This window comes from Oryctolagus cuniculus, chromosome 8 (assembly GCF_964237555.1).
Source record: "Oryctolagus cuniculus chromosome 8, mOryCun1.1, whole genome shotgun sequence".
NCBI lineage: Eukaryota > Metazoa > Chordata > Mammalia > Lagomorpha > Leporidae > Oryctolagus > Oryctolagus cuniculus.
In genome coordinates, this window is record NC_091439.1 from 139,716,170 (window position 1) to 139,788,258 (window position 72,089).

The 72,089-nt window shown below is 42.4% G+C and overlaps 1 non-coding gene across 2 annotated transcripts; it reads left to right on the forward strand.

The window, feature by feature from the left end:
• Positions 1 to 11,114: 11,114 nt before the first annotated feature.
• LOC127489441 (uncharacterized) lies at positions 11,115 to 41,522 on the forward strand. 2 transcript variants are annotated; one of them, XR_011378119.1, is made up of 3 exons: positions 11,115 to 11,275; positions 30,927 to 31,874; positions 37,127 to 41,522. It is a non-coding gene; the product is annotated as an uncharacterized protein (transcript). The 2 variants fall into 2 exon arrangements; XR_011378120.1 differs by having other exon boundaries at positions 37,568 to 41,522.
• Positions 41,523 to 72,089: the final 30,567 nt, after the last annotated feature.

Genomic DNA, 72,089 nt, shown 5'->3' on the forward strand with positions numbered 1-72,089 from the left:
GGCCTGAGCTTCTGAGGGATTCCTCCTTCTTCAGGGAAGTCTCTTCCTAAGGAGGCTTGTCTGGGGCAGGGTGGGGAGGTAGGAAGCACAATAGAAAAGGGGTAGATGGAAGGTTTGCAAAAGGTGTTGAAAGTACACCAGCAGTTTGAGGAAGTTTCATAAGGATACACTTAATGGCCAAAGATGGCAGCTTCCCTTTGGAGAGCTCAGATACAGTGCATGGTACAGGACTAGGACACACATGGTGACCCTGGTCTTCTGGCATCCATGCTATTCCAGTCACTCCCTGACACTGAATACAGGGATCAACATCCCAGTATCGTGTCTCTAGAAGGAAGAATCTCAGTGTTTAGCAGCCTCCTCTCCAAAACCTACACATATCCTCTCCAGGATGAGTCTTTGTCACAATCTTCCTTGTGTTGTGGTCCTCCTCTTCTCCTGGGCCTTCCCCTTTTGCTCAAGAAAGGCCTCACCTTTGTAACCATTTGGGAAGTGAACCAAGAGATGGAAGACACTTCTACATCTCTCTGTCTCTCCCTCTCTCTTTCTCTAAATTTTTAAAATAAATAAAAAATAAGCCTTAAAAATTTGAAACCCCTTTATTATAAAAATCTTCCCAAAATTATTCTCAGAAGGAACATATATGAAAAGCTAGGTGTCCCAAATGGGGGCTTTACCTGCTGTGCCACATTTTCCTCCATATATTCTTTTAAAGTCAAAAATATATCTCCCTTTGGCTTCTGTTAGATTCCATTCTATTCACTTCTCAGCCTTTTGGCTAAGATCAAGTGTAAATTCCATTGTGGTGATGGGCTATGAATTGCTGACCTGATAAGGAAATTGATTAGAAAGTTAGGAATAAAATTGTTTGCTATGGAGATTTCATTGAAAGACATAAATAATATGTTCTGTGTTAAGTTTTACTATTTTGTTTATAATATAAAATAAGACATATGAGTATATTAAAGGTAATTGTTAATGTCAATCAGAATATTATATTTTTGTCTTGGAATCTGATTATGTCACTCTCCATGTTTCTGACAAGTTGCTGTTTATAAATGCAGTGATTCTCAGCTGAGAATGGTGCTAACGCTACCTCAGGGGCATTGAAAGTCTGGGAGGGCCTTTTTAGTTGTGGCAGAGTCTGGGGAGTGCTCCTGGTACCAGATGCTCTTTATCAGACAGCCTGTTTCCTTTTGCTGCCTATAGTTCTTCACAGATTTCATGGAGAATCTGTTCCCTTGCCCCCCGCCTTTTTTTTTTTTTTTGACAGGCAGAGTGGACAGTGAGAGAGAGAGACAAAGAGAAAGATCTTCCTTTGCCATTGGTTCACCCTCCAATGGCTGCTGTGGACTTGGGCCATCCTCCAATGCACTCCCGTGCCACAGCAGAGAGCTGGACTGGAAGAGGAGCAACCGGGACAGAATCCATCGCCCCAACCGGGACTAGAACCTGGGGTGCTGGCGCTGCAGGTGGAGGATTAGCCTGTTGAGCCATGGCGCCAGCTTGTTCCCTTGCTTTTGCCAGCTCCTAGAAGCTGCCTGCATTCCTTGACTAGACGCTCTTCCCATCTCTCATTTTCCTTCTGCAGTCCAGTGTTCCTCTGATCACAGCTGGCAAGGCTTCTTCACTTTTAAAGACTTCATTTAGTGAGAATGGTCTCACCTACTTTATCCAGGTTAAATTCCTTATCCTAAGAACTTAGACACAACCGCACTTGCAGTCTGTTTTGCCATGTAGGCTAACACATTCACAGGTTCAGGAAATAAGGGTAACTTTGGAGGAGAGCTGTCTGTTACAGGACAACCTAGATATATGAACAGAAAAGTGAGGGGGCACAATCTGAGGAAACTGTTCCTAATTACTTCCAGGGTGATAAATTTGTGTTAAGTCCAGGATAGTTATTCTGTACAAGAATTGTCTAAATTTCAACCACATCTGTATAGTTATGCTATGATGTTGAACATTCCATTTTAAATTGAATTGTTCTGAGGCTCGCTTTGAGGCCCAGTGGTTCAGCTACTGCTTGCAGTGCGGGCATCCCATACTTAAGTGCTGATTATGTCCCCTCTGTAATTCTGGTCCAAGTTTGGAAAATGGCCCACGTGGTGGACCTGTGCCACATATGTGAGCTACCTGGATGGAGCCCCTGGCTTTGGCTTGGCCTAGAAAATTCTGCTGTGGCCATCTGCTCCATTTTTAAATTTTTTTAAGATGTATAAGATGTATTTATTTATTTGAGAGGTAGAATTACCGACATAGATAGAGAGAAAGTTCTTCCATCTGCTAGTTCATTCCCCAAATGGCCACAATGGCTGGATTTGGACCACTCCAAAGCCAGGAGTCAGGAGCTTCTTCTAGGTCTTCCATACAGGTAATAGAATCATTGAAAAGAGTAATATAATCAATAAAATGAGATAAAAAGAGAGGATGATGATTATACAACACATTAACACTTATGGGACACAGCAAAAGCAGTGCTAAGAGGCAAGTTTAAAATAATTGCTGCCCATATCAAAAAATTGAAATAAACCAAATAAATAAGCATTCAGTATATCTAAGGGACCTAGAAAAACAACAAAACAAACCCGAAATTGGTAGCACGAAAGAAATAATTAAGATTAGAGAAGAAATAAAAAACACTGATAAACCATTGGAAAAACTAACCAAAAAAGAGGGAGAAGATTCTAATCAACAAAGTAAGAGATGAAAATGAAAGGTAACATGATACATCAGGAATAAAATAACCAGGAATTACACAAATAACTGTATGTCAACCAAGAAAAAATAGTTTCATAGACGTATATAATTTACAAAAATTGAGTCATGAAGACGCAGAAAATTAGAGCAGACAAATAAAGAACAGAGATTGAATACGTAATAAATATCTCCCAAGTTAAGTGCAGAACCAGATGGTTTCACTGGTGAATTCAATCACACATTGAAAAAAGAACTAATTCCAATTCTTCTCAAGTTATTAAAACCACTGACAGTGAGAGAATCATTTCAAACTCCTTCTATAAACCAAGCATCACCTTAATTCTTAAACCAGAAAAGGATACACTGAGAAAGAGAATTATAGACCAATATCCCTGGTGAACATAAATGTAAAAATCCTCAACAAAATACTAGATAATCAACTGCAAAAACACACCAGCAAGATCATCCACTCATACCAAGTGAGGTTTATCCCTGGTATGCAGGGATGTGTCAACATTCAAAAATCAGTAATTATTATACATTTCATCAAAGAACTTTAGGACAAACACAATATGATTATTCAATAGATGCAGAGAAAGTGTTTGATAAAATAGAACATGCTTTTATGAAAAACACTTTAAGCAACTTGAGTATAGAAGAAACATTTCTCAACATACGAATGGCAATTTATGACGAACCACAGCCAGCATCTTATTGAATGGAGTAATTTCAGAAGCATTCCCACTAAGATACCACTAAGGAGTTGCCTTGGTTTGTTCCCTTGTGTTCTCTATTTGAAGAGACATTAAATACCATGTTACTTGATCTAGAGCCAGTGTTGTGAATTGGACCACAACAAGTGCACTGTCCTGTAGTCCTGGAGACTGCAGGTCTGTGCTCAGGCTCAGCAGGGCTGGCTCCGACTGAGGGCTGAGGGGCGCTGTCAATTCCAGGCCTCATTCTGGTTTCTGGTGAGTTCCTGGCAGTCTGTGATGTCCTAGCTTATGCACTCAACACCTTGACCTCTGCCTTCATGTTCACATGGTGTTCTGCCTGTCTGTCTGTCTCCAAATATCCCCTTTTAATAAAGACATCACCCATATTGGATGTTGGCCCACCATGCTCTAGTATGACCTCATCCTAACTAAGAAGATAATAATACTCTTTAAATAAGGGCACAGTTTGAAATATTGTGGGTCATGATTTCAACACAGGAATGGCAGGGTGAGGGTACACAAGCCTTGGAAATTATGGTACCCTCTCTGTTCTTTCGTGCTGCACACAAGCTAGAAAAGGTGGAGATGGAGGAAGAATAGCATCTCCATATGGTACTATGAATGAAACAGAATAGACCATGTCTAGGACTGCCCTGAGTAAGCTGAATTGAAAACATGTAGATTCCACAAATAGGTATAAACTCTAATTTTCCAGAATGTTACTTTAAAAAAAAAAACATGGACAGCCATCTAGCCTAGTATTTAAGATGCCTGTTAAGAAACCTGTGCCCTGTATCAGAGTGCCTTGATTTGATTCCCAGCTCAAACTCCTGACTCCAGCTTTCTGCCAATGCATGGCCTGGGAAGGAGTGGCTGATGGGTCAAGTACTAAGGTCCCTGTCACTCACATTGGAGAACCAGAAGGAATTCCTGGCTCCTAGCTTTGTCCTGGTCCATTGCTGGCTGTTGCAGGCATTTTGAAAGTGAACCAATGGGTGGGAGCACTCTCTGTCTTTTCTCTCTTTTGTCTCCCATTCCCCTGCTGGCTTCCTTTCTTCTTTTCTCTCTCCTGCTCCAACAAATTAATAAAAACATTTTTAAAAATTGATAAAGGCAAACCATGTTAGGGCTAAATAGGCCAAGATATTATCAGGGTTGAAGATGTTGCCCCAACACCAGGTGAAGATTCAACAGCCTTTTCAATAAGGCCTTGGTCTGCCATGCAGAGCTCTATAGATGTGTATAGTATTCTCATACTTCCATGAAAGACAGACATATTTAACTTAGAAGCATGTACAGCAGGTTATACTTGTACTTCTAAAGGGAAAAAAAAATCACAAATTCTATTTAATTCTCTCCACAACCTAATGGGTTGTTGTGCATCACTTTGGGATACCTGCATGTACTTTTTGTCAAGATTTTATTTATTTGAGAGGCAGAGTCACAGACAAAGGGAGAGACAGGGAGAAAGGTCTTCCATCAGCTGGTTCACTCCTGAAATGGCAGCAACGACCTCAGCTGGGCTGATCCAAAGCCAGGGCCTAGGATCTTCTTTTGGATCTCCCACATGGGTGCAAGGGCCCAAGCACTTGAGCCATAACTACTGCTTTCCCAGGCCAAAGTAGAGACCTGGATAGGAAATGGAGCAAGACACAAACCGGTGCCCATATGGGATGGCAGCACCATAGGCAGAGGCTTGGTCTAACCCCACTGCTCCAGCTCCCCCATGCATGTACTTTGAGGCTAGTTCCTAAATAGCCTTCCTCTAATTACACAAACATGGTTTCCTGCTTCTGTTCCTTTATATTATCATTCGTCCTCAGCGTGAATGGCCTTCCCATCTATCCTGCCCTCACCCATGATGCAGCCACATCCCTTGTCACAGATGAAGTTGCCCAGCCCAGTTTATCAGCTATGGTCAACAGAGGAACTCATGTAAGCAACTCATTTGCCAGTTTATTGATAAAACTTAGAATGCTGGTTGTGCCCCAGTGTTTGTTAAGGTTGGTTCTTGTTTGCTTTTTTAGGCTTTGTGTTTCTTGAGACTTAATGCTGTTTCCATAAAAGTTCCAAAATATCTTTAATTTAATCCATTGAAGAAATTGTTCTTTTTAAATTATGTTTTAGCATTCAAAATATTGCAAATAGTTTAGAAAACAAAAAGAAATATTTTAAAACACGGTGCTCCCACAATTACCATTTTTATGGTGATATGTTTTCTATCTCTTCTTATTTAGCTCAGCCCCTTTATATTGCTGCAATCAGCTACACTTCCATCACCCCCTAGGCTACTCAGCAGAAACATGCCACCACTCTGTAACATCATCATCTTATTTAATATGATCATGGGCACTGATCCTATGGTTTAATTTTTGTACTACATAAAATGGGAAAGTAGAGGCTGAAATACTGCCTGTATCCTGCTCATCAAAGCATCCATACTGCCTGATGTGGGCCTTCTTCTTCTTCACAGAATGGACAAATTTTATTGCATCAATGTGCTGTGTACCTGCTGAGCCAGCTGCTGTGGGTTGTCTAGTTACAGGTGATGCTTTATTCAAATTCCCCTCTTAGGGGAGTGCTTCTCTGAGATGAATAATGTGCTTTCATCTAGTAAAGGACTCATGAAAGACCCTCCTCCAACTGGACAATTCATGCCTTGTTTCACTATTCTTAGGCAGAGAAATCAGTTTTACCAATGTAATGAGTTTAGGGGTAAGATCTGTTTCCATAAACCTTTGTTTGGGTTATTTTTTAAAAACTAAAGTAGCAAGGAACTATCAAACGGGAAAACACATTATGGAATGTGAATATGAAATCTCTGGATTCTGAATTATAACAAAAGGCATTGATGTTGTTCTCTAGGAAGATGACTGAGCAGTTATGGTTGACATGCTCACTTTTAGTGGCTACAATAGGGAAAGGGGTACAAGGTGCCTGCTTGCAATAGTTCCTCTAACTGTGTTCCTGGCATCCCCAAATGAGTAAGAGTTCAAGAAAGGCTTCAAGGTAATGGAATTAATTATGTATTTAAATAATTTATTTGCAATAATCTGGGAAATAAAATCTGCTGGTGAGTTATGTCACTTCTTCATTCTTTGTTAATAAAACTTGAGAAGGAGTGTTTATTCCTAGTACCTGGTATTAAACAAAATCTTTACTTCCAAGGGAAGTCACTAACCAGAATGTGAGTAGTTAGCCCCACTTTTGCTTCATTGATTGCAGGAAGCAACATATGATTGCTGATAAAATACAGAATTCCCAGTTGATTTTGAATTTCAAAGAAACAACAATCTTTTTTCGCACGTATTGCATGAGCCAAACTTATATTAAAAAGTATTCATTGCTTTGAAGAAACTAAACTTACCAGTATATCCTGTATTTTTTAATTTAATGAATCAGGCTAGAATGAAAGAAAGAATTTCATTGTGATTAAACAAGAGTGCATCAAGCAAGCAGACAAAAAGCCTGTCATTGTGGGCTGTATTGTGACATAGCACATAAAGTTGCTGCCTGCAATGCTGGCATCCCATATGGGTGCTGATTGTGTCATGGCTGCTCCACTTCAGATAGATCCCTGCTAATGGATTGAGGAAAGCACCATCCTCTGCAACAGAACAGATGAAATCAAAGGAAAAGTGAGCCCACTACCTGAGGAGCCTGTAAAGTGTTCCCTCTGCAGGTTGTTTGCTCCAGCAGATCCTATGGGAAGCAAGTGTGGCCTGCATGATCTGAGGGTCACATATTTTCTGCAGGCTGAAAGGGCTAACTTGTATTTGGTACCTTCTGTGTGCCAAAGAGTTCTGAAATCTCTTGCCTGCCACTCTACCTAATTAGCCTAAGCTGGAGTTCTGGGCTCTCCTTTTTTTTGGGGGGGGTACCTGGTTATCCAACACACCTTATGTCTACTTCCATCTTTGGGAACATATGAGTACATGGCAAGATGAACAGCTTGTATGTAGTAAGCAAATGGCCATGGATGCACATGGACATGTGTGAGCACCTTTGTGTATTAGTCACACATTTGTCTATGCACTTGTCTATGTGTGAACACAGTTGTGTACCAGGCACATCCATGCATTTACATGTGCTTGTATGAACACCTTTGTGTGTGAGGCATGCTTTTGTGTGTTTACATGCAGAGGTAAGCACATGTGTGTACTAGGCACATGTATGTGCATGTGCATGTCTGTGTACTAATACATTTGTATACAAAGCACATGTATGTACATGCACATGTGTGTATGAGCACCATCGTGTACTAGGCTCATATCCACAATTGCAAATGCACTTGTCTGAACACTTCTGTGCATACAGGTGGTGCTTATGTGAACCCCTATGTGTAGCAAGTGTCTTCACATGCAGCAGCCTCCCTCTGAGGGTCTTGCTAGTATTTGCCCATTTTCTAGATGAGGAAAATGAGAGAGTAAGCAGTCTTGACTAAGATCCCTCAGCTGCAGTGAGCAACCCAAGCCTTAGCTGTCTAAGCAGTTAAGCCCAAACACTTGATCCCCAGTGTAGACTACTCCACCCATACTCACATACTAAGTGACATATCAAGTGGTCCTTGCTCCATTCACCTGCATCTGCCAACACTGATCCACAGAATCCTGAGGAAAGAACTCCCTCTGCTGCCTATGTCACCACACATCACTGACAAATATTTGTCAAAATGGGAAACAAATTGACACATTTACTCATCAGTTACTTGTTTAGTTCACTGCAGTTTGATTACTGCCTCTCCTCACTCTGGAAACCTCTGGACCAACAATCTCCCAGGACCCACTGCCTATCCAATAGAGTACCACCTAAGTGCCAGTTCCCCTGCTGCCTGCAGCATCAAACCTCACCCTCCTGCCTATTCAGGCTCTTTCCACCCTGACTTTCACTGCTGCTGTTTCTTCTTCTCACCATATCAGGCCAAGGGGCTGTCTCCTAACACCAAGTTCCTAGACCTCAGATTCTAAACTTTTCTCCCATTGTCCATGGGCCACGTTTCCTGAAAACCTGAAAACATGTTTCATGATGTCCCTCTGCACATGGTAAACCAGATGAAGTCCAAATCTGTGGCCTTGAATCCTAGCCACCTTCACTCTGCCCCACCCACTTTCATTCCAAAACAGCCTTCCTCTGGCTTTGCTATCACTGCCCTAGCTCCAAACCTGGCTGTGTTCTTTGGTCCCCTGGACCATGCTACTGCTTCCCTGACCTCTACTAACACCTAATACAGGCTTCCACTCCCTTAAACCATTCCCTGCAAGGAGTTTCTCATAGTAGATTGCAGAGCCAGAAATTGAACATCAAAAGCAGTGTTAAGAGGGAAGTCAAGAGCAACCAGTGCCTACATCAAGAAACTTGAAAGATATCAAATAAATGATATAAGAATACATCTCAAGGACCTAGAAAAAGAGGGAAAGACCAAAACCAAACTTGGAAGAAAGAAAAATTGAAATTAGAGAAGAAATAAACAAAATAAAGGTCAAAAAAGATATATAAATTTCTTGAAATGAAGAGCTCTTTTTGGAAAAAATAAAAAAGATAGGCCATTGGCCCAACTAACCAAAAAAGGGAAAATGAGTAATGCTAAAATTCATGTGGAATTACAAGAAACCCTGAATATCTACAGCAGTTGTGAACAAGGAAATCAAAGCTAGTGGAAGCACAATACCAGATTTCAAGACATCCTACGGGGAAGTTAGGATCAAACCACCGGGTAAAGCTCAACAACTGCTGCCCATATGGCATGCCAGCACTGTAGGTGGGGCTTTACTCACTATTCCATAGCACTGGCCCCAGGATATACATTTTTTTTTGACAGGCATAGTTAGACAGTGAGTGAGAGAGAGACAGAGAGAAAGGTCTTCCTGTTTCCATTGGTTCACCCCCCAAGTGGCTGCTACGGCCTGCATGCTGCGCCGATCTGAAGGCAGGAGCTAGGTGCTTCCTTCTGGTCTCCCATGGGGTGCAGGGGCCCAAGCACTTGGGCCATCCTCCACGGCACTCCCAGACCACAGCATAGAGCTGGACTGGAAGAGAAGCAACCGGGACAGAATCCGGCGCCCCTACCGGGACTAGAACCTGGGGTGATGGCACAGCAGGCAGAGGATTAGCCTAGTGAGCCATAGCGCCAGCTGGATATACTTTTTAATGTTAACAAAATTAATAAACTATGAGTCAAAGTAATTGAGGAAACACAGGGAAAAGTAACACTAGTGTTCATTTTCATTTATTAAAACAATTGTTTATGGACAAAATAGCCTTGTCAAGATCTGAAAAAAAAATTCTTAGGGGTAAAAATTTGACTTGAGATAAAAATCCACTATACTTTGAAAATCAAATTCACAAGCACAAATATAAATTCCTAAAATCCAATATAACAAATGTAAAATAGGAAAACTCCACATTAAACCAAGCAAGTTGAATCCCAATTTGAAGACCACTAACCACTAAAACAGTTACAGAGTCAAAATTTCAATTATAAAAACTCAAAATATCCAAACATTTAAGAAATAAAAAACACACCTATGTTTCCCAGATGTACCAAATATAAATAAGCATAGAATATTTTCAGATTTCTTTTAGAAAGCCAGCATTACATTGATTATGATGCAAGTTGACCAGAACTTGAAATATGAATTAAGTAGGAACTTCTCTTTCACATACAGAGGTATAAATCTTTAGTATTTTATAAGAAATTAAACCACATATAAAATATGAATAATAAGTGACATACAATAAAAAATACAAGAAGTGGTTAACATTTCTAACCAAGCCATGTAAATTTTCCAGGTAGGTGAAAAATTCAGGGGAAAATCACATGACAATTTAATGCTGAAAAACATTTTAAAATCTGCACGTAATTAAAAACTTGCTAGCAGTATAGTAAAAAAGCAGTGGCTTTCTTATTCTGATCAAGATTGTTTAAAAGGCTCCTACAACGAACAGCACAACTAATACAGAATAATTGACAGCTTTTTCCTTGGAAGGAAACCTAGACCAGGAAGTCTCCACTACCTCCAACTTCTTCCTGGGGCAGTAGTGGGGGTGGGAGAGCAAAGAGAAAAATAATGTGTAATTTCTAAACAATAAACTGTCAGTATAGTGGAGATATTTATTTAGAGAGAATCCATAAGATCTGGAAACAAACACAACTGATAAATGAATGTAATGAGGTTGCGGGAAAGATCAGTGTTTTACAAATCCATTAGACTACCAAGTACCAGAAAGAAAGCAATAGACGCTATCAGAGGTCAGCAGGCAGAGTGGACAACGAATATTCACAGACACAAGAGACAGACTGATTAAAGTACGCTATTTCTTTAAGTACTATTTGAGTCAATATCACATAGTAATACAATGGCCCAACAGGAAAATGAGCAGAATACGAGGAAAGCAAAGGCTCCGGCAGCGGATGCACAGAACTGCGCTCACTGAGGCAGGCCGGCCAGCGCCAGGCAGGCTCCGCAGGGAGAAGGACTGGACCCAGGGCGAGGCCAGCGGGCGGCAGGAGCTGGGAGTGCGCGCCCTGGGGCGGCCACTGCAGACCTGCCCAGGCCTGCGCTCCTGTTCCCGTCCAGGACACCTGACGGCAGGGGGCCTGCTGTGGGGGTGCTGATTGGCTCCATCCTCTGTGACGTTGCGTGCACGCCCGGCCGGCAGACTGTCCAGTCAGGCACGGGGCCGTCCACGCTGCGTCAGCACGCGGCCTTGACGTCACAGTCGTCTTAGCGTTCCTGCGGAGTGAGGTCCGGGGAGGCAGCTTGGCCGCCGCGAGGCTCCCAGGTGAAGTCGGGCTCTGCCTCTGTCGACCTTCGCTCCCCGGGGACGTGGGCACCTGGGGAGCCGGGCACCGCGACATGGTGAGTGTGTGGCCCTGGGGGTCCGAGAGGGGAACCCGGAGCCGCAGGCCGGAGGACGCGGGCCCAGCGCCATGGACTCCGTGTTGGCGCTGGCTCAGGGCTTCCCTCGGCCCCCCAGACCCGTGGGGTGGGGGCTCTGCAGGCACCCAGGACCCCCGAGGTCCTGCCCCTTCTCTGCCAGCAGAGACTTCTCGACCCCGGAGCCATAGCGGGCAGCTGTGTGGCTGCAGCTCCGCTCTCCCCGGTTGTGCAGGGGTCACGGGGTGGTCACTAGGGAGAAGGCGGCTCTGTGTGCAGTGCGGTTATGCGGTTCATGCGGAGCAGGTGCTGTGGGTTCCTCCTCCCTTCCCCACACGGACCCGGTTCTCCCCGAGATTTCTAAATATGTGGCTGCAGGGTCTTTTCCAGGGCTCTGACCTCTTCACATAGCTGTTTCTGGGACGTCTCAGTCCGTTTTCTGTTTGCAGTAACACAGTAACATAGACTGAGTAAGGTGGAAACAGAAGTCTTATTTGGCTCAGAGTTTTTACCCAGGTTTTAGAGGGGCAGGAGACCCCTGTAATTCGGTACTTAGGTATCATCGTAGCCCTTACAGTTCCTCCTAACAGATGCCATCTGTATTTGCACTTTCAAAGTAGAAATTGTGGCTGCTCAAATTTGTGTGTGTTTTAAAAATGATTTCTGTTCCATGAAAGCCTTCTCAATCCCGAAGATATGTCGAGTTTACTAAGTTATTTTGAATTTATATTTTAATACAGGAGTTTTTTTGCTTGTTTTAATTTTCAAGATTGTCAGAGTATGATTGACACAATTTGTGTATATTCAAGGTATGTAACACGATGCTTTGCTATATGAGGGGCCTTTAAAAAGTGATGGACAATTCACATTATCTTTTGATTACATTTTTTCATAAACTTTCTGGAATCCTCTTGTATGTATATATTATGAAATTATTAGGACAATCTAACATATCCATCACCTTACACCCCTATGTTATTAAAGAATATGTAAGATATTAGCAAGTTGTGAGTATGTGATATCATACTCATCTACTTACTGTGTTGAATATTAAGGTCTTGAGGTGTTAATTTACCTCATAGCTGCAAATGTGTGTTCAGCTAACATTTTCCCATGTCCTCATTCTCAGCCCATGATAACCATCATTCTGTTCTGTGATTAAGTGTGATTTTTTTAGGTGACACATATGAGTGAGGTTGTGTGGCATTTTTTTGTGCATTATTTCAAATAGCCTAATGTCCACATTCATATTTTTGGATCCTCGTTCTGACAAAATGGAAGAATTTCCTTTTTAAGGTTGGCTGTGATTTCCGTGTGTGTGTGTGTGTGTGTGTATGTGTGTATCACATTTTCTTTATTCATCTGTTAACAATGGGGTTTCCGTATCTTTTTCTTGTAGATAATACTGCCATTAATGTGGAGATATGTGTCTATTTGAAATACTGATTTGATTTCCTTTGTATACATATGCAGTAGTGGGATTGCTTTGTCATATGTTCTATATTTAATTTTGTTTGAAGACCTACATAGTGTTTTCTATATTGGATATACCAATTTACTTTCTCACCAACAATTTTTATATTTTTTCCTACCTGGTCCAATGTTATCTTTTTGCTTTTGGATAAGAATCATTTTAACATATATGAGATGATAATCATTGTGGTCTTGATTAGCATTGTGGTCTTTGTTAGCAGTTTTGGAGTCCCCTTTCAGTTACCTGTTGGCTACTTGTATATATTCAATAGAAAACTGATCAATCCTTTGTGTGATTTTTATTACAATATTTTCTTTTGAGTTGTCTGTGTTCAAACTCAGGCTTTCCAATACTTCCTTCCCCTCCTTGCTTTATCTGTTCTGTTTTTCCTATCGTATGAAGAAGATTTCTTAGATTTTTTCAGTCTTTGCTTTTTCACTTGTGCTTTTAGTGTCATACGTAAACAATCATTGTTGAGACTAATATCAATGAATTTGCTTCCATTTGTAAAGGGGTTTATATTCTCAGACCTTTTATGTAAGCCTTCAATTCATTTTGAATTGTACTATAAAGTCTGGTTGGCTCACAAAGTGTGCTTTTTTGTGGGAAGTAAACTTAATTAGGACAATTACAAGTTAGCATGTTAGGGGCTAATTGTATAGTATGCTTCATTTGCGACATATTTGTTTGCTACCAGCATTTCATAAAGTGTGCAGTTTTGTCATGGTTGTCTGTATGCTCTGGAGTTAGATGCCTGGATTGGACTCATTGCTGTGTGTAAACCTGGACATGTAGCCATGCATTTAAGCATTTATTACAATTTCTTATCAAGTGTGGATGATAAAGGCACCTACCTCCTTGTTGTGAGGGATATGTAACTTGTGTAAAATAATTCAGTGTGTAGTAAGCATTGCCTCTCATCAGGTTAAGCTGAAGATTGGGATGCTCACATCCCATATTGGAGTGCTGCTTTGAGTGCCAGCAACCACCATCCAGCTAGCCACTGGTGTACTTGGGAAAGCACTAGAGTATGGCCCAAGGGCTTGAGTCCTGCCACACCTGTGGCAGGCTTGGATGGACTTCCGGCTCTTGAATTTGGCCTGATTCAGTCTTAAAGGTGGGCATTTGAGGATTGAGCCAGTGATTGGATGGTCTCTCCCTCTATTCCTCCTCCTCACACTCTCCCCCATTTCTCTTTACCTCCTCATCTCTTACTTTGCCTATTAAATAAATAAAAACAAATGATTCAGTGTCTGACAAACTGTGATTCTCATACAATGTAAGGTTCAGAAAGCCACTGATTTGTATCAGTTTTATTCATCTATCCTACACATCTCAAATGGTGCTTTAAAATAGGTAAACAGTAAATGTTGAATGAATGAATATATTTTAATATGTAAATATCTAGTTCCAGTCACATTAGAAAGATCGTCATTCTATTTTCACATGTAAAGCAAGATTGGGATGGACTGAATATGGGGCAACATAAACCCAGAGGCAGAGGGGAACCAGGAGGAACGGAGAAACTTTTGCAAAATGAATCATTGGAAAGTGTTCTGGCTAAATAGCTCATTTACATGTTTTCTCACTAGTTTTAGGATGAGTATACTCTGTATTTTTCTCTTGGTAACCACAATATAATGTGACATAGGTGTTGTGGCAATAGGACTCCATTTTAATGTTGATCCTACAAAGCTGTTTTGCTGTTTCTTAGACTTAACACTGAATTCCACCTCACTTGCAATTTTCATTAGAGTTGATATGAAAGATTTCTATACCTCTCAAGAAAGAGTCACACTGATATGTAAGGCCAGGTGCATCACTCAATTCATCCCAATCCTATTTTTCAATGCTTGATCTAATCAGAAAACTGTGTTTGCTTAGCTTCTTGGTAAAGTTCACTCATAAACTCAGAAAGAATTTATTGAAAATATGTGTGTCTGCCCATGGCTGTAGTGTAACAAGTTTAGTCTATGAATTCAGTCCTGTGCTTTAGGAGTTTATAGGCTTATTGAATGAAGTAAGGGGCATACTAAATTTCTACATAAAATGTATGATGGCTTTTGTACTGAAAATATGTTCTAGGTCTTTCATGTCAGTTAATTGACATTAGTTCTTACTTTGTACCCTTGGAACTGCATTATGGAATATTTTCCTTTCATGTTTCAAAGTAAATTTCACAATTCTCAAAGATGGTTTTGTGATTCTGGTCATTGGTTACAACATGTTGCTGTAAAAATAATAGAATGATTGCAATTTCATGGTTTTATTGATATGGGCTTGGGAGATTCCAAAAGGGAGGAAAGAATAAGCTGGAACTCTACTGATGTTTCTTTTCATAGGAGCATTGCACAGCATAAAACCACTGTCCCCCAAGCCTTCTTCAACCGCACACCTCATTCTACCAAAGTCTTTTTTTTTAAGTGTTCTATGATCCCATTTATCTTGAAAAGGCAAATATATATGGAGAGAAAGCAGATCATGACTTACATGTGTTTGGGGGTAAAACTGGAGAAAGACTCAGAAATGCTGTAGGAACCTTGGAGTGATGGGAATTTCCTAAAGCTGGACTGTGCTGGTTTCCCCCTGCATACATTTACTAAAAGTCACTGGACAGCACTGTTAGAGTGCATGGTTATTTATGTATAGGATATACAGAAACTGCTTTATCTTTCTAAAAATTAAAGTGTATGCACGGTCTTTTTACCTTTAACAGAAGAGAGAATGATCATGTTTCAATTTTACCTAGACAAGTAGAAAATGTCAAATCATATAATATTTGTAACAATAATATCTAACAATAATAACTAACATTACTAGATATGTACTGTCTATATGTTAATTTGTTTGATCCAATCTGCCTATTGAAGTAAGTACAATAATTGTCTTAATTTTACAGATGAAGGGTACTAATCATGGTTTTATATTTTGCTTAAGATAACAAAAATTGTGATTGGTCGAGGTAGAATTTGAATCCTAACAACCTCTGGAGTCTGGCTGGCAATATCTGGTAGGATGATACCATGGATATGTCATGCATTCTTCCAACTCAGAGCTTTTGCCCATGCTGTTTCCTTTAGAAGAACACACTTACATCCCTCTCTTCCTGTGATAACTCTTACTCATTTTGAAGTCGAGCATAACTGTCTGTTTTCTGGAGTATTTTTTTACCCTTGTTACAGGACAGATTCTCTCATTATTCAGTCCCCTTGCACATGAACTCTGCCTTTCCAACCAAGCATCACTTACGTTCACACCATCATGTGCTTATTGATTACCCATCTGAAAGGCATAACAATGGCAGTCTTACTCCTCACTCATGACCAGCACCATTCTTAGTATCAAATATTTACTGTTTACCCGGTGCTATCTGATCTGCACTGGTGTCAAGCAGTAGTTAGTGAACAAGTAAGTTTAATGCTGGTTTTTAAATGCCATCTGTGGATCCCTTATTTGTACCAAACCCTTAAATGTCATTTTCTACAATAATAATTAATTCAAAGAGAAAAATAACGTATAGCGCTTTTAGTTGAAATGTCAAGTATAACCATATAATTTTCTTAATTTGGAACAGGTCTATATATGCATGAATTATTAGAAAAGGGTATTGTCTTGCATACTTAGAAGACTGAAAAGCTGTAATCAGAAATGCTTCCCTTTCCCACTATTTTATTTTTTGAATTATGAAGTAAGTAAATTTTATTGCAATAAATATATGTGGATATGTAATAATCATATACACACAAACACATATGCACACTCTTACACTCACATGCATAGACACATACACAAACATATACAAAGACATAGACATACATGCAGACATTTATATTCACCACATACACAAATGAGACTATACAGATTCATTTCTGTGATTTTAAATGAAGAGCTAACACATGTATTTACTAAGTAATTTTATATTCAACACTCTTTACTGAGTACTTACATTTCCAGCAATTTAATAAATTAGATAATCTGAAAAAGTTTCAATTACAATTCATTTAGCACATTGGAGTTAAGTATATTAAAAATCCCTTTAAAGGCATTGCTGAGTTTAAATGGTTTCTCTGGAGTCAGAGTAGAGGAGTGAGGGCATTTGGAGCAGCAGCTAAGCTGCCACTTGGGGCACTTGCATCCCATATCCAAGTGCCTGACTTTGAGTCCTACCTTTGCTAATGTGCACCCTGGGAGGCAACAGGTGATAGCTCAAGTGCCTGGGTCCCTGTCTCTCATTTGGTGACTTGGGTTGAGTTCTGAGCTCCTGGCTTTAGCCTGGTCAAGTCCCAGCTGTTGCAGGCACCCGAGAAGTGAACCAGCATATGAAGAGTCTCCCTCCCTCGTCTCTCAGTCATGCTGCTTTTCAAGCACAATGAAAATAAATAAATAAAAATTTAAAAAAAAAAAACAAGAACAGGAAGAAACAGTCTTATTTTTCTTTATACTCTTCCATTGCTCAGAGGACTGGATTTTACCAGCTGTATGGAGGTAAAATACATGCCTTTGGCTCCTGGGCTTTAATGGGAAATGAGACAGCTGCATAAGCCAGGACCGTTAAATGGCTACATCCTCAGGGAAAGTGTGTATGAGTAAATCTATCCTGATACTGGAAGGAGATTATAAGGAAAATTGTCCATTTTGGATTCTCCTGTCAGTGTTGAAAACCTCTCTTAAGAAGTTGAAACCTCAGCTCTATAATCAAGTTGGTTTAGGCCGACTATTCTTCATACATATCTGTAAAAAGTTTATGGAAGTGCATATTATTAAAAAAAATTATGTATGGATTTGAAAATATCTGTCCCAAAATAAAGTTATCTTTGAATTCCATTTTCAACAAATTCTTGGGGGTACCTTCATATGATATTTTTATGAATCTATTTTATAATTACAAATTGGGAGCCACTTTGGTGTGTTTTTGCTTACTTTCTCCCAATTAATGTTAGAGAGAGGGAAATACCTTCCATCTACTGGTTCACTCCCCAAATGGCTGTAACAGCCAGGGCTGGGCCAGACCAAGGCCACAAGCCCCAGGCACTCCTTCTGACTCTCCCACATGGTTGCAGGTGCCCATCTTCTACTGCTTTCCTGGGTGCATTAGCAGGGAGCTGGATCAGAAGTGAAGCATACAGTACTTAAACTGGTGCTCATATGGGGTGCTGGCATTGCAGGTGGTGGCTTTACCCACTGCACTACAATGCTGGTCCCACATTATCAGTCTTAAAATTGTGTCCACAATGAATAATAAATGATCAGCAAAACCTCTTGCTTGTTTCTGTTCACAGGCAAGAAAAGCATGTGATTTGACTGTAATTCCATCCAAGGTTAAATGTTAACATGACTTTTATTTTGCATTGCTGTTCTAGAGACACAAACATTTCAGGTATCCTAATTTGATTATTTCAGCAATTTGCCCCCTGGCAGTCTCAACTAGAAAGAATAAACAAAGCTTTAGTGAGAGTCTATGAGTTATGATAATTAAATTCACTTGTCCAATTGTTTGTACTGGGGCCTGATTATTGAGGTTTATTTATTTATTCTCCTTTGTTACTTTTTAAAAAACTATTAAAAAGGCACATATATCATGTCTTTCATATATTCAGTTTCAAGACCATAGTGATAATTGCCATTCTACCTTTCCTCTCTCCCTCACACCCATCCTCCCTCAGTTCCCATTTTTTCTTTTAATTTTTACAATGATACACTTTTAATTTTTTTTATAAACACAAACTTAATTCTCTGTTAAATACAGAAATCAACAAGTAGTAAGTAGAAAAAAGCACTGTTCCTCAAGGCCAATCTATAAGCAATAATCAATTATTAAAATGTCAGTTTCCATCATACCCATTCCCACCAATCAAGAAAACATATTTATCATTTTGGGACTGGGTTATTTCACTGAGCCTAATAGTCTCTGCATACATTTTGTTGTGAAAAACAGGATTTCATCCTATTTTTTATGGTTAAGTAGTAGTCCATCATGTATATATACCCAAAATTTCTTTATCCAGTCTTCATGTGATGGATATGTAGTTGATTCTTTATCTTGGCTATTTTTAGTTGATCTGCTAGAGACATGGAGATACAGATAATACTTTCTTATGTGGATATCACTTCCTTTGGGTAAATTCTCAGGAGTGGAATGGCTGGGTCAGATGGTAAATCTGTTTTCAGATTTCTGAGGAATTGCCATACTGTATTTTTTTAAATTATTTTTTTCAACTTTTATTTACTAAATATAAATTTCCAAAGTACAACTTCTGAATTATAGCGGCTTTTCGCTCCATAACCTCCCTCCCACCCACAGCCATCTCATCTCCAACTCCCTCTCCCATCCCATTCTTCATCAAGATTCATTTTCAATTATCTTTATATACAGAAGATCAACTTAGTATATACTAAGTAAAGATGTCAACAGTTTGTACCCACACAGATACACAAAGTTAAATTACTGATTTATTTACTTGAAAGGCAGAGCCACAGAAAGGCAGAAACAGAGAGAAAAGTCTTCCATCCACTGGCCCACTCTGCAAATGGCCATAATGGCTGAAGCAAGGAGCCAGGGGCATCTTTCCAGGTCGCCCATGTGGGTGCAGGGGCCCAAGAATCTGGGCCATCCTCCACTGATTTCCCAGGTCATAGCAGAGTTCGATCAGAAGTGGAGCACCAGTGCCGTGGCTCACTAGGCTAATCCTCCACCTTACGGCACTGGCACACCGGGTTCTAGTCCCAGTTGGGGTGCCAGATTCTGTCCCGGTTGCCCCTCTTCCAGGCCAGCTCTCTGCTGTGGCCCGGGAGTGCAGTGGAGGATGGCCCAAGTCCTTGAGTCCTGCACCTCATGGGAGACCAGGATAAGCACCTGGCTCCTGCCTTTGGATCAGGGTGGTGCACAGGCCACAGCATGCCAGCCACGGCGGCCATTGGAGGGTGAACCAATGGCAAAAGGAAGACCTTTCTCTCTGTCTCTCTCTCTGTGTCCACTCTGCCTGTAAATAAAAAAAGAAGTGGAGCAACCTTGACTCAAACTGGCACCCATATGAGATGCTGACACTGCAGGTGGAAGCTTTACCTATGATGACACAGTGTCAGCCCCAAGCATCCTATGTTCTAATAATTTGCATTTCCAGTCACAGTGTATTAGGGTACCCTATTTACCACATTCTAGGTAACATTTGTTATTCCTTGATTTTGGATGAAAGCTATTCCTAGTGGTGTGAAGTGAAACCTCGCTGTGTGTGGTTTTTTTTTTTTTAAGATTTATTTATTTATTGGAAAGTCAGAGTTACACAGAAAGAGAAGGAAAGGCAGAGAGAGAGAGAGGTCTTCCATCTGCTGGTTCACTTCCCAGATGGCTGCAGTGGCTGGAGCAGCACCGATCTATAGCCAGGAGCCAGGAACTTCTTCTGGTTCTCAAATTCTATTTGGATGTAGGGCCCCAAGGACTTGGGCCATCTTCCACTGCTTTCCTAGGCCATAGCAGAGAGGTGGATCAGAAGTGGAGCAGCCGGGACTCAAACTGGTGCCCATACGTGATGCTGGCACTGCATGTGGTTGCTTTACTTTTCTGAGGAAAAATTAGCTGTCAGGCTAATTGGAGATTCTTTCAATGTAATGTAGTGTTTTTCTTCTGCACCTTTTAGAACCTTTTTCTTATGTTTTACTTTTGCAAATCTGACTACAATGTGCTGTGTTAAAATATTTTCTGATAATTGTTTTCAGGAATTCTGTGTGCTGCCTGTACTTGGATGCCCCTGTCTTTCTCCAAATGAGGGAATTGTTGTGCTGTTATTGTATTGAATAGGCCTTCTAATCAAGGGCATACCTTCAGGAACTCTTCAGCCAAATATGTATGTTTGATTGATAGTATCCCGTAAGTCTAAAACATTATCTTCAGTTTTTGTAATCTTTTCTGTTTGTTTTCTCTGAGCTATTTCTAAGGATTTGTGTTCTAGCTCAGCTTTTCAATCTTCTGGCTCAACAAGTCTGTTGTTAGTGCTTTCCACTGAATTTTTTGGTTAACATATTGAATTCTTTGTTTCTAATATTTCAGTTTGATTTCTCTTCAGTATCTCTCTATGCTACCCTAGTTTCTAACTGATGTCAGGTATGGATTTCTTCAACTAATATATTTGTTTCTCTGTGTTTTGAGTAATTTGTGACTATTGTTTTGAACTCCCTTTCTGGCATTTCATTAACCTCTTCCTCTTCACATTCTAATAGTGAAATATTATGTGAGTCATGTTTTCTTCCTTGTTCATCATTTTTATGTTTCTACATTCATTTTTAGGCATTTGTGGAAACACTTGGATTTCTCCTCTGAGGGCTTTTATCTTTGACATATGCCTCTATGATTTAGTGGAATGTCTGCTCCTTCACATATCCAGTGGTGTGAGCTGGGAATGGCCAGGGAACTCCAGGCAGTGCTTGAGGTTGGAGCAACTGCCCAGTGTGTCTCTCAAATTAGGAATGGTGGATCTCTTGTACTGTAAGGAGGGGTAGGGTTATGATCACGTTGCCTGGTGTGCACACAGTCTCAGCCCCTATTTGTCAATATTAACAAACTCTCCAGGATGAGTCCTCAGTGTCTTTGTACCCACCCAAGCAGGTGCTTGAACTACATAAGGATCTGTGGTCTCCCCAGTGTGAGTGCAGGACCTCTGTCATGACCCACTCCAGGCACTCAGGGAACTCTGGGCCTCTGAAGCCAGATACGGTGATTGTATTAAGATCTTTCCACACTCCACACCCTTTTGCACAGTCACAGAATTCTCACAGTCAAAAAGAGTGTGTTCCTGCAGTAACAGAGAGTAGGTGAACCACTCTCAGCTCGAGTCTATCCCATGCATGGAGAGAGCCACAGTTTTTCTAAATCCATCTGAATGCCTAATAGAAGGTGGTTGGTGCTATGCCTTGCCACGTTGAGTCTAGGCACCTTGACTGAGCGAGGAGAGGGGGGCAATTTACAGTCCTAAGTGGGTGCTCCACCCACAGCATCCATTCAGAACACAATGACATTCAGTGGGGGCCACAGATTTATCCTTCCTATAAAATCCTGCAAGTGCATGTGGGCTGCAACAGTCTACTCACCTTATGAAGATGGTACTACATCCTCGCTAGTTACTGAGCATCCTTGTGGGGCAATGTGAGGAAAGCAATGTGCTCTCCCTTCATGGGGTTTTGCAGGCACACTCCCTTCCCCCATTCATGCTCCAGTCCAAACTCAAAGTCAGTGGGGTCTCTGAATCTCTCCCAAAGGCAGTATCACCAGTGACATGGGTTGCCACAGTTCCTCTCACCTTGCTTCTGGAAAGTGGTTTTCCTGACCCCCACTGGCTGCAGGAGTCACTGGCAGTGTTCTGCTCCCTATTATGTGATTGTGCCATCTCTGCTGCTCTATGGTATGTCTCTTCTTTCTGTAGAATTTCCACAGCAAACTTCTCTCTAACTGTGCCCTGGGAATGCAGTTCCCTTTTTATTCTGTTACTTTCCTGTGGTCTGAATCAGCACAGCTTTTCTCTAGTCAGCCAGCTTGCATCTCCCCTGTTCTCTTCTTCTAACTACAATGGTCTGGGGAAGTTCCTGGATAGATGAAAGACTCAATCACCAGAGATTTAGGCATTTTTGAGCCTAAAGTTTTGTGTGTAGGTACTGTTTAATACTTTTTTTTATAGAAAACCAAAGGTGCAAGTTGTAGATTCCAAATCCACAGAGATCTAGTTTTCTTTTGATAAAAACTGTGGCTCAGAAATACCATACAGAGCTCTTCAAGCTCTGGTGAAAAATGGTAAATTTCCTTCAACTTCAATGAAAAATGAGGTTAAGGATCTCATGGAAGAATATTAAATTGTTGTTTTCTGGAGCTGGTTTTGTGGTATAGCGGGTTAAACCACCACTCATTATGCCAGTATCCCCTGTGGACACTGGTTTAATTTCTAACTGCTCCATTTACTACCCAGCTCCATGCTAATAGCCCGGGAAAAGCATCAGAAAATGGTGCAAGTATTTGGCTCCTGCCACTAATGTGGGAGATCTGGAAAAACTTTCTGGCTTCAGCCTGGCCCAGTGCTAGCTGTTGCAGTAATTTGGGAAGTAACCAATGGATGGAAATCAGTCTCTCTCTCCCTTACCTCCTCTCTCTCCTTTGACTTTGAAATAAATAAATAAATATTTTTTTTAAAAAAACTGTTCTTTTCCTACTGGCCAGGCACATGAAATACACTTTGGGGGTGTGGTAAAAATTGATATTCTTAATAATTTGCCTTGAAGTAAATGAGTAAAGAGAATATAAAAAAAAATTGTTTTATCAGCCTGGATTAATAAAGGCCTCCATACTTAAGTTATATAGTGCCCCTCCTTGTGTCTTTTAACAGTTTTTGTTTTTAAGTCTATTTTGTCTGATATTAAGATGGCTATGCCAGCTATTTTTTTTTTTTTTTTTGGTTTTTGTTGGCATGGAATATCTTCTTCTAACCTTTCACTTTCAGTCTGCGTGCACCTTTGTGGAAAGATGTGTTTCTTGCAAGTAGCAAATAGATGGGTTTTGTTTTTTATTCCATTCAGCCAGTCTGTGTCTTTTAACTGGAGAGTTGAGGCTATTTACATTCAGTGTGACTATTGATAAGTAGTCACTTTGCCCTGGCAAATTCCCAACAATATTTCTAATATATACTTTGACTTCCTGTGATGTTTTACTGAGAGATTTTCTTCCTTTACTTTGATGGCTGTCTTTCTGTATTTCTGTATGTAACACATCTGTAAGCATCTTTTGCAGGGCTGGACAAGTAGTGACAAATTCTTTCAATTTCTGTTTGCTGTGAAAGGTCTTTATTTCATCTTCATTCACAAATGAGAGCTTTGCAGGATATAATATTCTGGAATGTCAGTTTTTTTCTCTTAGTACTTGGACTATATCTTGCAGTCCCACCTAGCCTGTAGGGTTTCTGATAAGTCTGCTGTGAGTCTAATTGGAGATCCTCTGAGAGTAATCTTGCATTACTCTCTTGCGCTCTTTGTGTTTCACTGTGGTGAGTTTGATTACCATGTGTAGTGACAAGGATCTTTTCTGGTCATGCCTATTAGGAGTTCTGTATTCTTCTTGTACTTGGACATCTCTTTCTTTCTCCAAGCCCAGAAGTTTTCTGCTAGTATCTCACTAAAAAGGCCTTCTAATCCTATCTCTCACTCCATGACTTCAGGGAACTTCTAGAACTCGAATGTTGGGTTTTTTAATAGTATTCTGTAGATTCCTCACAATAGTTTTTAGATTTCTAATTTCCTCTTCTTTTCTTTGATTTGGCTGTATACTTTCCTGTACCCTGTCTTCTAAGTTCGATATTGTCTATTCTGCCTCTCTGATTCTGTTTTTAGGGCTCTCAACTGCTTTTTTTATTTGTTCTATTGAATTTTCATTTCACATTGATTTATCTTCAATATTTCAATCTCATGTGCTATTGAATTCTTCATTTCGATTCCTCTTTAAGATGTCATTTTCATGAGAGAGATTTTCTTTCCTGTCCTGCATGAATTTCAGTAGTTTGTGGATTTGTTTTTGATTACTTTTAAGTATTCTTATCATAAATTTTTGAGTTTCATTTCTTGCATTTCTTCTATCTCATCATCTTCATAATCTTGTATTGAATTGCTACATTCTTTTGGGAGTGTCATGTTGTCTTCCTTATTCTTGTTTGTTGGGTTGTTGTGTTCGTTGTTCGGCATTTGTGGAGATAATCATTGGTTTCTTCTCCTTTTTTTTCTGCTGTGGCTGCTTTTTTCATTGTACTGTGACTCTGTAGATAAGTGTACTGTCTGCTTTCAGTAATCTCTAAAGGCTTGTGGTGGGTCTGGCCATAGAGCTTGTTCAGTTCTTCAGGGTTAAGGGCATGCCTAATGTGACACATCCAGGTTTGTCACTGTAAATCCCTCCATCCCTCTCTCTCTCTCTCTCTCTCTCTCTCTCTCTCTTTTATTTTGAATTACAAGGGAAGTAATTCTTCTCAGCTGAGCTCTTCTTCTTGATGGTGACCAGTACGTGAGGGCTAGCCCCAGTGGATCTAATATCCATCTTCTCTGTCCCAAGGACCATACAAAGGGTCTGTGTAGTCCTCAGTGTAAGATCAGATTCCCCAGCACTGTCTCTCACCAGGTAGCCAGGACTACCCAAGCTTGTGGCATCTCCCACTGAGACTACTCAAAGTCTCAGCCACACTGTGAGTTCTCCCACACACTCTCAATTTTTTTTTTCACAGTCCCAGTTCAGAAGCTCCACACAATCCCCAGGTCATATTTGCCTGCTATTACTCCCCACCAGAGTCAGGTTTCTCTGCTTGGCTGATTGCTGGGCTCAGACAACAAGCTGGCACAGCTGCTGTATATGTCCAAAATGATGCCTGCTCTATTGGCCCATATGCATTTGTAAGGTGATTGGGCCTTTGTAAGGTGACAGGAGAGAGAGAATTGTGTTTGTACCTTCCCTTTTATAGTTAGGCTGGTGTACTTTCTCCCACGGGGCTTCAAGCTTCGTTCCCTCTAGGCACTTCCTGCCACTTTTCTGCCATTGTCTTGGACTACTGTGGTCTTGTCTCACCTCACTTTTCAGCACTGGTGCGGAGGCTCTCAGCTGCTGGAGTCCTGAGCTGTGGACGCTCACACTTTCCACATAGGTACACTCTGTCCCTCCAATTATGGAGGAGTTTCCTCTGCCATTTTTACCCTAACTCTTCCCTGAAACTACACTATCTCCACTTTTATTAAAGTATCTTCTCCTGGACTAGATCAGTAAGCTCCCTCCATAGTGTGCCATCTTGGAACCGCCCCTCAAAATTTATATTTATTAAATAAAAGTTTTCTTAAAAAATGTGCAAAGAACACCATGATATTATTTAGGCATGCACACTCACAGACACAAAATTTTGGAGATAATATGATACTATTTTTGTAAGATAAATACAGTCATCCAACCATGTCCATGAGGGGGTGTTTCCAGAACCTCAGCAATTATCAAAATCCATGTATGCTCAAGTCCTTATGGAAAATTGTACAGTATTTGCATAAAACCTATGCACATTCTCAAGTATACTTTAAATTATCTCTAGATTATTTATACTACCTGATACAAACTGCTGCACTCTCTCATGGCTGCCTTACATGTATGGTTTACATCTAACCACACTGTGCCCTCAGGTCATGTTTAAGATTCTTTCAGCAGCTTATGAGAGTGTTCAAAATTTTGTGGAAAATGGAATTAAAAGATAAATTCTTTTTGTACCAAAGTAAACTCTAGAGTCCATGCATTTGAGGAGACTTTGAAACGTTTAAAAAGAATAGGTAGTGGGAAGAAAGTGTGAGTGGATTTCATTTTCTTTTTTGCACCAAAAAACCTGGTCTTTTAATTCCATTTTGCACATTTGTAAAAAATGATTTAATTTATTTGAAAGTCAGAGAGGACTTACATCACTGGTTAAATCTCCAGATGGCTGCGAGGAGCTTCTTCCAGGTCTTCCACTTGGGTAGCAGGGGCCCAAACACCTGGGCTATCTTCTGGTGTCACTGGATGTCAGTGTCACCGGCAGAGACTTGACGCTACACCACAGCTCAGTCTCCTCCTTGTTTTAAGGACTTCATTTAACATTCCTTATAGAGCAGATCAGCTAGTGATGAATTTGTTCAGCTTTTGTATGTCAGAAAAAGTCTGTCTTTGCCTCATCCTCAAGAGCGATTTTCCCTGGATGGCCTCTTAAGTGCTGGACCGACTTTTTCTGTTAGTACGTTAGAGATGCTATTTTGCTGTCTTCTGTCTTGCGTCATTTCAGTCCAGAAACATCATCCCTGCTGTCTCTCTGCTGTCTCCCCTGTCCCTGCTGGTGGCTTGGAAGCTTTTAAAACACTCACTCATTTAAAGCCATACAAGCTCAGCATGGTTGGGCATAATTCTCTTCATCTTTCTTGTGCTTGAGTTTTCATCACATCTGAGCAAGTTCAGCCTTTCTTCAAAAGTTCAGCCTTTCTGTCTCCCACCCACCTCTATCAGAGAGGAAAACAATCACACAAGGATCAGGCTGCTTGAAGCTGGATCCCTGCCTCCATTTCATTTTTTTCCTCAGTCAGTTTGGTTTCTGCTGCTGTTTTCAAGTATATTAATTTTTAAAAAATATTTAGTTATTTATTTGAAAGGCAGAATTACAGAGAGAGAGCTTCCATCCAATGTTTCACTCTCCAAATCGCTGAAACAACCAGGGCTGGACCAGGTTCAAGCCAGGAGCCAGGAGCTTCTTCCAGGTCTCCCATGCAGGTACAGAGGCCCAAGCACCTGGGCCATCTTCTGCTGCTTTCCCAGGTGCATTAGCAGGGAGCTGGATCAGAAGTGGAGCAGTTGGGACTGGAACTGGCATCCATATGGGATGCTGGCCCTGCAGGTGGAGGCTTAACCTGCTATGCTGCAGTGCTGCCCCCACCCTACCACCAAGCTTGAACTCTTTAGGAAGAACAGGGATGTATTGGCTCATGAAGTAAAAGGCTAAGCAGAGCCACTGATGGTTCTGAGAGTAGTTGTGTTAGGTGTTCACCCATTGTCACAACAGTGCCATCCTGCCTTGGCTGTCTCTGGGCTGGCTTTACTATACATAGCTACCCATGGGCATCGTCCAGGGGCTGAAAAGCATTGCCTGTGGTTGTCAGTGGACCTCACAGTCTTTGACTTCTTCAGGGGGAATAATCCTGGAAACATGTTGTTGGCCCTTGTTGGGTCAGGTTCCCATTCCTGAGCCAGCTTATTGTGGCTGGCAGGGTGAGACCATGGACAGAGACAAAGGCTCCTGGGGAGAACTCAGGGTCCTATTTAGAAATAGCTTTCACCTCTGTAATTTGTTTTTTTAAAGACATCTCCACTTAGCACGTTCCATTTTTCCTCTAGTTATTTGAATACAGAATGCAGGCAGGGTGCTTGTGTTAGGTTTCCTGTCTGCTGATTCACCTGTAGCATTTCTGGGTTGGTTTCTGTTGACTGGCTTGCCTCCTCTTCCTTAGGCTTGTTTTTTCTGTTGCTTTTTTTATCTGATCATTTTTGAGAGGGTGCTAGTCATTGTGAAGTTTACCTTATTGGGTGTTACATATGTTGGTATTCTTAGAAATAGTGAGTTTTGGTTTTTCTTCCTGGAATACAGTGAAGATGCTTGGAACAGTTCAATCCTTGCTGCTGAACATTGCCAGGCAGGAGCAGAGCAGCAGGCAGTGTCCCCTGCCTCTGAGGTCTTCCACATCTCAGGAGGGAAGAGGGACTGCCTCCAATCCCAGGGGCTCACAGCAGCACATCCTTTCCTTGCCTTGGGCAGCCTCCTCACCTACCAGTGCTAACCACAGCTCAGCTGAAGACTCGAGGAGGTGGGCGCTGCAGATCTCTGGAGCTCTCCTTGTCTACGCAGCTCTCTCCTCCTTGGCACTCTGGCTGTGCCACGCAGCTGCCTTGGTTTCCCTGGAATCTGACATCTCAGCTCAACTCGGGGAGACCCCTGGGCTCTGCCTTGGTTCTCCCTTCCTGAGCAGGCAGGGGCTGGAGGCTTGGATAACCAAGGTCTTGCCACACCATTGTTCCACCCCCTGGGAGGATAAACCTGATCCCTGCAACTCTGTTATGGCCAGAAGTGGAAGTCTCAGCTTGCCCTTGAGCAGAAGAGAGTTAACCCACCCCCTCTGTCCTTCCCTCCCTCCATGCCATCTGCCTGGGCACCAGGGGCAGGGTAAGAAGTCCCTGGGCCACTGAGTCCCCTTTGTGCCAGACCCCATGAACCACTTATGCCCTCCTGGAACCGTGCTAAGTCCTGGCAAGTCCACTAGGCCAGGCTTCCAGTTTACAACCCCCCCCCCCAAAAAAAAACCCCAAAGCAGCTGCCCTGCTCAGGGAAGAATGAAGAAGAGGAGGGAGCAGAAGTGTCATCCAGGCGTCAGCTGGCTGCCGCAAGAGCACATACAAGTGCCTGGCTACTGCATGATTCCTAGCTTTACAGGTTCAGGGGGACTCACTCCAGCTACAGGAACTCACAAGGGCACTGTTTGGAAACTGGATGTCTGGGTCCGCCACTGTGGCATAGCAAGTTAAGCCACCATCTGTGATGCCAGCATCCCATATAGGCATGGGTTCCAGACCTGGCTGCTCCACTTTTGGTCCAGCTCCATGATAATGGCCTGGGAAGGCAGTGGAAGATGGCAGAAGTGCTTGGGCCCCTGCACCCACGTGGGAGGCCCGGAAGAAGCTCCTGGCTCCTGGCTCCTGGCTTTGGTCTGGCCCAGCCCTGGCCATTGCAGCCATTTGGGGAGTAAACCAGTGGATAGAAGATCTGTGTGTGTGCGTGTGTGTGTGTGTGTGTCTCCTTATCCCTCTATTTGTAATTCTGCCTTCCAGATAAATAATAAATCTTTTCAAAAAAAAATGGAGCACATATATTTGTATGCTCCTTGGAGGCACACAGTGACCCAGGAGGACCTGGGTTTTTCCAGCGGGACCTGGGGCCTGTTCCTGATGTGTGGGTCATAGCTGTTCCTGGAACCACCAGCTCTGTGGGGATGCATGGTAACTGTCAGCTTGACTTCATGTGTTCTAAGACTCATCTGTTAAACGTGACTCCTGTAATGGAAACAAAGCAGTGTGTGGAAGATGGGCCCTGGGTCTGAGGGGCAGGGGCTGCCTCTGCCTGTTGGTGGCTGCAGGCTCTCCTGATGCTAGGGGGAGCCCTGGGAGCTTCACCTGCCTCCTTGGGGAGCCTTCCGGAAGCCATTGAGAGCTGCACAGGCCCTTCCTTCCTCCATCCATTTGCTCACTGCACGTTCTGAGTATGCCGCTTCGGGGCACCAGGGGCTGGGAAGCACAAAGGGACACCACATCCATGTGTCTGATTCCCCAGCTGCACAGTGTGGTGATCCAGACCTTTGTTCTGCAGCACTAGGCAGCTGTGCTGATGGCCGGGAGCGGCCTGCCGCAGAGGAGGAACCATGTGTCAGTGGAGAAGCTGGAGATCACACAGCACCTGCTGCGTGCTTCTGCACAATTCCCCTGTGGACACGGGCTCATGGTGCTGATGCACGTGCCCTGTGCGCTGCTGGCCACCATGGCCTAGGAGTCCCTGGCCCATGTGTGTGCGTGCCTGGCACTGCAGGAGTACTTCCGGATCATCCAGGGCACCCCCAGCAAGGGCATCATGGTGAGCAAGCACTTTGTAAAGCAGCTAGTGGTGGGCGCCACGGATGCCTGCTGGTCTCCTGGGACCCCACCACCTCTCCGGCCCAGGGCCACTTCTCCACTGTGCAGCTCTTCATGCTGCTTCCCTGGACTCGGGGCCACCTTTCTCACACCCCTAGGGTTGTCCCAGCTTTTCCTGCATCCTGGGGTGCATTTCTCCTTCTGCTGCGGGACCCAGCTCAATGTCATTTCCCCTTTCACAAGGACACCCTCCCCCACTGCTGGGGCTGGGCCCAGGTCCCTGCAGTCCCCACCCCTCCTCCAGGCACTGGGGACAAAGACTAGCCCTCATGGCTTGCCTGGAAGCCTAGCACAATTCCTTACCCATCAGAGTTGTCACTAGGCCTGGAGAGAATGTAGAGGTTAGGGAGCAGGTGTTGAATGAACAAGTGAGTAGCACATGACAGAACAGTGAGCCATAGGACAGAACCCACAGGTCCTCCCTCCCAGAGAACTGTGAATGGACACTCTCAGACTGCCCAGTTAGCATGTTCAAGAATAGGGCATGACTGGGCGTCTAACCTAGTGGTTGGTGCTTGTATCCCACATTGGAGTACCTGGCCGTGGTGAGAGCTCAACTGACTGGGTTTCTGCCACCCACGTGGGAGACCTCAATTGAGCTTCTGCCTGGCCCAGCCCAGCCCCCACCATTGTAGGTGTTTGGTGAGGGAACTGGTGGGTGGGGGAGCACACTCTTTATCTTCCCCCATCCTAACCCCCTCTTCTGCCTCCCTGCCTCTAAAATTAATGAATAAAGTACAGAAAGGGATAGGACGCTCACACCTAATGGGAAACAAAGTGGACGGCGTGCTTGTCTGCAGTGCAGAGTGCTGCATGGTGAGGGCTTTAAATCATTCAGAGAACATGCGGGTCCTGGGTAGCTGGGTCTGGGGGGAGGAAGGAGCCTCTGGACCTCATCTCTTTCTAACTATCTGCAGATGTGGCAGAACATCGAGGATGCAGCATGGAGAGCCCAGACCTACCTGGAATTGGAGGGCCTGCCTTGCATCCTCTTCCTCAGTGGGGTGGACCAGCTCAGGGAGTCCTTGTGTTACCACGGCCTGGCTCCAGGTGGCGCCCTTCACTGTCAGCTATGGTCATGGTAGGTGGTGTAATTCTTAGGAGCTTCCAGCAGATGGCAGTGATATTCATCAGAAGCACAAGCAGCTTTTTCCCACTTCTCAGAAAGGCACCTGTGGGTTAGGGGTGGGGCTGCTGCTGAACTCCCTGCACCCACGTTGGAGACCTGGATGGAGTTCCAGGCTCTTGGCTTTGGACTGGCCCAACTCTGGCCACTGTGGCCATTCTGGGGAATGAGCCAGAAGATGGAAGATATCTCTCTCCCTCTCTCTCTGAAACTCTGCCTTTCAAGTAAATAAGCAGATCTTTTAAAATCAAAGCCTCAAAGAACTTGCATAGTTATAGAAGGTTCTGTCATGTGGATGTGGCCGAGCTGGATTCCAGCCCTGTGTTGCCTGACCCTAAAATCATTGCTCTTTCAATCACATGCAGCCAAGTTGGAAATGCAGCAGGCACCCCAGAGCCTTGCCGGCAAGCTGGCATTGCTGTGAAGGCTCACAGAAGCATGGTTGTCTTCCCATGGGCACTGGTCCTGCCATCACAAGGAGGAGGTCAGCGGTCCCCAGCCACTGGGTGCCTGCTCTGCACAGGGCACTCCCTAAGGCTGTGCCTGCCTCCTTGGTCTCTGCACCAGATCAACTCCTCATGCTTGGCAAGAATGGCTTTGGAGCAGGAGCTGGGCCTGGCCGCCCAGTTTGTGAGCAGCGAGCTGCCCTTGGACAAGGGGCCCAGGAGTGAGGACTTGGAGAGTGACACGGAGAAGCTGAGCAGCACAGACAACAAGGAGGAGGAGCCAGGGACTGAAGGTGAGGCCCACCTGTCCCCCTGGGGTCCCTGCCACGTGGTCGTGGGGCTGGGAGCCTCCAGAGCAGCGCTCGCTCAATTCACATTTTGCTCCCATGTTTTGGTGGGGTGAGTAGGAAGTCCCCGTGGGTTCTTTCTCGCCCTAGAACTCTTGGAGGCTGAGAAGGACGTTGAGGTTTCCTAGGGCTAGGCTGAGACTATTGTTAGCTGCATTCCTTCCCGTGTGGGGCTCCCTTTTCTCTGCCCCTACACCAACAGAGCCACCATTGTGCTGTCCATGACCGCAGTTTGTGCGGGCTGGCTGGTCTCCTTTGCAGCCCCTTGCAGCCCAACACTGGGTCTCCCATAGACCACACAAATGAGAGTGGCAGAAGGTGTTTGGCTGTGGCCAAGGGGGATGAGAAGAAGGCCAAGCACATGAAAAATGCAAGGCCTTTGTGGAGTGGGATGAGATGGCTGCAGCGCCACCTGCTGACCACGTGGTCCTCCTCTGAGCTGCACCGCCTGGGTGGGAGCCTATGGTCTGGAAGCACCCATGGCCACCTCCACATCTCTCATTCTGCCACCTCCATGCTCCAGCAGTGGGTAGGGGGAGAGGAGATGATGTGTGAAGGGCTGGGCGTGCAGCAGGGTCACAGCTGCCCACGCCTTTCCAGTGCCTGTATGCTTTGAAGCAGGCTCTACCTGGGAGTGAGTAAGCACGGTGACAATGGAAAGGCCCTGCTCCCAGGACTCAGCGTCCTCACCCTGTCCTCCACAGCATCCTGTGAGTTCCCGTGCAGGGGTCCGAGCTGGGTGAGGGCTGAGGTTTCCAAGAATGAAGACACAGGGAGGTGCTTTTCGCTGGCACTGGTGTAGCTCCATGGGGTCCTGAAAAAGGAGGGAGACTCTGAAGACATGGGTCCTCCAGGGAGCAGACCGGGAGTGAACTTGGGAGCCAAGGGCTTGGATGCTTTGGGGAGGGGGTGGGCCCAGAGAGGACCATGGGGTCTGCCCCTGGCCAGGGCCATCTTGGGAGTGGTGGCCATGTCCTCAGTGAAGCTACTGATTTGGGAAGCACCTATGCTGGGAGTAGGGGTGAGGATGAGGTGTCCCCTGTCCAGGTGAATAGACATGGGAGGCTTCGCTGCTAGGACTTGTGGCCTCAGGCCGAAAACCGCATTTGGCAGAGAGGAGAAGGGCTGTGAACAAAAACTCCTCCCCTGGCCCTTGTGCTAAGTGTCCCCTGGCCCGGCCCTGGAGGAAGTGGCCCAAGTAGGAGAGCTTCCTGGGCAGAGGAGCTGCTGAAGGGCAGGGGTGCAGGGCCTGGGCTCTGGGAGTTCCAGCAGCTCCAGCCTGGGGTGCAAGGGGCTGGCTGGGGGCTGCTGGGAAACCCTGTTGCATGACCTGAGGCAGGGCCCAGGGGGGGCCTTTGGCTGCCTTTCTTCTTCTTGGCTAACTTGACCCATGGGTAGCCGTGAGCTGGGTGGCCGTCCCGGTGCCATGACCAGCAGGCTCCAAGCCCCCGACCAGTGGGCCACTTCCTGCCACCAGAAACAGCTCAGGGAGTTGGGTAGACATGGGAGCAGCTGGCAGGCTTTGCATAGGCTCTGCACAGGTTCCCATGGGACGCGCCTGACCGGTGTTCTCTCCTCAGCTTCCACGCTCATTGGCAAGCCTGGGGCTCTGCCTGTGGGGCCCCTGCAGAGAGAGCAGGCCAGCTCACCCCTGCCCAGCTGCCCTTCTGAGGAGGGCAGGGTCCCCAGGGAGAAGCAGGGGAGCCAGGTAAGCCAGGATCCCCCACCCGCAGCCAGCACACACAGCCCTGGGTGGAGCAGCCTGCACGTGGTGGTCACCTCATCTGGCCAGCCGTCCTCCTCAGGCTCGTACTCCTTGTACATGGCCACCACCAGCAGCGCCCTCATCCTGCAGGCCCCACAGTGCTCCCTGGCCAAGGCTTGCCGGCCGCCGCCCATCGTCTTCCTGCCCAAGCTCCTGCAGACATGGTCCTGGCCACTGACAGCAGCAGCCTGCCCAAGGCTGCCTCGCTGCTGCCCACCCCCTTGGTCATGTGGGCCAGCTTCTTCTGCCCGCTACTGAGCAAGACCATGATGTCCACAGAGCAGTCCCTGTACTACCAGCAGTGGATGGTGCCACAGCCCAGCCACATGGATTACAGCAACCGGGCGAGGGTTGCATGGACAACCTGCCCCCCAGGCTGCTGCTCAGTGGGGCGCCCCAGGTGGGCCCCACGCCTGCTGTCCCCAGGGTGTCCCCAAGGACTCAGGTGGTCACTGGGGGCATGGTCTCGGGCCAACAGTGCCAATCCCCTCCCCTCTCGCCATTTCTGGTGTTTCTTCTCGAATGGAGGGCAGGGCTTGTCTGCATGGCCCGCTCGTCTCCTCTCTTGTGTGATGCTGGGGGCAGGTCCAGGCCTGCACATTACACATCAGATTTCCTGCACGTGGCCTCTCCTGTGAGGGCTGCACCCCGCACCCCCGTGACCATGGAAGCTCAGTTGCCTGGTTCTACACAGGGACTTTTATGACATCGTGAATGGGGAGGGGGTGGCTTCATGTCCTTGTCTCAGCCTTCCCCCCACTCGCTGCTTTTCCCTGATGACCACTTCGGCAGAAGTCACTAAGGCAAGAGTGTCCACCCACTGGCGAGCATGGGGGAAGAGCTGAGGATTGGGCTCAGCCATCACCTGACCCCAGGGCAAGCGCTAACCTCCAAGTCCTCACCTGAGAAGGGCTAGAACAGCAGAACTTGGAAATGTGAGGATGTGGGAACCTGCTGGGCTGTGCTGCCTTGGCCTCAGCAAGTCCCTTCCCAGGGACCCATCCCACAGAGCCACGTGTCAGAATGCTCAGCTGTGTATTAACACTGGGGAAAGCAGTCTGGAAGCAAATTCCTCTGGCCAAGTCTTGGTGGAATACATTTGAGCACACCTGTGTGGAGGAATTCAGCTGGAGGAAGCTTGAGATTGATCTCTCTGCTGCCATTGAAATTTCTCCAAGGTATTTAAATAGTTCACTTGCAGAATCACAAACACATTTATGTGGTATGGTATCAGGAAAACAAATCAGTGCATGTGTCTCTTTGAAATACGTTAACAGTTTGCATTTTTTGACTAGTGAAAATGAGCATATATTACTTTGTCTAATTTGAAAAAATAGGAAAAAAAGAAAATAATTTCTTCTATCCTGACACTGCTGGATGTTATTGATTTTTAGAATTTTTGCCTCTCTGGTGTGTGTAAATGTTATAGTGTTGTTACTGAGGTGACCGTAGAAACACAACTGCATTTTTTTAAAAAAAGTATTTTATTTATTTCTTTGAGAGGTGGAGTTACAGAGAGGGAGAGACAGAGAAAGGTCTTCCATCTGCTCTTTCACTCCACAAATGGCTGTAGCAGCTGGGGCTGTGCCAATCTGAAGCCAGGATCCAGGAGCTTCTTCCAGGGTCTCCCACATAGGTGCCATCTTCTACTGCTTTCCCAGACCATAACAGGGAGCTGGATCAGAAGAGGAGCAGCTGGGACTAGAACTGGCACCGATATTGGATGCTGGTGCTGCAGGCAGAAGCTTAGCCCACTACACCACAGCGCTGGCCCCAGAATGCATTTTTATGCATTCATTGATACTTCCGAACCCAGTAATTTTATTTCTCTTTCTGATTTGCTTGTTGATTGGTAGGGACTTTTCACATGTCAAGGGTCTTCACCCTGGGTCTGTTGCTTGGGTTGCAGACACTTTCGAGTTTTCCCGGCTTAATGTTAGTCCACTTTTGGATGTTATTTCCAGTGTTCGCTGAGTTCTTGTTGTGGACCATGTCTTGAATTCAGTGCTTGGAAGCCAGCTCTGGAGCAATTGTGTTGTGGGGGTGGGAGCAGGGAGGGCCCTGGGCTTGCCTGTGGTGCCTCTTGAATCAGCTGTTACCAAGAGGCAGTGGAGTAGCTGTGAGTAGAGTTGCCTGCTGGGCCAGGGGTGCAGGATCTGTGGCAGAAGAAGGAAGAAGAGAAGAAGCTGCTTTCTCTTCCTGGGTGTGGGAGGAGAGAAATGAGACATGGACATTTTATGTCTTGGGCAGTGAATTTGTTACCTCACTGTAGACACAGCGATAGAAGCAGGCAGTTTCTGGCCATTGCTGTGGTGCAGCAGGTTAAGCTGACACCTGTGACTCCAGCATCTCCTATGAGAGTGCCCAGTCGAGTCTCCACTGCCTTGATTCTGGTCCAGCTCCCTGTTAATGCACCTGTGAAAGCAGCGGCCTGTAGTTCCCTGCCACCGTGTGGGAGATGTGGGTGGAGTCCAGGTTCCTGGCTTGGGCCTTCTCATGTGATGAGGAAAGCCTCTGTCTATCAGAGCTCCAGTTTGAGTCCCAGCTGCTGCTGTTCCTGCCCCCTGCTCCTGTTCCTGAGAAAGCAGTGGAGAATGGTCCCAGTGCTGGGACCCTGCCACTCACATGTGAGACCCAGATTGTGCTGAGGGCTCCTGGTTTTACTTGGCCTAACCCTGGCCATTGTAACCATTTGGAGAGTGAACCAGCAGGTAGAAGATTTTCTCTCTCCCTCTTCCCCTCTCTCCCTATCTCTGCCTTTCAAATAAAAAAAAATCTTAAACTGACTATTTCATAGTGATTTGGTTGCTTTGGGAAAGAAATCAAGACTCCATTTCTTATTTATTTCCCAGCCCTCTTCTTGGTCTTCTTTCATCCATCAATGAGGGTGGTCCCAAAGTTCAGATGGTCCAGAACAGTTCAGAGCCTGCATGAGTTGACCTTCCTGAATTATTTGTGGGTGCAGGGCTGGGTTTTTTCTTGCTCTGTCACTGAGTGCAGCACAGAACTTTTCATGTTGTTCACTGTTCACCAACCACCCCACAAAGCCTAGTTCTATGTCCACTGCATGCAAGTGTCCCTTCCTAACTCATCCACAACGCAAATTTACTGACATTTACCCTGTGTTCTCCAAGAACTTCCCAAAGACAGGGTGGAGGAGAAAGCCATATGCTTTGCGAAGGTATTGGTACCTTTATTTTGGAGACAGAAATGTTTTTTGTTTACAATTAGTTTTTTCTCAAATATGAAAATCTGACTACATACATTGGAGATGACTACCTCAGTTTTCTTGAGATAAATGAAGTGCATGCCTGTTGTTAATTGTGACCCGATTCAAGATGGTCTTCAAAAATGACAGCATCATTTACAAGTTATATGGTACAGGGCATTTGTTCAGTAGCAGTTTTTCATTCTTTGGCTGCTCCTCTTCCAGTCCAGCTCTCTGCTGTGGGCTGGGAAAGCAGTAGAAGATGGACCAAGTGCTTGGGACCCTACATGCACATGGGAGACCAGGAAGAAGCATCTGGCTCCTGGCTTCAGATCAGCACGGCTCTGTCCATTGTGGCCACTTGGAGAGTGAACCAACAGAAGGAAGACCTTTCTCTCTGTCTCTCTCTCACACCATCTGTAGCTCTCTCAAATAAATAAAAAAAATAAAAAATCTTTTTAAAAAACTGCATCTTGTATTTGCCAAGCCAAATGGACATGCAATGTCACCTGTGAAAGGTCATGTCTTGCACACAAGTGTCATCTATGCTTTATCTGAGGGCAGCTGCCTCATGCATCAGGTTTCCCACAGTAAGCAAGGGAAAAAGAGACCTGTGCAAACAGAATGTGGTCCTATAGCGACTTGACTTTCTTTCTCTGATTACAGATGGACTCAAGATCCAGTGAAAACTGTACGTGTTCTGGAATCCCTCAGTTGTTGAGGAAAAGCTGAAGGGATGAGAGAGTGGGACCTTCCTGCCTGTTCTCTTCTGGTGATTCAATCTGATTCCAGCTTCCTGGTGGATAACAAGATCTCGGGTGTGGTGAAAGGAAGAGATAGGCCAGCACAGAGCTATGGGCATCTAAGGCAGGCCCTGGAAGTAGCTGTGTCATTTAGAGATCGTGTGGGTCTATGTGCATCAATGTTGTGAAGTTTTCATGAGTGATCATGTATGCTTTTAAAAGTGTGCATGAGTGTGTGTGTGTGTTTTCCCCAGGCAATGCATTCCTATGCACAGCTCAGGATTAACTTCTCAAAATAGAGAAGAATCTGATCATTTTATGTAATTAACTTTATATAATGGACTCATTCAACCCTATCCCCGCCTAATGTCTGACAGATAAGTTACATTTCCACAGCTCAGACAGATATGATACATACACAAATTGCCCAAGACCTTGATGGCCCAAGTGAGAGAGGCAAATAAGTGCCCCTGTTGATCCTTCTGACTGCAGTGAACTTCGAACCATGACATAACTAGCACCACCATGCAAGGGAGTCCCAGCACTTACGTGCCAAGAATTATTAGATCCACAGAGATCCTAAATGCTGTACATAATTATAAGCTGATCTCTGTTATCACACAATCCAAGTAGCAATAGGTACACCAAATTGCAGGCTTTGGCAGCATCATGAGCATTGTAACACACAAACAGTAATCCTCATCAACTCACAAATTCTGAGAGGTGTGTGGCACCATGTCAGAAAGCAAAGATCAACCTCTGTTAAGTCCAGTCTTTTTCAGTACCTGGCCCAAATAGGTAAGACAAAGGGAGACACTATTAGGTTTTTTTTTTTTTTTGACAGGCAAAGTGGACAGTGAGAGAGAGAGACGAGAGAAAGGTCTTCCTTTTCTGTTGGCTCACCCCTCAATGGCTGCTGTGGCTGGTGCACTGCACTGATCCAAAGCCAGGAGCCAGGTGCCTCTCCTGGTCTCCCATGTGGGTGCAGGGCCCAAGCACTTGGGCCATCCTCCACTGCACTCCCAGGCCACAGCAGAGAGCTGGACAGGAAGAGGAGTGACCAGGACAGAATCCGGCACTCCAACCGGGACTAGAATCCAGGTGCTGGTGCTGCAGGTGGTGCCTGTTGAGCCACAGCACCAGACCTTTATTAGATTTAATCGATCATCAACATGAGCCTTAAAAATGTATGTTTAAATGCAGCAGCACACACCCTGTACACAAAAGTACTTGTCACCCTGTCACAAATCCGTTATGCATCATAGTAAGACATCATTGCCTACCACACGCTGACTCTCTTGATCAATGATCCTACCATTGGCATTGGGTAGCATGAACCTGGGGAGCCAGTGACTCAAGGGATATGCATACATCACATGGAAAAGAAAGACCAGGAGTTTACAATAACCCATTATATCCAGGAGGAATAAACAGAATAAATAGAAGGGAGTAGCTCAAAGGCTCCAAACTTATCATAATAAGGAAGGGGGAATGTTAATGGTCCTCATTTGGACCATATGTACACTATACATATTTGACACATCGCACTATACTCCAAACCTGTGAAAGTATTTAATATCAATCAAAAGAATATAAAATATATTTAGGGAACTGGAAATGTAAACCAGCCTGATTTGATCATCACAAATTGTCTACATATAATGAATTCTTATGCTCTACTCCGTAAAGATGTCCCATTATAGTAAGTGAAGTAAGCTAGATGCAGAAAAACAAGTATGTATCACATCAGACATGACAAATATCAAGCATGTAGAAACTAGAGTAGAATGGTGCTTCCAGAGGCTTGGGTTTAAGGATATTGGGAGATGTTGGCCAAAGTATGCAAAGTTTCATTTAAATAGAATGAATGAGTTCCTGAGATTTAACCTAGATTTTGATTACAGTTACTAATATCATAGTGTTAGAATTTGCTAAATGAAGGAGTAGATCTTTCAGTATGGAAGATGTTAGGTTAATTAGCTTCATTGCAGTCCTCATTTCACAATATTTATGTGTATTTGTATATGTATATTTTATATATACATGTATATTTAGTGCATTGTACTCATTAAATATAGAGATGGAAGGTATCTAGTCTAGAAGTTAAGACACCAGTTATTTGACCAATGTCTCACATAGGTGTGACTGGGTTTGAGTCTCAGCTCTGGCTCCCAGTTCCACCTTCCTTTCAATGTAGACTCTGGGACACAGCAGGTGATGACTCAAGTAATTAGGTTTCTATCACCCTGGATTGAGTCTCCAGCTCATGGCTTCAACCGTCATCTACCCCAGCCTCGGCAGACATTGAGGCATTTATAAGGGGAGTAGAGCACTCTGTCTCTCTCTCTCAGCATGGCAAGTACATACTTTTAAAAAAATGTTTAAGATAGATACACTAAAGAAGATTTTAAGTGACTGAATAGGGAAAAGACATACTGCTTTAGAAGAGAGGAAAACAGCAGCAGCAACAATAAAAAGCAGAGGAAGTGCATTTGCAGAGGATAGTCAGAAATTTGCTCTGGAAATCCTGCAGAAGGAAGAGGGAGACCATGTATCAGCATGGAAGATGCCAACACACAATGACCAGTGCACACTCCACACACAACTCCTGCAGTTGAGAGCTGGGGGATTTGTCTGCATTGGAGAGTGGGGTGACAGGAGACTGAGGCAGCCTGTGCCACTGGTGATACTGCCAGAGGGAGAACCTTGAGGATCACATTGTCTTTCATTCTGGCCTGGAGCACTAACAGGGGGCAGGGTACCTGTCTAACCCAGCAAAAGAAAAGAGCAATTCTTTCTCCCCGTGCCCCCACAAGGGCACCTGGCAACTGGTGGGGAGAAGGTGCCATTTGACCCCAGTAGCAGCTGCACGGGTATGATCAAGGGATTTTATGAAAGAGAAAACTGTGTATTCCTCATTGACTTTGATTCTGGCTGGGAGGTTTGGCAGGGCCTAGGCACCCATGTAGAACTGTGAGGTGACCCATCATCTCAACATATAGGCTGCAGGGCTCAAACTCTAAGTGGAGCACCCACAGGCAGCTGGCTCTGGAAACGTCTTTGCTCTCTCTGTCAACAGAACAGCGTAGTGGGGTGGAATTGATCCTCTGCACTCCCACTCTCCATGTGGGAGCATGGCATGCTGTGGCTCAGAATTCTCTGACTCTAAGATAGGGCACAATGTATAGCTGGGTCTCTGGGCAATAACTATGTCTGGGACCAGAAGCTCAGAGCTCTGCAATTACCTGCAGTGGGCCCCAGCAGTGGGATCCATGCTCACATTAAGGACTTTACAGATCTGCTGTGTGGTTCATGTGGTAGTACAAGTGAGTGTTGTACCCACGGTGGTCTAAGCCTTGGGTTTGATCACTTTGGAAGAGAGATGGTAACAATGTGAAGATACCAACAGAGGTGACCACACACTTCCCCCTGCTGACAATAGATGAGATCTACCACGCCAAAGTCGGGTGTTACTCTGGATATTTGCCCTACTCTAGAGCACTGTCCAGAGCTTCCTGGACACTCCTAGAACATGTCTCTGTATCAACTGAAAGAACAGTCATTCCACTAAGCCAAAGGGGATATGATTTAGAAATAAAATCCATCAAAATATAAAAGTAACAAATATATCCACAAATACTTAAAAATAAATGCAGAAATTCAAGAAACAAGAAGACAACATGACTCCCCTAAACTGATCCTCTGTAAAAAAAAAAAAAATTATCAACTCCCAACTTGACTCTCACTGGCATTAAACATGACAATAGGTCTGATCTGATTTCATCATCATTTAAAAAAAATCATCTATTATTTTTCACTTTATGTTTCTGTGTGGGAGCAAACTGTTGAAATCCTTACTTAAGGTATACTAAGCTGATCTTCTGTATATTAAGATAATCGAAAATGAATCTTGATGTGAATGGAAGGGGAGAGGGAGTGGGAAAGGGGAGGGTAGTGGGTGGGAGGGACGGTATGTGGGGGAAGCCATTCTAATCCATAAATCGTACTTTGGAAATTTATATTCATTAAATAAAAGTAAAAAAAAAAAGAATGTGAAAATGATTGATGAAAATGCCTGAAAGGGAATTCAAAAGAATGATCGTAGGATTACTCAGAAGCAATGAGAAGCAAATTCATGAGTTATAGGATTCTATATATGATATGGAGGAAAGAATTTCCCATGAGATTGAGATTTCAATTGAGAAGCAGATATTAGAAATGAAGAATTTGATATGTCAAATGAAAAATATAGTGGAAAGCCTTATCAACAGATTTGTTGATGCAGAAGAAAGAATATCTGAGCTAGAAGGCAAATCTTTGGAAATATCTTAGATCAAAAAAAGATGAAATTAGAAAAATTAAAAGCTATATTAGATATTTATGGGATACTATCAAATTATGGGTCATAAGAGTTTCTGAAGGTGTGGAAAGAGAATGGTTAAAAGGCCTATTCAGTAAAGCAATTACAGAAATTTTTACTAATTTGGAGAAAGTAAGAGATATCCAAGTACACAAGGCACATAGAGCTCCTAATAGACATGACCAGAAAAACGCCTTATCACAATACATTGTAGTCAAACTTTTAACAGTAAAATATAAAGAGAAGTTTCTAAAATGCATACAAGAGACATGCCAGATTACTTTCAGAGGACCTTCAATTACATTCACAGCTGATTTCTCACCAGAAACACTAGGGGCTGGAGAAAATGGAGAAACAACTCAAGAACATTTAGAAAATACACAAACACATGCAGACTAAGCAACATGCTTCTGAATGAACAGTGGATTGCAGAAGAAATCAAATTGGAAATAAAAATATTCCTAAACAAATGAAGATGACAATACAAAATATTAAAACTTACAGGATACAGTGAAAGTGTTAAAATTGCAGTTTATAGAAATTGGTGCCTGCATCAAGAAATTTCATCTCAGGCCGGCGCCGTGGCTCACTAGCCCAATCCTCTGCCTGCGGCACTGGCACTTCAGGTTCTAGTCCCAGTTGGGGCACCAGTTTCTGTCCTGGTTGCTCCTCTTCCAGTCCAGTTCTCTGCTGTGGCCCAGGAAGGCAGTGGAGAGTGGCCCAAGTGCTTGGGTCCTGCACCCACATGGGAGACCAGGAGGAAGCACCTGGCTCCTGGCTTCTGATCAGTGCAGTTTCAGCCATTGTGGCCATCTGGGGGGTGAACCAGCAGATGGAAGAGCTCTCTCTCTGTCTCTACCTCACTCTGTAACTCTGACTTTCAAATAAATGAAAAAATCTTAAAAAAAAAAACATTCCTCAACACAATAAAGGCAATTTATGACAAACAACACAACAAGCATCTTATTGAATGGGGAAAAGTTGGAAGCGTTTCTACTAAGATCCAGAATCAGAAAAAGATACCCACTTTCACCAGTGCTATTCAGTACAGTCCTGGAAGATTTAGTCAGAGACATTAGGCAAGAAAAATAAATTAAAGGGATACAAATTGGCAAGGAGGAAGTCAAAGTATCCTTGTTTACAGATGACATGATTCTATATATAGTGAAATTGAAAGAATACACTAAGAGGCTATTGGAACTCAGAAAAGAGTCTGGTCATTTGTAGGATATAAAATTAATGCAGCAAAATCAATAGCCTTTGTACAACAGATAATGCCATGGCTAGAAAGAACTAAGATCAAACCCATTCACAAGAACTACAAAAAATTAAGTTGCTTGGAATAAATTTAACAAAAGAGGTGAAACATCTCTGGGATTAAAACTACAAAACATTAAAAAAGAAATAGAAGCCAAAAAAATGGAAAAATCTATGACATTCATGGATTGAAAGAATTAATATCATTATGTCCATACTATCAAAAGTAATTTACCAATTAAATGAATTATCAATCAAAATACCAATGACATTCTTCTGAGATCTAGCAGAACAACAGTGCTAAAATTCATATGAAAACAAGAGAACCTGAATAGCTAAAGTAATCTTAAACAACAAAAACAAAGCTGGAGGTGTCACAATACCAGGTCATAAAATATACTACAAGGGGCTGGCACCATGGCTCACTTGGTTCACCCTCCACCTGTGGTGCCAGCATTGCATATGGGCACCTAGTTCTAGTCCCGGTTGCTCCTCTTCCAGTCCAGCTCTCTCCTGTGGCTTGGGAAGGCAGTGGAGGATGGCCCAAGTGCTTGGGCCCTGCACCTGCATGGGGGACCAGGAGGAAGCACCTGGCTCCTGGCTTCGGATCGGCACAGCACTGGCCGTGGCGTCCATTTGGCAGGTGAACCAATGGAAGGAAGACCATTCTCCCTGTCTCTCTCTCACTCTCTCTCTCTCTCTCTCTCTCTCTCTCTCTCACTGTCTAACTGCCTGATGCCACCACAACAGTAGACATGTACACCAATGGAACAAAATAGAAATTCCAGAAATCAATACACACATCTACAACCAACTGTTCTTTCACAAAGGAGATAAAATCCATCCCAGGAGAAAGAGTAGTCTCTTCAACAAATGGTGCTGTACAATTGAATCTTCTCATGTAGAAATGTGAAACTAGACCTTACATCTCAGAAAAAAATCTGCTCAAAATGGATCAAGGACCCACAACAACAATGTAATATCATAAAATTACCAGAGAACATTGGGAGAAACTTGGCAAAACACTGGCATAAGCAAAGAATTTTTGGAAAAGACCCCAGAAGCACAGGCAACCAAAGCTAAAATTGACAAATGGGATTACTTCAAACTGAGTAGCTTCTGTGCTACAAAGGGAATACTCAGCAAACTGAAAAGGCAACTGACAGAATGGGAGAAAATAACTGCAAACTATGCAACTGATAAAGGATTAAGATCCAGAATATATAAAGAGCTCAAGAAACTCAACAGAAATAAAGCAAGCGCCGGTGCTGTGGCTCAATAGGCTAATCCTCTGCCTTGCGGTGCTGGCACATGGGGTTCTAGTCCTGGTTGGGGCGCAGATTCTGTCCTGGTTGCCCCTCTTCCAGGCCAGCTCTCTGCTGTGGCTGGGAGTGCAGTGGAGGATGGCTCAAGTGCTTGGGCCCTGTACCCCATGGGGGACCAGGAGAATCACCTGGCTCCTGGCTTCAGATCAGTGCGATGCACCGGCTGCAGTGCACCGGCCACAGCAGCCATTGGAGGGTGAACCAACGGCAAAAGGAAAACCTTTCTCTCTGTCTCTCTCTCTCTCACTGTCCACTCTGCCTGTCAAAAATAAAAAGAAGAAATAAAACAAGCAATACAGTTAACAAATTGGCAAAGGACTTGAAAGGCAATTTTCAAGAGAGGCAATTTAAATGGCCAACAGACACATGAGATGCTCAGGATCACTAGCTATCAGGGAAATGCAAATAACCACAATGGTGTTTCACCTCACTCCAGTTAGAATATCTCTCATACAGGAATCAACAATAAATGTTGTCGAGGATGTGAGGGAAATGTAACCTAATCCACTGTTGGTGGGAATATAAACCGCTACAGCCATTTTTGAAGACTGTATGGAGATACCTCAAAAATCTAGATCTACCAAAGGCCCAGCAATCCCACTCCTGGGAATTTACCTTAACGAAATGAAATCAGCATATGAAACAGTTATCTGCACTTCCATGTTTATAGCAGCTCAATTCACAACATCTAAGATATGAAATCAGCCCAGATATTCATTAACTGATGACTGGATAAAGAAATTGTGTGGAATACTACTCAGCCTCAAATAAAAGTGACATCCTGTGTTTTGCAACAAAATGGATGCAACTTGATACCATTCTACTTGGTGAAATAAGCCAGTCTCAAAGACAAATACCATATGCTTTCATTGGTCTGTGGTAACTAACAGAATACCAAAATGTACGGTATATGCGTGAAATGAACATTTTGAGAACTTGTGATTGTTTATAGCCCTTGTCTCTACTGTTGAGTAACAGTTTATTTTTCTTCTTAGTATTTGTTGAAGTCTTTACTTAGTGTAGAGTCAACCTTATGAGTATAAAGTAAACTGAAAGTAGATCATTATAAAAATTAACAGAATAAAGGCCAGCACCACGGCTCAATAGGCTAATCCTCCACCTTGTGGTGCCGGTACACCACGTTTTCGTCCTGGTCGGGGCACCGGATTCTGTCCCGGTTGCCCCTCTTCCAGGCCAGCTCTCTGCTATGGCCCGAGAGTGCAGGGGAGGATGGCCCAAGTGCTTGGGCCCTGCACCCTATGGGAGACCAGGAGAAGCACCTGGCTCCTGGCTTCGGATCAGTGTGGTGTACCATCTGCAGCAGCCATTGGAGGGTGAACCAATGGCAGAAAGGAAGACCTTTCTCTCTGTCTCTCTCTCACTGTCCTCTCTGCCTGTCAAAAAACAGAATAAGAGATCAAGGAGTAAGAAGTATTGGAACATGGTCAAGAGGGATGGTAGGGTGGGAAGTATCACTATTTTCCTAAATCTATATATGAGAAATACATTAAATTTTTTACCTTAAAATTTTAAAATAAATAAAGTCTAAAAAGTAGATACATTATTTCTTTGTCAATATTACCTCAATAAAGTTTGGCATAAAATTAAAAAAAAAAAACTATAAAGATTACCTGGTGTAGGTATAATACAATGCACAATTTGAAAAAAAATTCATCAGAATTACATCAAATTTTGTGTATAAAATCAATCCACAGCTTTCAAATGCACTCAAAACACCTCCACTAATATTTGTATCAACAGAGTGATTCACCTCAAATTCGAAAATTAATACCAATTATTTGGTAAGAGCCTGGGTTTGGGCCAGCAAGCCTCATAGATGCTGACATAGGTTGTCTAAATAAGGGCCACTGCTCTTGCATAAAGATGGTTAGCACAACTGCTGGCAGTGAGTGGGGATGTGGATTCCCATGTACAGCTCCCCTCTAAACTCAGCTCAGCAAAGTCTCCAGGGTGATGTCACCAATGAGTGGTTGACATCTACATAGTATCTTTTGCAAAAATTCCCGTCTTGGAAAAAATCAGGCTACATACACTTATGGAAATGTATATAAATCTTTACTGAACGTCCACAGATTTAAGCAGAAATGGAGAAACACTAAAAGTACAATAAATGGTTCCTTACCTGTGTGACTTTTAACTTTGCATCTTGGATGCTTCAGCATCCTAAGAACAAAATCATTACTACTATTATTTCTGGAAAGGTATACATTCACAAATACATACAAATGTACATATCTGAGAAGTAAGAAATACAGATAGAAATAAAGCTGTGACTCATAGAATCTGCTAATCCAGATAGATGAATAAGGAGTGCGTCTTATGTAGGGATCCTCAATGTTGGATAGAGACAGTTATTTGCTAGAAGAGCCAGGTATGTATTACCCATGTACAAGGCCAGGCTCAATATCTAGTTCCCCTAGTTTAATAATGTTCCCTGGTGGCCTGTGCCACAGCTCAATAGGCTAATCCTCTACCTGCAGGGCTAGCAACCCGGGTTCTAGTCCCACTTGGGGTGTTGGTTCTGTCCTGGTTGCTCCTCTTCAAGTCCAGCTCTCTACTATGGTCTGGGAGTTCAGTGGAGGATGATCCAAGTCCTTGGGCCCTGCACCTGTGTGGGAGACCAGGAGAGGCACCTGGCTCCTGGCTTCAGATCAATATCTGAAGAAGAGTATTTTCTTTTCTGGGAGGGTATTTATTACTTATTTAATTTCTAACTTGTTTATTAGTCTATTTAGGTTTTCCATATTTTCCTAATTTGTATCCATTGATATAAATTAGAAACCTTTGGTCCACAATGTAGATTAGTACTGTTGCTTCTTTGTTGATTTTCTTTTTCTAGTTGACCTGTCCATTGATCATAGTGCAGTATTGAAGTTACCCATATTCTTACTGTATTGGAGTCTATGTCTCACTTTAGATCCACTAATATTTGTTTTAAATTTCCAAGCACCCTGGTATTGGTCACTATATATTTACTACCTCTTCCTCTTGAATTGATCCCTTAATAATTACATAAAGCCCTTCTTTGTTTCTTTTAATTGTTTTTATGTTAAAGTCTATTTTGTCTGATATCAGGATTGCTGCTCCTGCTTATTTTTGCTTTCTGATATCACAAAGCTCTTTTTCTAATCGTTTACTTTCAGTCTGTCTATCTTTGTTGATGATGTGTTTCTTGTAGGCAGCAAATAGATGGGTCTTATTTTTATCCATTCCAGTAGTTTATATCTTTTCATTGGGGAATTTAGGCTAGTTACATTGTTATTGATAAATAGTGACTTGGTCTTGCCATTTTTCCATAAAAATTCCTATTATTTGCTTTGGATTTCCTTTGTACTTTTACTAGCAGATTTTTCTTCCCTCACATTCTTTCATAATAATGACTATCTTCCTCTGTTTCTGTTTGTAGCACATTCTTAAGTGTCATTTGTAAGGCTGGATGTGTGGTGACAAATTCTTACAATTTCTGCTTATTTTGGAATATCTTTATTTTACTTTCATTTATAAATGACAGCTTTGCTGAGTATAATGTTCTTTGTTAAGGTTTGTTGTTGTTGATTTTCTTTTGGGACTTGGACTATATCTTTCCATTCTCTCCTACCCAGTAGGGTTCCTCATGAGAAACCATCTGCCAGTATAATTGGATATTTTTGAAGCATCTTTTCTTTATGTTTTACTTTTGAAAGTTTGTCTAATAATGTGTCTTGGTAACCTCTTTTCTGATCATGTTTATTAGGAGTTTTATGTGCTTCTTTTACTTGCCTGTCAATATCTCTCTCCCAGTTAAAGAAGTTTTCTGCCATTATTTCACTGAATAAGTCTTTTAGTCCATTCTCTGTTCTCACACCTTCAGGAACTACTAAGAATCTATGTTAGGTCATGTGATAGTATCCTATAATTCTCATACACTATTTTCAGTTTTTTTATTTGTCTTAAATAGTTCCAAAGATTTGTCTTCTAGCTCTTTGTTCTCTCCTACACATTATATTGTTAACACTTTCTATTTTATTTTTATCTGACATACTGAATTCTCATTTGTAGTATTTCAGTTTCATCTCCCTTCAACCTCTTTACCTCCTGGCAACATTTTTCAGCTATGTCATGCATGGATGTCTTTAACTTATGAATTTCCTTCTCTGTATTTTTGAGTAATTTTATGACCATTATTTTGAATTCCTTTTCAGGAAATTTGTCAGTCCCTTTGATTTTGGATTCTATCATTGATGTGCTGTGGTATTCCTTTGGGAGACTCTTATTGTCTTCCTTGATCATGTTTCTTATATTTCTACATTTATTTGTAGAAACACTTGCTGATTTTCTCCTCTGCTGGCTCTTATCTTTAAAATATGCTGTGATTTAGTGTCTTTTGCTTGAGTGGATACTCAGAGTCATGAGTGGGTGGGACCATAGAGTTCTAGTCAGTGTTCAAGTGTGGAGCAAGAATTCAGGATGACACCCAATCTGAGTGTGAATGATCTCCTCTAATGTCAGTAGGGTGTAGGGTATGAGCACATCATCTGGTGTGATCATAACCTCACCTCATCTTTGCCAAGATGATCAATGCCCAGGATAAGCCAACAGTGGCTACACACCCAACCTATATAGGTGTGTGGTCCACACCAAGGATCTATGAGATCCTAAGTGTAAGCATGAAATCTGTGCAATGACCCACCCCAGGCACTCTGGAAACTATGAGCCTCTGAATCCAGACCCAGTGATTGCCCAGAGACTCAGATATATCACATTCCCTACCTTTTGTGTAGTCACAGAATTTCCCCAGCCATAGAGCACAAGGCTCCCACAGTCGTGGGGAGCAGTGGATTCATTCAGCCCTGTGATCCTGCCCTATTTATATGGAGAGCCAAGGCATTCCCAGAGCCAGCTTCTTATCAGTGCTCCACCTTGAAAGTTTGTGTCTGGGTGCTCATGATAAGAGTGAGGGGTGGTGAGTGCCTCCCAGGGTGCCTATCCCTGCCAACCCTCAGGGCCAGTCTCAAAGTCAATGGGAACCATGTATTTATCTCTGTGATAAAATTTCCTAATCAAATGCATGTGAACCATAGCAGCCTCTATTCACCTTATTAAGGTGGCACTTCCCCACTGCTAGTTCCCAGACACCCTTGTAGGGAATGGGAAGAAAGCCATGTGCTCTCTTTTCATGGAGGTAAAATGGGCACTATGCGCCCCACAAAAGTTCCAGACCAGAATCAAGTCAGTGTGTCCACAAAGTTCCCAATCAGGCAATATCACCAGTGACATGTGTTGTCACAGACTCTTCTCACCTTGTCCCAAGAATATGGCTTCTCCAGCCCTCAGCTGCAGGAGTTGGCAGTGCTGTCACTGCCCACTGCTCCATGTTTGTAGTGTCCACACTTCTTCAAGGAGATTCTCTTCTTTCCGTAGAATTTCCCCTGAAAACCTCTCTCCAACTCTCCTCTGGAATGCAGCTACTTTACTTTTCTTCTGTTATCTTCCTGTGGTCAAAATCAGCACCTCTTTTCCCTATTCATACATCTTGGATCTTCCATTCTGCTGAATTAACCTCAGAAGTAAACTCAAATGGATTGCACACAAAAATATTCAATGAATGAGTCCTTAATTTTTGTCAGACACTGTTACTGGTAAGTGTTACTTACTTCATTGAATTTTCACTAACACTCTCTGAGATAGGTTGCCATTATCCTATGATTGCTGACACAGAAGATAGAGACTAGAAAGGGACATTATATTGCCCAGAAGATCCCAGGATGTCAGTGACGGAACTTAAACTTGAATATAGGTATATCTGATGTTGAAGTCTAGATTCTTACCAATAATATGTAGTTCATGTGTTTAATGGGCTTTTATTCTAGATTCCCAAAGTGATTGTCTACCCACTACCTCTATATTATCTATTGAATCCTCAAAACACTGCAATAGATCTATATGGTTCAATTATTAAAAGTGAAGTATTAGCATGAGAAAAAAATAGATATTCACAAAATAGTAAAAACATTTAAAGTGAATTAATTGATGAAAGATCTATGGAGATGAAGTTATACCCAATTTTTAATACCCAATTTTTAAAATGGTATATTTTATTTTATTTGAAAGGCAGAGTTACAGAGAGTGAGGAAGACGCACACACACACACACACACACACACACGGATCTTCCATCTTTTGGTTCATTCCCCAAATGGCCACAATGGTTGGGGCTGTGCAAGGCTGAAGTCAGGAGCCAGGAGTCTTCCAGGTCTCCCACATGGGTACAAGAGCCCGAGTACTTGGGACATCTTCTGCTGTTTTCTTAAATGTATTAAATGGGAGCTGGATCAGTAGTGGAGCAGTAGGTACTCAAACCTGTGCCTATATGGGATTTCTCACTGCAGGTGGTAGCTTGACCCATTAAGCCACAATGCTAGCTCTCATACGCAATATAAAAAGGATTTTTGCCACATGCCTATCTATAAAGCAACTAACATTAGAATATTATTTTTTAATATTTTGTTTTCATATAAGAGTAATATAAAAATATTTGTGGAGAATTGGAAAGTAGAAAAGGCAACAGGAACCACATATAATTTCTCTTCTTGAGATCATGTAAGGTATCATTTGATTTATTTTGGAGACAGAAGGAAAAGTAAATTTACACAATTTAGCCATATATTATATTGTCTAACTTTCCTTTAAAAATATGAATTTGACTTTATTGATTTAATATACATGAAAATAAAGGTGCATAGAAATTAATAACCTGTTCAAAGTTGCACTTGTAGAAGTCGTAGAGCTACCATCAGGATACAAATATTCCATGTCTTCAGAGAATATCTGATTTTCACTGTACTTTCACATTGGTAATACATGTCATCTGTTGCTGCTCCTCCGCACGCGGAGGAGCCGCACCAGACCGGACGCTTATTGTTCCCCTTTTTTACAAGTCTTTTCTATAGTAAAGTAAGAATAAGTGAACAGCGAACTCCCAAAGCAAGAATGAGTAGAGAGAAATGAGAAAGAATGAAGCAACGAACTTCCCCGCGAACTCTCCAACACACTCTCCAACCAACCCACACCACCATGCCGTCTCTCTCCTCCTATATAGTTCTCTCCACCAATCCATGCTCTGCTACCCACACGCTGAGCACGCTGCTCTCCTCCAATCAGGAGCAGCTCCTGCAGCTTGTCAAGTTGGTGAGAGGCAGCTGGGTAGAAGCTGTTTGCTCCTCTCCCAGCGCCATATTGTGGGAGAGCAGATGTATAGAATAAGTCTTAATTCCAGTAACAGTATAGTCCGAGTTGCTCCCCACAATCTGTGAAATTTTTATAAGAACTCTAAGTTTTTCAAACATACAAATATCTAGTATTTCAAAGAGTAACTTGGATACTCAATAAGCAATGCTTTTAAACAGAGAGAGAATGACATGGGCAATGGTTATGATTAAAATTCACATCTAAAACTACTTAAAAACTTTTTTAGTTACAAAATGTGCATCCTCAAATTAAAATTCATGTCAATCAGCTTACCTTGCAACAAAGTTCACTATCATTCTGAGACTATACAGCAAGTATCTTTTATAATCTCTGCTAGGAGAGTTAATATTTGCTACTCCTTTGATAAAAACTCATTTAGAAATCATTTTAGCTAAATTCCTGATACTTATGGTTTTATGTGTTGCAGATCATATAAAATACAATATGCTTAGACTCTCTGTAATGCAGAACAGACTTAAAAAATCTTCAAGGGTCGCTGGCATTGTGGCATACTGGGTAAAGCCACTGCCTAGAGTGCCAGCACCCCATATGCATGCTGATTTGAGACCCAGCTGCTCCACTTCTGATCCAGCTCTTGGCTAGGGCCTGGGAAAGCAATAGATCTCCCAAGTGCATGGGCCCCTACATCCATGTGGAAGAGCTGGAGGAGGCTCCTGGGCCCTGGATTCAGATCAGCTTACCTCCAGCCATTGCAGCCATTTGGGGAGTAAACCAGTAGATGGAAGATCTCTCTCTCTCTTTCTCTCTCTCTCTCTCTCTGCCTGTGCCTCTCTGTAACACTGCCTTTCAAATGAATAAATAAATAAAACTCCCTGAGGATATTTAATACATCTTTTAAAAAGTAACTTGCTTGCATTTAGCTAACTTTTCCAAAACTTTTTAATCCCTTTTCTAGTTTGATGCCACACTGGAATCAGGCGGAGTTACACAGTGAGAGAGAGAGAGAGAGAGAGAGAGAGAGAGAGAGAGAGAGAGAAAGGTCTTCCTTTTCCATTGGTTCACCCTCCAAATGGCCACTACAGCTGGCATGCTGTGCCAATCCGAAGCCAGGAGCCAGGTGCTTCCTCCTGGTCTCCCATGCAGGTGCAGGGCCCAAGCACTTGGGCCATCCTCCACTGCCTTCCTGGGCCACAGCAGAGAGCTGGACTGAAAGAGGAGCAACCAGGACAGAACCGGTGCCCCAACCGGGACCAGAACCCAGGGTGCCAGTGTAGAGGATTAGCCTAGTGAGCCATGGCACAGGCCCACACTGACTTTTATTGTTGAAATGTTCTGACATCTTACTAGTTTTATTTTCTGAAACTGCAGAAATTTTATTTGTAAGTGAATTATGTGTTTTATACTGGACTATGAAATAAATAGAGTAGAATTTGTATAACTATCATTTAATTTGGTACCACTATTATGAAGGAAAACAACAGAAAATCTTGCTAATGAGTACATGTCTTTCACATATGAAAAAGAGACTTTATATATGGTTTTCATAGTGCATACTGATATAAAACCTACTTTTTAAAATCTGAGTAGAAGAAAAATTATAAAATGACAAGTAAGATAAATTTTACCCAAACTTTGATACAAAAGTAAATATGGAATTATTGCCAAGGGTGTAAATTTTAATGAGACTATTTTGGTTTCCCAAATTTTATAATTTCAATTTAGAAAAATAGTGTATTCGAAACCTGAAATACATTATAGAACTGGAGCTGGAATGATTTAAGAAAACCCTTTCTTTTGGCCGGCACCGTGGCTCACTAGGCTAATCCTCCACCTTGTGGCACCAGCACACCGGGTTCTAGTCCCGGTCGGGGCGCCGGATTCTGTCCCGGTTGCCCTTCTTCCAGGCCAGCTCTCTGCTGTGGCCAGGGAGTGCAGTGAGGGTGGTCCAAGTCCTTGGGCCCTGAACCCTGCGGGAGACAATAAGTACCTGGCTCCTGCCATCGGATCAGCACGGTGTGCCGGCTGCAGCGTGCCAGCTGCAGGGCGGCCATTGGAGGGTGAACCAATGGCAAAAGGAAGACCTTTCTCTCTGTCTCTCTCTCTCACTGTCCACTCTGCCTGTCAAAAAAAAAAAAAAAACTAAAAAAAAAAAAAACAAAGAAAACTCTTTCTCTCAATTCTCTCAGAAATCAGAAAAACATAAACAAAGTTTAAAAAAGAAAAATATTTAATTTAGAAAAAAATTTTTAGCAGGAGACATCAGGTAAGAGAAATCAGTTAAGGAAACTGCTCAGGAAAGTGTCAGTTAAGAAATATGGGAGGTTAAAAGGAAACCTGTAGAAGTGAAAGAGACTCTATGAGAAGCAATGACTTGAACAGTCCTTGTCTTGACTGTCAAGGACCAGTTTATTATTTTACTTTTTATTATTTTTATGCTACTTAATACCATTGATTGACTCTTTACTTAACATAGAATTAACCATAGGTGTATAAATTCAATTGAAAATAGATCCCACTAAACAAAAATAAGAGTGGGAATAAGAGAAGGAGTTGTATGTTTTGGCACACATACTCATGCACATACCCGTAAGGATAAAGCTAAAAACTAGTCATGGGAATCCAAATCCCATTAAAATGGGTGGTACTAATGCCATCTTACATGTTAAACAGATCATATTAAGTATGTGATTGATCATATAGATGGGATTAAGTGTCAAAGGGATCACATAAATAAGACCAGTGTCTGGTAATAACAATAGATAGAATGAAAAGGAAATTTTCAACATGGGAAGCAGTCCACACTGCAGACTCATAGAATGACAAACGCCCTAAACAGCACTCAGGCCTCAGAATCAGCCCTCAAGGCACTCTGTACTGGTTGATAAGTCCATGAGAGCATTTCAGGGATGGGAAGACAAGACACTGTGGCAAAAAATATTCTACAGGAAGGATCTCTGTGAGTGAGATCCTGGTGGAAAGAAGGGGGCATCAAAGAAGGATGTACATTTTCATGAAGGGAGGAAAGAATGTCCACTTTGCTTATGGCCATGTCTAAATACTGATGAAGTTTGTGGACTCAAAACATTTCCATAACCTTTACAGCTCATGTCAAGAGCCTCGGGTGATCACTGACATCATAAATACAGTGTTAATTGTTAAATCAACACCAGGAATCACTGTGCACTATTCCCTATGTAGGATCTCTGTCCTTAATGAGTCATACTATAAGAATTAACTGTAAAATTTGTTTTCAAACAGTTCTTCATACTTAGTGTGTTTGTGTGGGTGTGAATTGTTGAAATCTTTACTTAGTATAGAGTTTGTCTTCTGTATATAAAGTTAATTAAAAATGAATTGTAATGAAGAATGGGATGGGAGAGGGAGTAGGAGGTGGGATGAGAGTGAGGGTGGGGTAAGAACCACTATATTAATAAAGTTGTATCTATGAAATTTGCATTCATTAAATAAAAGTTTTCTAAAAAATGGTAGGATATAGAAAAGTGATATTACACGGGGGCTGGTGCCATGGTGCACTAGGTTAATCCTCCACCTATGGCACTGGCATCCCATATGGGTGCTGGTTCTAGTCCTGGTAGCTCCTCTTCCAGTCCAGCTTTCTGCTATGGCCATGGATAGCAGTGGAGGATGGCCCAAGTGCCTGGGCCCCTGCACCCGCATGGGAGACCAGGAAGAATCACCTGACTCCTGGCTTTGGATTGGCGCAGCTCCGGCCATTGCGGCCATTTGGAGAGTGAACCAACTGAAGGAAGACCTTTCTCTTTGTCTCTCTCTCTTTCACTATCTGTAACTCTACCTGTCAAATAAAAAAAGGAAAAGTGATATTACATTTAAAAATTTAATATTTAAGACATAAAAAGATGATAAGTGCAATTTTATAATCCTTTATATCATCATTAAGAAAGCAGTCAACAGATTAAAATAAACACAAATGACATAAAATTTAGTTGAAAAGCAGTAAATTTAAGTGAAGCATGTGAATGCAGATGTCTTTACAACATTCAAGTTCAAGAAAACACTCAGCTTTATAGATGTTCATGAAGAAGTGGTGGAGTTAAAATATTTTCAAGACACCTTTGAACAGAGGCATTATAGATAAAAAGATACTCCAAGATTTTATGCCAAAAATGCATTTTCTAAGATTTATTTATTTGAATGTAAGAGATACAGAGAAAGAGGGAGAGACAGAAATCTTCCATTTGCTAGTTCACTCCACAAATGGCTGTAATGGCTTTAGCTGGGCCAGTCTGATGTCAGGAGCTTCTTCTGGGTCTCTTTTGTGGATGCAGGAGCCTATGCACCTGGGCTCTCTTGCACTGCTTTTCCAGGAGCATGGCCATGGAGTTGGATTGGAAGAAAAACAGCTGGGACTTTAACTGGTACCCATATGGGATACCTGGTCCATAGGCAGCAGCTTTACCCATTACATCAGAGTGCCAGCACCCAAAGTGCATCTTTTTTAAAGAAAAATATAGCTTGAAATCTCATTAGCATCATCTGAAGAACAGAAAAGTTGTCAGGTTTTAAAATGTAAAACAGTTTGTCATAATAGTACAACTGATTTCATAACTAACCACTGTTCAGATAAATGATTACTACAGCATGTAGCTCAGAGAAGTATCTATTCTTATACTAAAATATGGAGACATATAAGAAGGCATTCCTAAAATTTACTTAATCCAATTATGCCCTGAAGAAATTAGTAATTTTATAAAAAGTTTATAATATTGATATGTAGGTTTGGATTTATGCTAGTTTGAAGATTTATGACTATGAAGGCCATAGGGTCTTTAGGATTGTCTTTAATATTTAACATTGTTTAATATTTAATATTTACTGAAACATTATATAAGATGCTGACTTAATATTCTGTGATATATTTGGAGTGAACATCATCTGAACAGGAGTCTGTAACACGGAATACCTGTTTGAAGATTGAGGAATTAACTATGAAGATTCAGGTTTTATGACTTTGAAGGGAATGCAGAATTTAAACTTGTTTTTATTTAAAAATATAAGATGCTGATTAAATACTGTGTAGTGTATTAAAGTGAATCAACTTGAGCAAATATCTTTAAAAAATTCATAAAAAGGTTAACCTCCTGTAATCCCATTACACTTGTTTGATAATAAACATGATCAGAACTGGATAAACATTAATAACTTAACGATTGCAAAATAAAATGAGCATAAATGGTTTTAATTTATTTCCCACTGTAGTTCCTGGTATCCCCTCCTCTTTTTCATTTTCTTCTTCAGTTCCATTCTGATCAGTCAGCTGCAGGAAATTTGACACTGTCTTCCTGAAGCTGAGCTGGCTCATTCTTTCTTCCAGCACAGCTCCATCAATCAGCTATGTCACCCCACTACAAGGGGACAAGCTGTTTCCTTGGGCTCTAAGTGGACCATGATTTAGCAGTAAGCCTTCAAACCTAGTGTTCTTTATGATGGTACTTTAAGCCTCAAGCAGCAAGAAGATACCCAGCACACACTGACAGCAAGAGTGTCAGAGCATTGTAAGCCACTGCATCAGCCGTGCCATGCTGTGCCACCCAGCACTTATGAAAGATAGAATAGAGCTTGAGCCCCACCACGAAGATGTACAGGAACCAGAAGACCATGGCATAGCTGCTGCTGGCCCTATACACCTTGACTCTGGTCCATGATGCCAAATAGCACAACACCAGCAGGAAGCATTGGTCTCCCACCAGCATGCATTTGTGCACAGCAATCTTGCTCCCCTCTGGTTCTGCTTCACCAGGTCCTTATCCATGATGCCCATGCTTACCTCATTATGACCAACAGCATGGTCAGGCAAATGTGCTGCTGTTAGGGGTTGGCAGCACCGTAGTCAGCAGCCAGGACCATGGTCTAGGCATGTAGGGTCCACACAAGGTGGGAGGGTGCCCTGGGTGTCTGGTGCATGGCAGGGCTCAGGCTGTAGGCATGGAGCTGTGTGACCATGTGCTAGACCTGTCCAGCTGCTCCTAGGGCAACAAAGCTCCCACCAGGCAAGCACAGAACCTGGGGAAGAGTAGAAAAGACCAGTTCTGGCCAGGCATCCAACCCTCAGCCCCCATGAGGTATCTCCTTCAGTAGGCACTGTATCCATGTCAGGGCCCTGAAGTACCCATCACAAACCACATGTGCGGTTGGGAACTGGAGCCCAGCACAGAGCTTCCAGCAGGCACTGCAGGCCCACCCAAGGGACAGACATCCCCTTCTGGTCACCTCCAGGAAAGAAAGGGAACAGAAGTAGCTTCTCACCTCCACCCACATCTCTCAAGCCTTGGAGTTTGTTCCTCCTATGTCCGTATCACTGACCCTCCCTGGGCTGCTGGTAGAAGCTGAATTGCTGTTGTTGGGGGCCCCATCTGTCCTGGAGGACACAGGTCTGCTCTCTCTGTTAAATGGAAAGCCCCAAAAGGCCCAGTGCAGCATTCTGGAAGGGGATCTGGCTCCAGGTAGCTTTCCCACCTAGGATCAAGAGTCGTCCCACACTTCCCCAGCCCTGCCTTACAACCCCAACCCTCTTCCCTCCCAACACTTCTTTACTCTCCCATAAGCCCAGTGTACACACACATAAAGACATAAAAATTAACACCAGCAGCGAAAATGGAGCACTCAGTCTTTCCCTGGTGACACTGCAGTGAGACTCTGCACCATTATTGAGCACTAGTTCCTAGAGGTCCCCACAGCCACAGGTAGGGATCCCACCATCTGGAGCCCCCCAATTGGATAGGAGTGCCTTGTGGGTCACTAGGCCCAGGCCCCTGACTCAAAGTTCCCTGAGTTCCTGCTCCCAGGGGCTTGCCCCATTTTTACACAATCTGGATTCAGATCCTGACTGGAGAGACCTCTTGTGTCCCTTCCTGCCCACCTGGGAATCCTCTAGTTGCAACCAGAGGTTGAAGTTTCTTCCTCCTTTCCACTGCTCTGCCACTGTGTCCTCTTTCTCCTGCTGGTACGTCACTCATTATAATAGGTGTGTTGGTGATGGAAAAGTCCTGCTCACAATAAGCCTGCTTGCCCTGCCCTACCCACCCCTACTCCCACCCCACAACCCTGGCAGAGGAGAGTGGTCAGATAAAAGGAGTCCAGGTTGATACCACTTTCTTAGTGATAAAAGACAACAGAACTTAGAACCCTGGTGACCAGGCATGTACATATCAAGAAATAATCACCACTCAGCTAACTTGATCAGAGACAATGTGGACATGGTGCTTTGATGTTGAAATCCTACTTACTCCCAGAGGTTGTGGCCAGAAAGCCATAGGGTCAAAGGCTTTTCCAACACTTACTTCAGATGCTGCTTTAGATCACCATCCCACAATCTCTAAAAATAATTCAGGATAAAGACTGATGCAAGGCAGGCCTCTTAGGAGCAGGCCACCACTGTGAGCCCACTTGGGCAGTGCCATTCTCTCCTATTGTATGTGAGATGAATGGATGTATAAGGATAGAATCATGGGAAGAAACAAATTGTAAGCTGGTGGCCCTGTTATGATCATACCCCATGTCATGGCTGACAGAGTGGGAAAGTACATCTGAGGCACCTTGCTTCTGGTTGTATGTTAATCCAGCGCTATTAGGTGACCCTGAAATTTGCTCCAGAGTTGCTATCCAATACTAGGTTCTCAACTGCTCCCCTTTCTGGAGGAAGGTGCAATCTATGCTTTGTATAGCAGAAATGTGACTCTCCACTCTTTCAGTTAATTTTTTTGTGATCATTTTGCATTGGCTATTTTACCATGTTTCCACTGCTGTGCACTGCTGTCCACAGGGTGCTTGGCAGTCCTCCCACATCAAATTTCATGCATCATCCTGAGTACTGGGGCTATGTTTCCCAAAAATGGACTTGGGCATCTTCACATTATATCTCTTTCCCTGAATCTTGCTGTCTTTAGGAACACATTCCAGGGTCATCTCTAGGAATAGAGCTAGGACCATACCTGGGTGTGCAATTACAGAAAATAAGCAGTTATCACAGTGACTCAGAATTTATGTAATTTGAGAGCTTCATGTGATTGAACAGTGTTGCAGGATCCCATGTGTCCTAAAACACTGGTGATTCAAACCCTTACTTAAAATCTTTCTTTTTCAAACACCTAGGATTGTATGTTTTTCAAAACTAATTGGAAAAACTACTGTAACAAAGAGAGGTACTACGCATACTCTCTTCACAAATGGATGTTACAGTGTTCATCTGAATCAATGTTCCTTTCTGAAATCTGCTTTGGTCATTGAGCATATTATTTGTCATAGGGCAGCTAGTGTGTTGCCTCTGGACAGAAGTCATGTACATATTTTAAAAGTAACTTTTACACAAACAACAAATATTTATTGAATGTATGCTAAGTGCATGGTACCATGAAAGGTACTGAGAGTACAACAGTTAACTAGAAAGACATGTCCCTTTATGCCTTCATAAGACATAGAAGCCAGATATTATTTCATTACAATAGTGTCCAAAGAACATTGTATTTTGTCTTTGTGATAAAATATTCTTTTAAAATTTTATTAGTATAAAGAGAACATGTTTTATAAGTACAATTCTAAGGTGATAACCATATTTCTCTTCTTCCTTTTCTCCTTTCCTCAATCCCATGCCTTCCTTCCTTTATGAATTTTTTTTTTTACTTTTATAAAAACTATAATTCCAATCCACTCTATAATCACAGGGTTAACACACCACTACCGATAATACTTAACAAGTAAAAACTAGAAAGACCACAGTTCCACAGGAGTATAAACAAGATCTAAAAACAACAATTAAATGGTACTGGCACCATGGCATAATGAGTGAAGCCACCATCTCCAGTGCTGGCAACCCATTTGGGCATCAGTTAGAGTCGCAGCTGCTCCACTTGTGATCCAGCCCCTGCTAGTTAAACCTGAAAATCAGAGAAAGATGGCATAAGTACCTAGGTCCCTGCCACGTAGGATCTTGCTCCTTCCTGGCTTTGGCCTGGACCAGCCCTAACCATTCTGGCCATTTGGGGAATGAACTAGTAGACAGAAGACTCTTGTCTCTCTTCTCTTTCTGTAACTTTGATTTTCAAATAAATAAATAAATCTTGAAAAAATAACTGTAAATTATCAACTACGAACAAATAAAACTTACAAAATAATCTAAATTTTGCTGCTAAAATTCATGTTTATTTTTAATGCTACCATCAAATATTAATTTACTAATTTAATGCTACCATCATGCATTACTATTTCCTAAAATGCAACAAAATCATTAACGTAAAATTAAAGTTTGTGAATGTTTAGACTAAACTAAAAGTGTGCCTTAAATTTATTAATAATAAATCAAGAGGTAGTTGTCATTATTAGAAAATTTCTTAAATTTGAAGGATTTTGCTTCAGTATCCATAAATTAAACTCAGATTACATTTAAATACTTTTCTAAAGATTACACATCTGAGAGTAGGCAAATTTCAGATGATTAAAGCTGCCCCCTAATAGGCTACTTTCCTAAAGACATATTCCAGAAAATCAGTTCCAAGAAATGAGCCCAATGTCTGAGCCACAGTAGGCTGACACAGAGGCCACAGTGTCAGCATCTGTTATGGGTACTAGTTTGAGTTCTGACTACCCAACTTCTGATCCAGCTCCTTGCTAATGTACCTGTGAAGGCAGTGGAGTATATCCCATATGTCTGAACTCCTGCCATCCATGTGGGAGACCTGTATGAAGGAACTGGCTCCTGGCTTTGACATGGCCCAATTCCAGCTATTTTGGCCTTTTGGTGAGTGAATAAGTGGATATAAGTTCTATCTCTCTATCTCTTTCTCTCTCCCCTACCTCTCCTTTTTTTTCTTTTTCTTTCTGTATCTGTGTCTTTTAAACAAATAAACACAAATAAAAAATAAAGCACTAGAAAGGACAGGGGTCCAGTTTTCTTTGAATGGGTCCTATTCCTGGCTGTTACCAAAGTGACCAGTGCTGAGGTTCTCTTCTCCCTCCCCTGCTTACTAAGGAAGCATCTTCCAAAGCAATAGATGTCTGCATCCCAGTGGTGTAGCCTTGCAGGATAGTCATAGTCCTAGAGACACCACCAAGACATTCACAATGCAGTAACTACGACAGCTTCCCCCAAGTTACCCTTCAAAGTAAACACCAAGCACTTCATGATCACAGTGCACTTGCCTCTCTACTGCCACTCCAGGCTTCTGGGAGTACTGCTGTATGAGGTGAAAAGTCTTTGAACAGACACCACAGAAATAAAAAGAATCATCAGAAATTACTACAAGGACTTCTATGCCAGCAAACAGGGAAACCTATCAGAAATGGATAGATTCCTGGACACATGCAACCTACCTAAATTGAACCAGGAAGACATAGAAAACCTAAACAGACCCATAACTGAGACAGGAATTGAAACAGTAATAAAGGCCCTCCCAACAAAGAAAAGCCCAGGACCAGATGGATTCACTGCTGAATTCTACCAGACATTTAAAGAAGAACTAATCCCATTTCTTCTCAAACTATTCAGAACAATCAAAGAAGAGGGAATCTTCCCAAATTCTTTCTATGAAGCCAGCATCACCTTAATTCCTAAGCTGGAAAAAGATGCAGCATTGAAAGAGAATTACAGACCAATATCCCTGATGAACATAGATGCAAAAATCCTCAATAAAATTCTGGCCAATAGAATGCAACAACACAACAGAAAGATCATCCACCCAGACCAAGTGGGATTTATCCCTGGTATGCAGGGATGGTTTAATGTGCGCAAGACAAACAATGTGATACACCACATTAACAGACTGCAGAAGAAAAACCATATGATTATCTCAATAGATGCCGAGAAAGCATTTGATAAAATACAACACCCGTTCATGATGAAAACTCTAAGCAAACTGGGTTTGGAAGGAACATTCCTCAATACAATCAAAGCAATCTATGAAAAACCCACAGCCAACATCCTATTGAATGGGGAAAAGTTGGAAGCATTTCCACTGAGATCTGGGACCAGACAGGGATGTCCACTCTCACCACTGCTATTCAATATAGTTCTGGAGGTTCTAGCCAGAGCTATTAGGCAAGAAAAAGAAATTAAAGGGATACAAATTGGGAAGGAAGAACTCAAACTATCCCTCTTTGCAGATGACATGATTCTTTATTTAGGGGACCCAAAGAACTCTACTAAGAGAATATTGGAACTCATAGAAGCTTTTGGCAAAGTAGCAGGACATAAAATCAATGCACAAAAATCAACAGCCTTTGTGTACACAGACAATGCCATGGCTGAGGAAGAACTTGTAAGATCAATCCCATTCACAATAGCTACAAAAATAATCAAATACCTTGGAATAAACTTAACCAAGGATGTTAAAGATCTCTACGATGAAAATTACAAAACCTTAAAGAAAGAAATAGAAGAGGATACCAAAAAATGGAAAAATCATCCATGCTCATGGATTGGAAGAATCAATATCATCAAAATGTCCATTCTCCCAAAAGCAATTTATACATTCAATGCAATACCAATCAAGATACCGAAGACCTTCTTCTCAGATCTGGAAAAATTGGTGCTGAAATTTATATGGAGGCACAAGAGACCTCAAATAGCTAAAGCAATCTTGTACAACAAAAACAAAGCCGGAGGCATCACAATACCAGATTTCAGGACATACTACAGGGCAGTTGTAATCAAAACAGCATGGTACTGGTACAGAAACAGATGGATAGACCAATGGAACAGAATTGAAACACCAGAAATCAACCCAAACATCTACAGCCAACTTATATTTGAACAAGGATCTAAAACTAATTCCTGGAGCAAGGACAGTCTATTCAATAAATGGTGCTGGGAAAATGGGATTTCCACGTGCAGAATCATGAAGCAAGACCCCTACCTTACACCTTAAACAAAAATCCACTCAACATGGATTAAAGACCTAAATCTATGACCTGACACCATCAAGTTACTAGAGAACATTGGAGAAACCCTTCAAGATATTGGCACAGGCAAAGAATTTCTGGAAAAGACCCGGGAGGCACAGGCAGTCAAAGCCAAAATTAACTATTGGGATTGCATCAAATTGAGAAGTTTCTGTACTGCAAAAGAAACAGTCAGGAGAGTGAAGAGACAACCAACAGAATGGGAAAAAATATTTGCAAACTATGCAACAGATAAAGGGTTAATAACCAGAATCTACAAAGAGATCAAGAAACTCCACAAAAACAAAACCAACAACCCAATTAAGAGATGGGCCAAGGACCTCAATAGACATTTTTCAAAAGAGGAAATCCAAATGGCCAACAGGCACATGAAAAAATGTTCAAGGTCATTAGCAATCAGGGAAATGCAAATCAAAACCACAATGAGGTTTCACCTCACCCTGGTTAGAATGGCTCACATTCAGAAATCTACCAACAACAGATGCTGGAGAGTATGTGGGGAAAAAGGGACACTAACCCACTGTTGGTAGGAATGCAAACTGGTCAAGCCACTATGGAAGTCAGTCTGGAGATTCCTCCGAAGTCTGAAGATAACCCTACCGTTTGACCCAGCCATCCCACTCCTTGGAATTTACCCAAAGGAATTTAAATTGGCAAACAAAAAAGCGGTCTGCAGCCTAATGTTTATTGTAGCTCAATTCACAATAGCTAAGACCTGGAACCAACCTCAATGCCCATCAACGGTAGACTGGATAAAGAAATTATGGGATATGTACTCTTTAGAATACTATACCGCAGTAAGAAACAACGAAATCCAGTCATTTGCAACAAAATGGAGGAATCTGGAACACATCATGCTGAGTGAAATAATCCAGTCCCAAAGGGACAAATACCATATGTTCTCCCTGATCATTGACAACTGACTGAACACCAAAAAGGAAACCTCCTGAAGTGAAATGGACACTATGGGAAACGGTGACTTGATCAGCATAGCCCTGACTGTTAATGAACAACTTAATACATTATCCCTCTTAGTAGTTTTTTTGTCTGTTCTACTTAATATGACTGGTTTAATTCTGTAATTAATACACAGTTATTCTTATGTGTTAAAAATTAACTGAAATGTGATCCCTGTTAAACATAAGAGTGGGTATAAGAGAGGGAAGAGATGTACAATTTGGGACATGCTCAAGCTGACTTGCCCCAAATGGTAGAGTTAGAAACATACCAGGGGATTCCAATTCAATCCCATCAAGGTGGCATGTACCAATGCCATCTCACTATTCCAAGTGATCAATTTCAGTTCACAATTGATCATAATGAAAGGACTAAGAGTCAAAGGGAGCACATAAACAAGTCTAGTACCTGCTAAAACTAACTGATGGAATAAATAAAAGGGAGAACAATCCAACATGGGAAGTGAGCTACTCAGCAGACTCATAGAATGGCAGATGTCCTAAATAACACTCTGGCCTCAGAATCAGCCCTAAAGGCATTCGGATCTGGCTGAAAAGCCCATGAGAGTATTTCAGGCATGGAAAGCCAAGACACTCTGCCAAAAGATCTGTGCGAGTGAGATCCCAGTGGAAAGAACAGGTCATCAAAGAAGGAGGTACCTTTCTCTGAAGGGAGGAGAGAACCTCCACTTTGACTATGACCTTGTCTAAACAACATAAGAATCGGAGAACTCAAGGGGCTTCCATAGCCTTGGAAACTCATGACTGGAGCATAGGGAGACTACTGATGCCATAGACAGGAGTGTCAATTTGTAAAGTCAACAACAGGAGTCACTGTGCACTTACTCCTCATGTAGGATCTCTGTCCTTAATGTGCTGTGTATTGAGATTTTTTTTTTTATCATATCAAACTTGGAGCCCACTTTATTTCTAGATCCTTCTCCCACAAGGTGAGGTACTTTCTATGTTTAAAACCCATTTAATTCTTTTTTTTTATCTTTTATTTAATGAATATAAATTTCCAAAGTATGACTCATGTGTTACAATGGCTTCCCCCCCATACCGTCCCTCCCACCCACAACCCTCCCCTTTCCCACTCCCTCTCCCCTTCCATTCACATCAAGATTCATTTTCAATTATCTTAATATACAGAAGATCAGCTTAGTATACCTTAAGTAAGGATTTCAACAGTTTGCTCCCACACAGAAACATAAAGTGAAAAATAATAGATGATTTTTTTTAAATGATGATGAAATCAGATCAGACCTATTGTCATGTTTAATCCCAGTGAGAGTCAAGTTGGGAATTGATAATTTCTTTTTTTTTTTTTTTTACAGAAGATCAGTTTAGTGTACATTAAGTAAAGATTTCAATCGTTTGCACCCCCATAGAAACACAAAGTGAAATATACTGTTTGAGTACTCGTTATAGCATTAAGCCTCAGTGTACAGCACGTTAAGGACAGAGATCCTACATGAGGAGTAAGTGCACAGTGACTCCTGTTGTTGACTTTACCAATTGACACTCCTGTTTATGGCATCAGTAATCTCCCTATGCACCAGTTATGAGTTTCCAAGGCTATGGAAGTCCCTTGAGTTCTCCGACTCTTATCTTGTTTAGACACGGTCATAGTCAAAGTGGAGGTTCTCTCCTCCCTTCAGAGAAAGGCACCTCCCTCTTTGAAGACCTGTTCTTTCCACTGGGATCTCACTCACAGAGATCTTTTTGCCAGAGTGTCTTGGCTTTCCATGCCTGAAATACTCTCATGGGCTTTTCAGCCAGATCCGAGTGCCTTTAGGGCTGATTCTGAGGCCAGAGTGCTATTTAGGACATCCGCCATTCTATGAGTCTGCTGAGTATCTCACTTCCCATGTTGGATCACTCTCCCCTTTATTTATTCTATCGGTTGGTGTTAGCAGATACTAGACTTGTTTATGTGCTCCCTTTGACTCTTAGTCCTTTCATTATGATCAATTGTGAACTGAAATTGATCACTTGGAGTAGTGAGATGGCATTGGCACATGCCACCTTGATGGGATTGAGCTATCTTTTCCTGGACTATCAATGTGCTCCCTCCCTATTCCACCATCTTGCCCCACCCTCACCTCCTTCTTTGAAGACCTGTTCTTTCCACTGGGATCTCACTCACAGAGATCTTTCATTTAGGACATTTTTTTATTTTTTGCCAGAGTGTCTTGGCTTTCCATGTCTGAAATACTCTCATGGGCTTTTCAGCTGGGTCCAAATGCCTTTAGGGCTGATTCTGAGGCCAGAGTGCTGTTTAGGACATCTGCCATTCTATGAGTCTGCTGTGTATCTCGCTTCCCATGTTGGATTGTTCTCTGCCTTTTTTCTTCTATCGGTTAGTATTAGCAGGCACTAGTCTTGTTTATGTGATCCGTTTGACTCTTAGTCCTTTCATTATGATCAACTGTGAACAGAAATTGATCACCTGGACTAGTGAGATGGCATTGGTACATGCCACCTTGATGGGATTGAATTGGAATCCCCTGGTATGTTTCTAACTCTACCATTTGGGGCAAGTCAGTTTGAGCATGTCCCAAATTATACATCTCTTCCCTCTCTTATTCCCACTCTTATGTTTAACAGGGATCACATTTCAGTTAATTTTCAACACTTAAGAATAACTGTGTGATAATTACAGAATTAAACCAGTCATATTAAGTAGAACAGACAAAAAAAAATACTATGAGGGATAATGTATTAAGTTGTCCATTAGCAGTCAGGGCTATGCTGATCAAGTCACCATTTCTCTTAGTGTCCATTTCACTTCAGGAGGTTTCCTTTTTGGTGTTGAGTCAGTTGTCACCGATCAGGGAGAACATATGGTATTTGTCCCTTTGGGACTGGCTTACTTCACTCAGCATGATGTGTTCCAGATTCCTCCATTTTGTTGCAAATGACTGGATTTCGTTGTTTCTTACTGCGGTATAGTACTCTAAAGAATACATATCCCATAATTTCTTTATCCAGTCTACCGTTGATGGGCATTTAGGTTGGTTCCAGGTCTTAGCTATTGTGAATTGAGCTACAATAAACATTAGGGTGCAGACCGCTTTTTTGTTTATCAATTTAAACTCCTTTGGGTAAATTCCAAGGAGTGGGATGGCTGGGTCGAATGGTAGGGTTATATTCAGGTTTCTGAGGAATCTCCAGACTGATTTCCATAGTGGCTTGACCAGTTTGCATTCCCACCAACAGTGGGTTAGTGTCCCTTTTTCCCCACATCCTCGCCAGCATCTGTTGTTGGTAGATTTCTGTATGTGAGCCATTCTAACCGGGGTGAGGTGAAACCTCATTGTGGTTTTGATTTGCATTTCCCTGATTGCTAGTGACCTTGAACATTTTTTCATGTGCCTGTTGGCCATTTGGATTTCCTCTTTTGAAAAATGTCAATTGAAGTCCTTGGCCCATCTCTTAATTGGGTTGTTGGTTTTGTTTTTGTGGAGTTTCTTGATCTCTTTGTAGATTCTGGTTATTAACCCTTTATCTGTTGCATAGTTTGCAAATATTTTTTCCCATTCTGTTGGTTGTCTCTTCACTCTCCTGACTGTTTCTTTTGCAGTACAGAAACTTCTCAATTTGATGCAATCCCAATAGTTGATTTTGGCTTTGACTGCCTGTGGCTCCCAGGTCTTTTCCAGAAATTCTTTGCCTGTGCCAATATCTTGAAGGGTTTCTCCAATGTTCTCTAATAACTTAATGGTGTCAGGACATAGATTTAGGTCTTTAATCCACGTTGAGTGGATTTTTGTTTAAGGTGTAAGGTAGGGGTCTTGCTTCATGATTCTGCACGTGGAAATCCAGTTTTCCCAGCACCATTTATTGAATAGACTGTCCTTGCTCCAGGAATTAGTTTTAGATCCTTGATCAAATATAAGTTGGCTGTAGATGTTTGGGTTGATTTCTGGTGTTTCAATTCTGTTCCATTGGTCTATCCATCTGTTTCTGTACCAGTACCATGCTGTTTTGATTACAACTGCCCTGTAGTATGTCCTGAAATCTGGTATTGTGATGCCTCCGGCTTTGTTTTTGTTGTACAAGATTGCTTTAGCTATTCGAGGTCTCTTGTGCCTCCATATGAATTTCAGCATCATTTTTTCTAGATCTGCGAAGAATGTCTTTGGTATCTTGATTGGGATTGCATTGAATCTATAAATTGCTTTTGGGAGAATGGACATTTTGATGATGTTGATTCTTCCAATCCATGAGCATGGAAGATTTTTCCATTCTTTGGTATCCTCTTCTATTTCTTTCTTTAAGGTTTTGTAATTTTCATCGTAGAGATCTTTAACGTCCTTGGTTAAGTTTATTCCAAGGTATTTGATTGTTTTTGTAGCTATTGTGAATGGGATTGATCTTAGCAGCTCCTTCTCAGTCATGGCATTGCTTGTGTATACAAAGGCTGTTGATTTTTGTGCATTGATTTTATATCATACCACTTTGGCAAACTCCTCTATGAGTTCCAATAGTCTCTTAGTAGAGTTCTTTGGATCCTCTAAGTACAGAATCATATCGTCTGCAAAGAGGGATAGTTTGACTTCTTCCTTCTTGATTTGTATTCCTTTGATTTGTTTTTCTTGTCTGATGGCTCTGGCTAAAACTTCCAGAACTATGTTAAATAGCAGTGGTGAGAGTGGGCATCCCTGCTTGGTGCCAGATTTCAGTGGAAATGCTTCCAACTTTTCCCCATTCAATAGGATGCTGGCTGTGGGTTTTTTATAAATTGCTTTGATTATATTGAGGAATGTTCCTTCTATACCCAATTTGCTTAGAGTTTTCATCATGAAAGGGTGTTGAATTTTATCAAATGCTTTCTCTGCATCAATTGAGATAATCATATGGTTTTTCTTCTGCAGTCTGTTAATGTGGTGAATCACATTGATTGATTTGTGAATGTTGAACCATCCCTGCATACCAGGGATGAATCCCACTTGGTCTGGGTGGATGATTTTCCTGATGTGTTGTTGTATTCTATTGGCCAGAATTTTATTGAGGATTTTTGCGTCTATGTTCATCAGGGATATTGGTCTGTAATTCTCTTTCAGTGCTGCATCTTTCTCTGCCTTAGGAATTAAGGTGATGCTGGCTTCATAGAAAGAATTTGGGAGGATTCCCTCTTTTTCGATTGTTTTGAATAGTTTGAGAAGAATTGGAGTTAGTTCTTCTTTAAATGTCTGGTAGAATTCAGCAGTGAATCCATCTGGTCCTGGGCTTTTCTTTGTTGGGAGGGCCTTTATTACTGTTTCAATTTCTGTTTCAGTTATGGGTCTATTTAGGTTTTCGATGTCTTCCTGGTTCAATTTTGGTAGATTGCATGTGTCCAGGAATCTATCCATTTCTGATAGGTTTTCCTGTTTGCTGGCATACAGGTCCTTGTAGTAATTTCTGATGATTCTTTTTATTTCTGTGGTGTCTGTTGTTACGTTTCCTTTTTCATCTCTGATTTTATTGATTTGGGTCTTTTCTCTTCTTTTTTTAGTTAGTTGGGCCAATGGGGTGTCAATTTTGTTTATTTTTTCAGAAAACCAGCTTCTCTCTTGGCTGATTTTTCGTAATGTTTTTTTGGATTCAATCCTGTTAATTTCTTCTCTGGTTTTAATTATTTCTCTTCTCCTACTAGATTTGGGTTTGGTTTGCTGCAGTTTTTCTAGGTCCTTGAGGTGCGCTGAAAGCTCATTTATTTGGTACCTTTCCAATTTCTTGGTATAGACACCTATTGCTATAAATTTGTCTCTCAATACTGCTTTTGCTGTATCCCATAAGTTTTGATATGTTGTGTTGTTGTCTTCATTTACTTCCAGAAAGTTTTTCATTTCTCTTTTGATTTCTTGAATGACCCAGTGTTCATTCAGGAGCATGTTTTTCAGTCTCCATGTGTTTGCATACTTTCTGGGGTTTCCTGAGTTGCTAATTTCCAGCTTCATCCCGCTGTGGTCTGAGAACCTGCATGGTATGATTCTAATTCTTTTAAATTTGCTGAGACTTGCTTTATGGCCTAGTATGTGGTCAATCCTAGAGAAGGTTCCATGCGCTGCTGAGAAGAATGTGAAGTCTGTAGATGTAGGGTTGAAAGTTCTGTAGATATCTGTTAGATCCATTTGGGCAATAGTGTCAATTAAATCTGCTGTTTCCTTGTTGATCTTCTGTCCGGATGATCTGTCTATTTCTGAGAGTGGAGTATTGAAGTCCCCCAGTACTATTGTATTGGAATCTAAATCTCCCTTTAAGTCCCTTAACATATCTTTTAAATAGACCGGTGCCCTGTAATTAGGTGCATATACATTTATAATAGTTACATCTTCCTGTTGAATTGAACCCTTAATCATTATATAGTGTCCCTCTTTGTCTCTCTTAACAGTTTTTGTATTAAAGTTTATTTTGTCTGATATTAATATGGCTACACCTGCTTTTTTTTTGGTTTCTGTTGGCATGGAATATCTTTTTCCAACCTTTCACTTTCAGTCTGCATGCCTCTTTGTTAGAGAGATGTGTTTCTTGTAGGCAACAAATAGTTGGGTTGTGTTCTGTGAGCCAGTCAGCTAAACGGTGTCTTTTAACTGAAGAATTCAGACCATTAATGTTCAATGTGACTATTGATACGTAGTGACTTTGCCCTGCCATTTTCCCAGAGATATTTTCTAGTATATGCTTTGAGCTTCCCATGCTCTTTTACTGGTAGGTGTTCTTCCTTTCCCTTCTTTCATATTGATGGCCGTGTTTCTGTGTTTCTGAGTGTAGCACATCTTTAAGTATCTTTTGCAGGGCCGGACGAGTGGCCACAAAGTCTTTTAATTTCTGTTTGCTATGAAAGGTCTTTATTTCACCTTCATTCACAAATGAGAGCTTGGCAGGATATAATATTCTGGGCTGGCAATTTTTCTCTCTTAGCACCTGTGCTATGTCTCGCCATTCCCTCCTAGCTTGTAGGGTTTCTGATGAGAAGTCAGCTGTGAGTCTGATTGGAGATCCTCTGAGAGTAATCTGACGTTTCTCTCTTGCACATTTTAGGATCTTTTCTTTATGTTTCACTGTGGTAAGTTTAATTACCACGTGTCGTGTTGAGGATCTCTTTTGGTCATTTTTATTGGGGGTTCTATGAGCTTCCTGTACTAGGATATCTCTGTCCTTCTCCAAACCTGGAAAGTTCTCTGCTAGTATCTCACTAAAAAGGCCTTCCAATCCTTTCTCTCTCTCCATGCCTTCAGGAACTCCTAGAACTCGAATGTTGGTTTTTTTAATAGTATCCTGTAGATTCCCAACAATATTTTTTAGGTTTCTAATTTCCTCTTCTTTTCTTTGGTTTGACTGTATGTTTTCCTGTGCTCTATCTTCTAAGTCCGATATTCTCTCTTCTGCTTCACCCATTCTGTTTTTAAGGCTTTCT